The sequence below is a fragment of the Melanostigma gelatinosum genome (genome assembly GCF_949748355.1).
Source record: "Melanostigma gelatinosum genome assembly, chromosome: 5".
NCBI classification, from domain to species: domain Eukaryota; kingdom Metazoa; phylum Chordata; class Actinopteri; order Perciformes; family Zoarcidae; genus Melanostigma; species Melanostigma gelatinosum.
In genome coordinates this window covers 28,238,010-28,310,098 of record NC_136638.1, presented here as the reverse complement: position 1 = coordinate 28,310,098, position 72,089 = coordinate 28,238,010, and the positions used below count along the sequence as shown (strand labels likewise).

The following is a 72,089-nucleotide window of genomic DNA, read 5'->3' as shown; positions in this document are numbered from 1 at the left end:
AGAAGTCTATAGAAAATGACTCTACTTCTCTCTTGATTTATTACCTCAGTAAACATTGTAAACATGAGTTTATGTCTCAATCTCTAGTTTCACGTCTTCTTCAATACAGCATGATGTTCATTGTGTACATTATGGTCCGTTTAGTAAAAGATCATGAAATACTTCTTTAGGTTCAGGAAAAGATTAATGTTTGGGTTAAAATGACGACGGAAGAGACCTTACTTTGGTACGATGTTACGTGTCCATTAAATCAACGTTAACGTCTCGTTTCACGTGGTGAACAAACAGCGGTCTCCTGGTTTAATAAGTGTTTGTTTTTACTCATCTGACTGCCGTCTCACCCGCCTTGTGTTCATACTTCCTGATTACGTGGATTACATGGAATATCTACGAGCTGCATGATAACCTGCAAACGTCAGTTAGTTTGCATGTGTTTCTTTGAACACAGACAGAAGTTATTAGATGAGATGTCTTTACATAAAAACATGAATTCCTATTTTAAGTTCATGGATATTAAACTGTACACTTCAACATTAGTATGAACGTGAGAATATGGGTAATAAAGCTTGTGTATGTTGAATGAAACAGAGAGCGAGAGAGAGCAGTATAATGTATGAGTGAGCAGCTCCTGGCGACCAGCCTCGCTCCCTTAATGAGCTCTAATCCTCCATCAAACACGCAAAACTGTCGATGCTGTAAACAAAGACGACAAAGCAGCGGCCCGTCGGCTGTCAGTCAGTCATCGCCTCGGGTCGGACCGGCTGTCACCGCCCCGAACACACTGACGCCGATCACAGCACAAGACTGAATCCAGTCATCTTCTCTTCAAAACTTCATTTAAAACCTGAACTTGTTGCTTCTTAAGATGAAGGCTTCTCGTTTAAAGACTCAACGTTTGCTGTTCTTTGGGACAATTCATCTAAATCTAATGTAATTACCATCCTGCTGAATGAAGGTTTCATAACTCAAAGCTGCACTTCTTTTCACACGTTTTTATCTTCATGGATATGAAATACAAAGAACTACAAGTGTTAAAATTATCAAAAATCCAGCTCGTGGGAAAAAATACAACTTTGGAATAAAACACTCTAAAACAGCCAAGAGCTTAAAGGAAGACTTTGAAAAACAATGCAAATTGTATTTAGCAGTTGAAAGTTTTCCAACAAATAACATTAAGGAGAGCGGAGCCCCCAAAAAAATGAAAGCACACCAACACAAACGGACTTTGACGGAGGCTGAACAACAGACGGGGAAAGGTTATAAAAATAAAAAAAACAAGACGGCAACCTCCGGTTCTTTAAAGTCAAAGCTTCATGAGTTAAAGCTGCATTCTCTCTAGTGTCCACCAGGGGGCGACTCCTCTGGTTGTATAGAAGTCTATAGAAAATGACTCTACTTCTCTCTTGATTTATTCCCTCAGTAAACATTGTAAACATGAGTTTATGTCTCAATCTCTAGTTTCAAGTCTTCTTCAATACAGCATGATGTTCATTTAGTACATTATGGTCCATTTAGAGTCACACAGACCATAAAGCAGGGGATGCTACGACGTTTGTCTTAACTTGATCCTGGTTCGGGTTGCCATTACTGCTTTGTTATGAACCTTTGTTGTCATGGCTACAACAATAAACTCGTGGTTTAGGTTTGGGGATGACGGTCTAACTGTCGTATGACTACGGCCACTAGAGGGCGCTGTCAGTTGAACGGACGTTGTTTTCGGGAACGTTCTGAGACGTCCGATGCTTTCGTTCTTCAGTCTTAAAGGGCCAGTGTCGAGCATTATGGGGGATCTATTGGCAGAAATTAAATATAATATTATATGATATTAATTAATGTTTGTTTTCTTTCGTGTTTCAGCAACTAAAAATAAAAATCGCTGTATTTTTGTTACCTCAGAAGGATTCGTTTGTATCCACATCTATCTACAGAAAGTGAGATGTTCAGATGAATTTCAGTTAGCTTAGCTTAGCATGAAGACTGGAAACAGCTAGCCTAGCTCTAGTACAAGATCTCTAATTATGGGTTTATTCACAAGGGGAACTGAATATCTTCTGATCTTTTACTCTTGCTTGATAATTACTTCGTTCTTTCTTATTGTGATAAATATGTTAATTCACGTTGAATAATCACAATATTTACTAATATTGTGACTTGACTTCAGCTCAGCGAGTGAATCCACTGATTGTAGCTAATTTAATTCATTTCCATTCATAATTTTAAACACTTTGTGTCCTGCAGCATCACTGCTCTTCTCATTAACTCGCTATCAACGCCATCAAGTGTATAAAGTGTTGTCGAGCGCAATCATCATGATCAGATCTCATTATGAGTGCATGTCAATCCACTACTGGAGGTTATTCAGCCGCCGGGCTCAGACTCGACGTCTGCTATTATTTTTCTAGTTTGTTTTCCTGGAAGAAAATCCTCTGAAAGTGAGCGACTCAGCTGTTATGCGAGCAGCTGCTGGTGGGTGACAGATGAGTCGGGACATTTGACGGTCGCCGTTACCGTCTGGAAACTGGCGTCCTGTTTGAGGGCCATGATGGGCGGCTGTTTGTATTCCAAACATTCGTGTAATTGGTGTTTTTTCCTGACTGCTGCTGCTCACCTGCACGACAGGTTGGGTCACATTGTCGTGTGTGTGTGTGTGTGTGTGTGTGCGTGCGTGTATGTTTTCTCCAGAAGCTAGAAAAATGTCACAGGTGTAATTATTTAGTGTTTTTTTTTTTTCTCGTGATCACAGAACAATTATTTCTTGATCTCAACATCACACTTTTGTTTTTTTCTCTCATGAATTATTTTACCGACGGTGGAAATAATCCGTCTCCTCCACAAAGGAAAGAAACTAATGATCGGAAATCATAAACTTATGTCATAATCACCAGAAGATGATGCGTCTCCCGAGATCGCAAAACAATAATTATTGGTGTGATGTCGTTATGTGTGGATCATTAAATCACAGTCATCTCCTCGTGTGATCGAGAAGTCGACCTGAAACGTTTCCGTGCTGGAGCAGCTTAGCAGCTAACTTTGTTACTTTCACTATTTATAGAGTGTATTATAATTCATAATAGTTGTAATACGTTATTATTCAAATGAACACTGTTAAAATATTGTTATAATGTTTAATAATTGACTATAAATCACTAGAAGTCGTCATTGTTTGCTTTAAGTTATTCAAATATAAAATCTATGCAAGAACAACGTTAAACGGTATTAAATGAAATACTCAAAATTAAAAAAGTATTTATGAAGTCAATGAAGCATTAAGTATAATTAAATGCTTTATGCCTGATGATTATTGTTGTAAATCATTATGAATGTTAATTGTTGCTGATAACTATAATTACACAGCTCTATGATAAATCATAACACATTATTAGTGCGTTTATGATGCATTCAAAAGCTTTGTCTTTCTCAACGTTTTGGACTTTGTTTCTCACGTTAACGTCTTGACTCAGAGAAAGTAGCTCCAATTTTGACTGACGGATATGATTTGACATTTTTATTATTGCTTCTTTTCATCAAACTTGAATCGTCTCTTACGCCACAAACATGAAATCTGTCCTCTGCAGGAGCAGGTCGGGGTTCAGCGTCTCGCTCGAGGACCGAACCACCGACCCGGAGGATCGAACCACCGACCCGGAGGTTTGAAGGAGCCGAGTCTGTGATCGACGTCTGTGTGAGAACATGAACAGAGATTTCACCGTCGACTAACCAATGCGGAAATGAAGCACTGGTGTCAATAACAGTGAGAGGCTGCACTACTGCATTAACGTCACGCGGAAATGTTGTTTTCTTTGTGATTAAGTGTAATTATCTTCATCATCGCTCTGCAGACTCACAGCCGTCGTTACTCTTAATTAGAGCTCTTTCAGTGATTCATAGAAAACCAACGTTTTCACTGCCGGAGCTCCCAAACTCCTCTCAGCCAATCACGGCCGCCCGTCCAGGTGGTGGTGTGGGGAGGGGTTGCCTCCGGGGTTGCTGATTCAGGATCAGTTCTTCCTCCCGCTGGTCTTCATCACCGGTGGAGGTTTGAAGCTGATCAGGGAGCAGCGTCTGAGAAACCAGCTCTTCCAGTCTGTAAAACGCAGCTCAAGAGCCTGAAACCCGTCATTAGCCCGTCACGCTCGGCCGTAAATCAGACCCATCACATCCAGAGGCTGTGGGCTTTTTGGGTTTTGTTTAACTGCACGGATCAAGGTGGGACATTTGGCGCCGACAGGCCTCTGGCACGAGAGGTGTTTTGGGTCGAAGTGGCGAAGTTTTGATGCAAACGAGCGTTGGTCCTGCAGGACGAGCCTGTGGCGTCCTCGTGTGATCTGGCGTGCGGAGCTCTCTTCCTCACGCGACGTCAACGCAGCACATTAGGGAGGAACATGAGCTCGTCAATCATCCGCCTGTTTTTCATGAATACGAAGGAGTTCGCCTGACAGTTAGCGGCGGAGCGGGCGTCACACAGCCGATGAGACGTGAATCATCGACTCTTTGATTCGTGTTCCATTCCTCTTCTACGTGGCTGCTTCTACGCCGCTGCTTCCACGCCGCTGCTTCCACGCCGCTGCTTCCACGGCGCTGCTTCTACGCCGCGTCTGCAGGAAGCTTCTCTACAAACGTGCTGGCTCGTCATCTCTAACGTAGCCGAGTTTGAATTTCATCTCCACTAACATTATAAACGTTCCAACGTCGGCATTAAGTGACAACGTAAACCTCAACTCGAGATGAGGAGGTGTGAAGTCCTTAGTACAGGGGTCTCAAACTCCCGGCCCGTGGGCCGAATCCGGCCCGCCACGTCATTTCATGTGGTCCGCGAATCCGCCAGCAAAAAAATATAGATATATATATATATTTAAAGTTAGACTTGATAATAAAAATATCCCCATAGTCGAAATTCTGAGATAGAAAGTCAAAATGATGAGATACTGAAACAGTCATAGGAGCAGCTCTTTGGCTGGTTACTGTACATTTGACATGGAAATGTATTGTGAGCACATTGAAGACTACTTTAAACTGTGAATGCAGAGTTATTGAACAATATGTTACGAGTAGTGACATTTACAACCGGCCCTTTGTGGGCGACCGTGACGCTGATGTGGCCCGGAGTGAAGATGAGTTTGAGAGCGCTGCCGCAGTAGAACACCGTAAGTTTGATGGTGCATCGTTCTGAAAGTTGGGACAGATGATTTCTTCGTGTGGAAAGGTTATTTGTATCTTGGTTTAGTCCCTGAATCAACAAAGCATAACTTAGATGGAGCCCAGAACCGTCCAACGCTCAAACAAAGACGCAAAGACTCACATTTAGAGTCGTTAGTCACGTTAACGTCCACCGCGTTCTCTTCCTAATCCTTCTTAACAGAGAATAATGAAGCAGAAGTTTATTTGAAAATGTGTTTTACATTTTGATGCTAATACTTTTGTACTTTTACTTGTAACAGAGTATTTCTGAGTACTTCTTCCACCGACTGTGTTTCACCCGCCGCCTCCCGACAGATCTGTAAAATTGAGCAAAATGTTTTTACATTCGCTTGAGGTGTTTTTTTGTCTTTGTCGAAAAAGATGAGTTGAATTTTATTTGAAAAAATGATGTAAACAAATACGTTGTGAACATAATTTAGGTTGACTGTCGTTCTGTAAGCAGATGTGCGTTGACATGAAGAGATGGAGGAACGCTGATGTGCTGGGAATCCCCTCAGTCGAGCCTCGACGTCGTCTGCTTCTGCTTTTCTTGAACACCAAACTTTCCCTCCATCACAGCGACTTTGATGAGTTACTGTCACGCATGAGCATTCAAATACTGGACCACACGTAAACACACACAGATACACCACTGTTGGGAAAGTGAGTAACCTGCTGCTCCAGAGCTTTATTGTGACGGTCTCTGATGCTTTTATTTTGTCGAAAGTCTCTTTACTAATAGATGTTAATAAGTTTAGTAGATGAACGAAACGCTGCGCAATGGTTCAACTGAAAGAGACAAAGATCATCTGAGTGACAGTAGAATAAGAAGAGAAGAAGTCACAAAAGAGAGGTGAAGTCCCGCCCCTTCTGCTGGACCACTATGGGACATTATTTCAGATTAAAATATGCACGACAGTCAACGGAGAGAGATCCCGTTTTAATTATGCCATAAATTACACATATGATGTTTATCAATTTAAAAGATCATTTATGCACGTCAAGACAGTTGCCTTATGTTGTGAAACTGTAGCCACCTGTCAATCAGCGTGTAGCCCCGCCCTAAAGCATCCCCTGCTTTATGGTCTGTGTGACTCTAAATGGACCATAATGTACTAAATGAACATCATGCTGTATTGAAGAAGACTTGAAACTAGAGATTGAGACATAAACTCATGTTTACAATGTTTACTGAGGGAATAAATCAAGAGAGAAGTAGAGTCATTTTCTATAGACCTCTATACAACCAGAGGAGTCGCCCCCTGGTGGACACTAGAGAGAATGCAGCTTTAACTCATGAAGCACCGACTTCAGAACCGGAGGTTGCCGCCTGATTGAACAAAGCTAAGTCAGCTAGCCAGCTATCAAGCTAGCTAGCTGACTTAAATTACAGTACATTACAGTCATTCAGCAGACGCTTTGATCCAAAGCGACTTACAGTAAGTGTGTTCAACATCGGTGTTCAAGAGAACTCCTCGTCACCAGAAGTCATGAGTGCATCTCCTGTAAACGAGCATCTGAGAGCAGAAACCAGAGCAGACGTGCAGAAACAAACGAATAGAATAAGTGCAGAGTGGAAGGCCTTCTTTTGGGGTCAAAACTATTTCATCAATTTTATCTCCGTTAAATTAGTTGTTATTGAAGAAAAGAAGAAGAAAACTTTGTTAAAATCGTCATATTCATACAAGTACATTTATGACCCATCTAATTAGATCATCAATACAACAGCTGATCATAACTTTTGAACATTTTAATGTTTTCTCTCTCTCTCTCTGTCTCTGTCTCTCTCTGTCTCTCTCTCTGTCTCTCTCTCTCTCCTCTCTCTGTCTGTCTGTCTCTCTCTCTCTCTGTCCGTCTGTCTGTCTCTGTCTCTCTCTCTCTCTGTCTCTGTCCTTCTCTCTCTGTCTCTCTCTCTCTCTGTCCATCTGTCTGTCTCTGTCTCTCTCTCCTTCTCTCTCTCTCTGTCTCTCTCTCTCTCTCTCTGTCCGTCTGTCTGTCTCTGTCTCTCTCTCTCCTTCTCTCTCTCTCTGTCTCTCTCTCTCCTTCTCTCTCTGTCTCTCTCTCTCTCTCTCTCTGATGTTAATTGCTTTTATTTGCAGCAATTAAGTAGATTAGAGGTTTGATGAACGATTTGTCTCGGAGCTCAACACACACAGAGCTGATGGATGATAATTGCAGCACTACACTGATTGGAGGGTTGTTACCTCAACGAGTGTGAAACAAACTTCAAAAACAATGAAATGTTTTACTTTTACGTACCCTCGTGTGCCGGGTTCAACAAAACCAACATTGTGTTCATGCTTCCTGTGCGTTAGTTTGGTATTTTCCTGGCCTTGGCATTGGTTGTGCCTCTCTGTCTGCGCTGCTGGGCTTGTAGCTGGAGAGAAGCCAGTTTGCCTCTTGGTCACTGCTGAGGTTCCCTTGAGCAAGGCATGCTCCAGGGCAGTATGACCCCTCTGAAATGCACGTTTGTGTATCGGTTCAGCATGCGTCAACATCTGGTTCTGAAGAGTGAAGCCGATGCTTCATGTGTTAAAGCTGCATTCTCTCTAGTGTCCACCAGGGGGCGACTCCTCTGGTTGTATAGAAGTCTATAGAAAATGGCTCTACTTCTCTCTTGATTTATTACCTCAGTAAACATTGTAAACATGAGTTTATGTCTCAATCTCTAGTTTCAAGTCTTCTTCAATACAGCATGATGTTCATTTAGTACATTATGGTCCATTTAGAGTCACACAGACCATAAAGCAGGGATGCTTTAGCCCTTTCACAGTGGGTTTTCACTGCATTAAAGTTATTTGCAACATTTTGGTTGCCTATGTCTTATTTTGGTTGCACTTAAGTCCCCACTGTTCCTCTTTTTTCACGATTAAAATCATTCAAATACATTCAGCTACCTTCAGTAGCTAGGATAGCATTGAAGTGCTAACACGAGTCACTGCTGTGCTAACGTACTCTGCTAACGTTAGCTCCACTAACGTTTTATAAACATAGATATCTCCTCCCATCGCCTGAAACCATTGATGAGTCTGTTTGTGCAGAGCTACTGGTCAGAGCTGGACCACGCTACGCTGTGATTGGCCAGTTTGTGTTAGGGGGCGGGACTTAGCAAAGGGTCAATTATCTTCTTACCATCTTATAATCAGATGTTCTGTAACTCTTGGCTCAGAGCAATACATCATTTAGTAGAGTAATAAAGTATCTTTCTTTCTTCCTCTTTGTCTTCCTTTCTTCTATCCTTCATTTCTTCCTTCCTTTATTTCTCTCTCTCTCTCTTCCTTCGAAGTCAAAATGAAGTCAAACACCCTGAAGACTGAATTGAACCGTCTTGAAGCCTTTATTCAGATATGAATGCTTCTGCTCTGCTTCAGATCTCTGGTTCGATAATTGATTTACTCGTCGGTGGCCGTCGTGGTTCACCGGGACTCGGCCGCCGGTGTCGCTTCGCTCTGAGGAGATAAACAGAAGTGATAATTTGTTTCAGTCAGTCGTGCACCTACATGCCTCCCGCCATCTGTTCATCATCTCAGCCCCCTCTGTGAATATTCAAACGTCTCCACAGCAACGGGGGGGGGGGGGGGGGGGGGGTCTCCGTCAGCACTTTATTGTTATAATGTGTTTTATACTCGCTTGGTATCTTGTTCAGTACTCTTTTGATTTATTTCATATTTAACTTAAGGAGCCGTCACGTGTGAAGGTGAAATATTCTCTGTGCGGTGCGAACATAAGAGAAGAAGAACTCATAACTCAGCACTGAAAAACTAGAATGTCTGAACTCTGCACAGACTGAAGGCTGACTGGACTTTCCAGAACCGGGTCGTGAGGTGCTGGTGGACTCGTCATGTTTCTATTCATCGTCCACATTGTGTGCACGTGTAGATCCTGCAGAGAGACGGAAGAGACCGGCGGAGGCCGCAGTCTGGAGCACCGGGACGCCGGGCCGGAGCCGCTGCTGCAGCCGGGAATCGGCTCCGACCCGCGGGCCGACTCGCAGGTCTGACACCCGTCACTGCGCTCTTCATTGACGTGAACCATCAGTGAACACGACCGCGTCTCTTCCGGCTTCAGGTCTCACATCGAGAAGAGTTTCTACAAATCACGAAATACAACTAAAGACAATCACATGAGATGATCTGTTCGATAAATATTCACAAGAGATATTAGAACATGTAATAATACTACAAATACTACTACTAATAGTAATACTAATAGTGATAATAATCATAATAATAAATAAATCAAAATGAAGTTGTCATATTCATATCATTTTCATATCTCATGTAGCAAAACCTCCACATCAATGAACTCTGTTCTCTCTTCCTGTAAAGTAAAATCATTTTAACTTCTACAACCAGAGATCTACAACATCACACTCACTTCAACAAAACGAAATGTTTCACAACCAGCCGTTCAATCATCAGATTTCCAACAACAAAATGTTTGATTTCATCTCCTTTTATTGATATTTTTTTCCAAATCTGAACACAGGAAGTACAAAGCCTCTGTCCCTGTGTGTCCTCCCTCCTGAGAGGAAACGAGTCGTACAGTTATTAGTGCATTCCATCCTAAAACCATGAAAAAATTGATTTGACTAAGAAGAAGAAGAAGAAGTGCTACATGAGGTGATGAGGCAAATGTGTCCAGGAAGAAGAAACAAACAGATGAACGGCTGCAGTGAGAGAAACAAACAGTCCACACATTATTATTATTATCATTGTTATTATTATTATCATTATATACACAACCGATGCATAGAATACTTTTCTCAAATCCATTTTTTTTACATAAATACCTACATTTTTCCAACAAAAAGAAAACAACTAACCAGCAGAATGAAAAGTTAAAAACGGTTCAAACTGCTCCGGGATCAGCTGGTTTCTGGCTCCGCCGCAGTGCCACTGAGCAGGGCACACGCGGCTGCATGAGGTTAAACCCTCAATGAGAGACCTGATTGGTCATGGTTTTATATTTCTCGTCTTGTCAGCAAACCCCAGTAAATAAAAGACTCGATGTGGATTATTCTGCCCCAGGAAATAGTCCCCAACACACACATCTGTTCCTCCTGTTTGGATAAGAACTACAGTGACCAGCTGTCAGGAACCTTTTCAAACATGAAACTACACGTTTACGTCTTCAGTCGGAACCAATGAGCCACAAACAGGAAGTCAGACCACATTAAGAGACGGACATGAGATTTGTTGACAAGAAGAGAATTATAGATTATCGTAGAGTTTAGAAACTCTGTTATTAGACGAGAAACTAAATGTTAAAAGTGAAGATTTCAGTTTCCTCCAACAGGAAGTTCAACTTTTAATCTACAACTTTAACTCCACTCATAAAATAATAGTTTGTGATGTTCAGCAAGTTCCACGAGTCCAAATGTTGTACTGTTCCTTTTGTGTTGCTGAACTTGTTTGTTTCCACAGAGTGACCGTCGAAGCCTTCAGGTGGTTTTTGTCAACTTGTAAAGCCCAAAAAACTGAAGAGTTTAGCACCTAAAAACTGATAAATACCAATAAAAAACTACAATGTCTGCATTCAACATTAAATGTTCAAGAAATATAAAATACTAATTTCTCTGTCACATGTCTGTTCTTATTAAAGGTCCGAAGGTTTTCTCTCCATATTTTAAATTGGACAATTAGCTCGACCAAATAATTATCTTTGTTACAACAACTACAATTCCCATGAGCCCTTGGCCGCTTGCCAGTGTCCGGGACTCCAGCGGTTTGTTGTTGTTGGATGCAAACAAGAATCTGTTTAATATTCTATACCAATTCTTCTTTATTAAGGTGCAAAATGTAATTAAATGCACAGCAGAAATTCATTTTCACGTCTCGTGGGACGATTCAGCGAAGTGAAAACATGCTCGCTGACATGCTAACGCTAACTAGCTCTGTCGCTAACTATTATTTATTTTTATGAATGAACAACCTGTTTAGACTTTAATACGCCACATTGACATAATTATTCAAATCCAGACTGAAGGACATGTTGAGTGTCATGTGTGTCACGATATCCGAGTGTGTAGCCGATTAAAAACCTGGATTATCAGCGTCTGTTTGTGACGATATGAATTATTAAATGATATTGTTAGCGACCGATAAACACGTGAATGTGATGACATCATCGTGGTCCACCTTAACAAGTTGACAAAGACCTTTTTCTGGACTTCAGGTAAAACATAAAAGTGTCGTAGAGAGTGAAGTTAGACGAGTCGACGGCGCCTGGAGTACAAAGAGCATCACAACCACAGTCGATGTGTTTCAGTGGATTCTTCACTGGTGGAAACGTCTCTGCTGCTCTTTCAGACTCTCAGCCGAGCAGGTTTCCTGCTCACCGTCTGCTGCAGACAGACGCTCAGGAACCAGCTTCTCCTCTTTAATCCTCTCCATTTTATTCATTTTTTTGGAGCGCTGGCTTTGTTTTGGCACCAAAACAAAATAAAAATCCACAGCAGAATGTTCAGTCAACAGCTGTGACCACGTTTTGGACTCCTGTCTGTTTTTTAATTTTTTGCCTCTCGGAAGCGTCAGATCTCCTCGTCAGTCCGACTCCAGCAGGAAGAAGCAACAGTTTCTTATTTCAAGCTCCTCTTTCATGGCTGATCAGAGTTTTACTGTTGTTGTTGTTGTTGTTGTGTTATCCTCGTCTTTAACGGGACAGTTTTGACCTCCTGCTGTTTGCATGAGCGTGATGCCTTCAGGAACATCCATCAGTTCTCGGAAAGGTGAGTTATGTTTGTGTTCTATGTTGATTTTATGTGCTACTATGTATCTGTGTGTGTGTGTGTGTGTGTGTGATCTCTAATTCTGTGTAGGAACAAAAGATAAGAATAGAATAAAATGTCCAGTAACAAATATAACCTCAGATGAAGCCTAATATCACTGTATTCATGTTCTTTTGTCTCGTGGGACATTTAGACATGTTTCAGCTACGCAGTCAGTCAATGAGAAACTTGAGCTGTCATCAAACTTTAAATAATGATTTCAGGCAGATTTCTAAACTCTTCGTCATGATTTTCTTGCGGATGTTTTTGGGCAGATTCTGATTTCCTCAAAACGTGAGACGAACCTGCAAAAATAATATCCAGCAAACGCGTCTGGACAGGAAGCAGCTGTCGGTCCGATCGCCATTTCTTCCTGCAACATGTTGCTTTTGGTAACTTTCCATTCGCGGTGGAATTCAGACGTCTGTTTTGAGTCGTGCATTTTACTGGATGCATGAGTCAGGAGTACAACGTTTACTTTGATGAAGTAAAACATGTCAAAATAAGAGACACCATGATGTCATGGTGCAACATCAGGTTTTATTTTGGAATGCAGGCCTCGGTTGAAATAAGGAGGATTTGATTGATTTTATAAAAGTGTCTTGTTGTGTAAAAACACCTTCTTATTGATTTTGTTTGTACGCTGAACTTTAGTCTTTTTTTTTACCAAAACAGAGCAAAATATCACGAATGATTGCACAAAGTCACAGATAACGGCGTCAATGTTTTTGATTTTCCTGTTCAAATGAAAAAGGTGAGGTACCTTGGATGATAAGTTAGTTCTGCTTGTTTTAACATAAACACTTCAATTACATTTTTAATAAATGAATCTCAAATCCTACAGTTGAATTACAGCTCATGTTTCACTGCGTTACATTACTGGTACAGAGAGCTAAAGTTGGCCTCGTGGTGCGTTCAGGGTCTGCTTTTTACACAAGTTTGTGCCGGTTCATGAAAGTCAGCTGTCTTTCTTCTTTGTATTTGTATCTGTTGTAGACACTAAATGTATTATTTGGAGCTTTAAATTTAAAGAAACGTCTCAGAGCTTCTGTTGAGACCTTCAACACTGAGCTGTTAGCATCACGAGCTAAAGTAGCTAATCCTGTTCACATGAATGTAATCTGCTGAAACTGGTCTGAACGCACTAAAGTGATCTAGACGTGTGTCATTGTGTGTGTGTGTGTGTGTGTGTGTGTGTGTGTGTGTGTGTGTGTGTGTGTGTGTGTGTGTGTGTGTGTGTGTGTGTGTGTGTGCTGCAGTCTAGTCCTCACTGAGGACGTCCACGTCCTCCCCTCCCCCGCCTCCTCCCGGCTGCTGTGTGGCTGCTCTCCAGCGGTTGATGTGCTGACTTCCCTTCCTCTTCAGCAGAGCTTCAGGAGACTCTTCCTCCAACTTCTGACGCTTGTGCTTCGTCCTGCGGTTCTGGAACCAGACCTTCACCTGCACACACAGAGAGAGAGACAGGTGTGTCTTAGTACAGGTGTGTCTTGATAAATACGATGTATTGCTGCAGATAAAACGAGATAATAGGATAATTATATCGTTAAAAAGTGGTATTATGCTTCTACATGTAGCTATGAAGACTTTTACAACGCTTGTGTTTTATTTCTTACAAATTAAACTTTTTATTCATGACAGAAAAGTATTAAAAAGTTACAGACTCACTTTAATACTCAAAGAGGATAATGTGAAATATAAAAGCAGCTAACTAAGTCGTTTTCATGGAGGACCTTTACTTACAGGTAAGTATTTTATATGTATTGCCACCTTCTTTCTACTAACACAGTACTTCAACGTACTAGCTGAAGCGCATTACTCCTTCTGTCAACATCAGTCAGCTACTAATACTGCAGTACTCCGTCTGCCACTGACAGCAATCCTAAAAGTGATTTAATATCCGTATGCAGGTAAAACATGACCCTGACTGTGAAAACACGTCCCGTCTGACAGATTGTGCAACATGAGCCCTTCGGCCTCAGGCGTCTCTTTGATACGACGTCGTCTCCGTGTGGGACGAGACGTTGAGTAATGATGATGCCACGTCGCTCAAATCTCTCGACGACGAGTCGGACAAACAAAGTAAGCGTTTGAGGAGGTGATTTCCTGTTTGTTTTTGAGTAAAGTTGAAGTAAAAGTACTAAAAACAGACAAAAATACAGTGTTTCCTTTATGTGTTGAATGTTTGTGATAAACTAAAGGATGAAGTGTTTCTTTATGTGTTGATGAATGTTTGTGATAAACTGAAAGATGAAGTCTTCCTTTATGTGTTGATGATGAATGTTTGTGATAAACTGAAGGATGAAGTGTTCCTTTATGTGTTGATGAATGTTTGTGATAAACTGAAAGATGAAGTGTTCCTTTATGTGTTGATGAATGTTTGTGATAAACTGAAGGATGAAGTGTTCCTTTATGTGTCGATGAATGTTTATGTTAAACTGAAGGATGAAGTGTTCCTTTATGTGTTGATGAATGTTTGTGATAAACTGAAGGATGAAGTGTTCCTTTATGTGTTGATGAATGTTTGTGATAAACTGAAGGATGAAGTGTTCCTTTATGTGTTGATGAATGTTTGTGATAAACTGAAGAATGAAGTGTTCCTTGATGTGTTGAATGTTTGTGATAAACTGAAGGATGAAGTGTTCCTTTGTGTGTTGAATGTTTGTGATAAACTGAAGGATGAAGTGTTCCTTTGTGTGTTGAATGTTTGTGATAAACTGAAGGATGAAGTGTTCCTTTATGTGTTGATGAATGTTTGTGATAAACTGAAGGATGAAGTGTTTCTTTATGTGTTGATGAATGTTTGATAAACTAAAGGATGAAGTGTTTCTTTATGTGTTGATGAATGTTTGTGATAAACTGAAGGATGAATTGTTTCTTTATGTGTTGATGAATGTTTGTGATAAACTGAAGGATGAAGTGTTTCTTTATGTGTTGATGAATGTTTGTGATAAACTGAAGGATGAAGTGTTTCTTTATGTGTTGATGAATGTTTGATAAACTAAAGGATGAAGTGTTTCTTTATGTGTTGATGAATGTTTGTGATAAACTAAAGGATGAAGTGTTTCTTTATGTGTTGATGAATGTTTGTGATAAACTGAAGGATGAAGTGTTTCTTTATGTGTTGATGAATGTTTGTGATAAACTAAAGGATGAAGTGTTTCTTTATGTGTTGATGAATGTTTGTGATAAACTGAAGGATGAAGTGTTTCTTTATGTGTTGATGAATGTTTGTGATAAACTAAAGGATGAAGTGTTTCTTTATGTGTTGATGAATGTTTGTGATAAACTGAAGGATGAAGTGTTTCTTGATGTGTTGATGAATGTTTGTGATAAACTGAAGGATGAAGTGTTTCTTTATGTGTTGATAAATGTTTGTGATAAACTGAAGGATGAAGTGTTCCTTTATGTGTTGATGAATGTTTGTGATAAACTGAAGGATGAAGTGTTTCCTTTATGTGTTGATGAATGTTTGTGATAAACTGAAGGATGAAGTGTTTCTTGATGTGTTGATGAATGTTTGTGATAAACTGAAGGATGAAGTGTTTCTTTATGTGTTGATGAATGTTTGTGATAAACTGAAGGATGACGTGTTTCTTTATGTGTTGATGAATGTTTGTGATAAACTAAAGGATGAAGTGTTTCCTTTACGTGTTGATGAAATCCCCCTACTTCTTCAGCTAACTAAACTCTTTAAATAGTTTGTTTTGATACGTGGTTCTCACAGGACAGCGACACTACAAAGATATCATGATCTCATAAAATATGATGCATTGCTAGAGAATAAACCAGCCAACAAGATATAAAGGAGTTGTGATGCAACATACACATTACTGCAGCAGGAATATTAATCCAGAAACCTCAGATAGAATAGGAAAACATTCTACTGATCAATCAATACTTTTACTTACTACTCTAAGTACATGTATATTCTTTCACTACAGTAAATATCTCAATATTTCTTGCAGCACTAATTAAACTGAATTCTCACCGTGGTGGATTAAATAAAATCGTCAGATCAGTTTTTAAATCTACTTTTTGATTTGACAGCCGTCGTTATTAACTCTGATACTTTAAGGGTTTTTGGATCAAAGCCCTGAGATCTCCTAAAAGGAACGCTGATCGCTCAATCATTATCGTCCATAAAAGTGCAATGATTGCAAAAGTGTAATTTGCGTGTGATTAATAGCTGTTGATGGCTGTGATTCTCTGCTGATTGATGGATTGCTCTCTCTCTCTCTCTCTCTTCCTGTTGTGAAATGAGATAATAAATAATCGTGGATGATTCACATCGTTTCACAGACGCCAGGACTCTTATCGCCATGGCGACCTGATGACAAACACTGTCAATCACTCCTGAGAAAGAGGGAGGAGGGAGGGAGGGAGGGAGGGAGGGAGGAGGGAGGGCGGAGGGAGCGCCTTGGCATGACTAACCGCCGACTCACTTCCCCCGCCATCATTCCTCCGATCTGGATTACAGCCAGACGCCCGAAACACAACCTGACATCAGATCAGATCTGACTTCATCCTGAGAAACACATAACGGACTAAGTCTCATGAGCAAGGCACTAACACTGGCAGGGTTTGAGGTTTGATTTCCTAAATTCATGCAAACACTTGAATTTGCATGAATTTATCGGTTTTTATCAGTTTATCGGGGCGGCCGTGGCTCACTGGGTTAAGAGGTCGTCTGGTAACCGGAAGGTCAACAGTTCGATCCCCGACTGGGACGTGTCACGTGTCGAAGTGTACCTGAGCAACACACTGAACCCCCGGCTCCCCGGGCGCCGACCTATGGCACCCACTGCTCCCTGCATACAGGGATGGGTCAAATGCAGAGGAAAACTTCCCCTTTAAAGGGATCAAGATAGTATGAATTCTATTCGAATTACTTTAAGGTAAAACTCAAGTATACTACATTATTGAAGTTATTTTACTATTCTATTGAATGTTGCTGCACTTCCCTCTTTTGTCCTCAATGTAAGAAGATCCACATCTCATGCAGTCGGTGTCGTACTTGCGTTTCGCTCAATTAGCATGAAAACAAACTTTGTTCTTCTGTACGGTGAAATGGCGCGTGTCTATTAGCATTACAAGGCATTGCCGCCAAATAATGTTAAGAAGTGTGAATAACTCCGCTGCATTAAAAAATCCCCTTCAAAATAAAAGCACAGGATTTCTTTCTTTTTCTTCAGGCAAAGGTCGCGACCCGCTGAAAACGGGTCGCGACCCACCAGTTGAGAATCACTGAGCTAGACAATTAGTTTCCATCCACCCAACCATATGTTCTGTTAAATCTTCAAACTCGACTTTTCATGAATTTCTTTGTAACGTACTACGGTATACTATGACATTTTTCGACATACTGTACTTTGACTTTTTTATGACTTTTTAAAAATACTACACTTTACTATGACAAACTATAAAATGATTTTTATGACGTACTGTACTATGACTTTTATGACTTTTTGTGACATGTATTCGATGACTTCTTTATGATTTTTTATAATAAACTACACTTTTACTTTTAATGAGGTAAGAAAAGTTGTGTTTTGCTTTGACTTTTGACTTTTTAATATTCTTATTCTCATACGAGTTGCATGTTTTCTTCATCATGCCCTCCTCCTCCTCAGTCTGCCGCCGTCGCTCTTCCCGTGATGCTTACCTGCGTTTCTGTCAAACACAGCCCGCTGGCCAGCTGCTTCCTCTCAGCTCCGACCACGTAGTGATTTTTTTCGAAGGCTCGTTCCAGACGGAGCAGCTGAGACGGGGAGAACGCCGTCCGGATCCTTTTGGGTTTCCTGGAGAACGGACCGTGAAGCAGCAGGTTCTCAGGACTGCTGTCATCCCCTGAACACAAACAGCACAGAGGTTAACAAACACAAACCTGCAGTGAAGAGAAATGTAAATGACGTCACGTTTGTTCTCAGACTGCCTGACGGTAGAAGAATAAAGATCTCAATCACTGAATCACTGCACGATGAACTGAACTCACACACCGGGACCATCGCTGACGCTGATGAAGTGAACTTTTACAGATATGAAGTCTAAAAAGATGCAAACAGTCAGAGATGTTCAAACTAACTACTTCCAAGAATCTGGACATAATGGCGGAGGACGTTTATACTTTATACTCCAGCACGACGTCGAGCCTCACACCGTATACTTGAGCAGGGATTGAAGGATTCTGAGATTGAAGACAATAAATAACTGGAAACTTAAATCGATCCAGCAAATAAAACACTGTGATGAAGCTTGTGACGATAATAATGTTCCCATTATAACTAAATGAGTAAACGTCTCTATTGCTGCTGCACTTTACATTGAAACTCAAATGTTTCGTGCTGTTAATAGAGAGCTGATACTTGAATGATTGAGCATCTTTTATTGACTGACGTCACAGTCAATATTCTTTTTTGGAGAATATGTGAATTTCTAACCCAAAATCATGAAGATAAAATAATGTGAGTAGAACATTAACCTTCACAAAGCCTGCTGAACGTCACCCGACCAGAACTACCAGAAGCATTGTTCTAGCAAAGCATCAGACATGAGTAGATTTGAATGAAGACACAGATATATATATATATATATATATATATATATATATATATATATATATATATATATATATATATATATAGTTCAGATGTTTAGAAGTGTGGTTGTACGAGGTACTTCTCCAGAGTCAGTGCTTTACTACGATGTTCCGCTGTGGACGGACGTTAGACTCCTGAAAGAATGAACATCAGTTGAAGTGAACGTGATATTTGTCTGGAGTCACTTTTCAAGCAGGAATGTCAAACATTTGCTTCTAACCAGCTTCTTAAATGTGCATGTTTTTACTTTTGTATCTCACTGAACAGAATATCTTTGTGTTTGAGATAAAAACAAGTCCTCTGGTCGCTTGAGACATTTTTCATGTTTTTCTTACTTTTTTAAACATGATAAATAAAACTTAATTACATTGTTTTATTGTAACGGAAAGTATAATAAATAAAAAGGTTTGCCTTGCCTTCAGATGAAATACTTGGTTTATCTGATCAAAGCACAGAAACATCAAATATAAACTCCACCGAAACCAAAGGCAACGTTAAAAACCTTCATTCTCATCTGAATGAATACATTTCCTTCAAACCAGTCAAATATCATAATATCTAGATATTAGTGGAGTATTTTCCACGTGGTTCTTCTAATTTTCCTGACGTGGTTCAGGGATTTGATCTTTGACCTCTAGGATCCTCGCAGGTTACAGAAAAACCAAATCATTTGTTTATCAGACGCGTCGACGCGTCGGCCAGTGAATCTGATCCGAGAGAAACAATGTCGGGAAAAGTGGACGTTGTGTTTCTTTGTGTCTTCGCTTTTGCTACAAACCCACATACGACGTCTGCTTTATTTTTCTGACCGCTTATTGAAATTGCACGTAAATATCACAATAATATTTTACATAAAAACAAATCCACGCACGACTTCTCCTCAACCGCTGCGGCTCGGCTGAAAAGAGTCGCCGACACGCCGGCACGCAAAAAAGTCGGTTGCTCGGCGGCTTCGAGGAGGCGAGGAGGACAATGATGGCGTGCAGAAAGCCGACACGTACTCACGCCTTTTAGCCAACGTTAGCTATGTACAGTCTCATTCATATGCAAAGCCGGTCGGGGAGCCGTGGCTGACGGACGTCAACGGTCGTCTCAGAGGAGCTCGGTTTGCAAATGCGACGGTTGATTTCTGTTGAATGTGAAAGAACCCGAGATGAGACTTTAACGTCACGACATCATCGAGTCGACACGGAGGTCAGAGGTCACAGCCCGGTTTGTTCTTTCACAGTCGAGGCAGCGAACGCTCTGAAACAACTCGTAACAAACTGTTAAAAGTTCATGAATGAAATGATCGTCTGAAGGGAAACGATCGTCTGCAGGATTCAGACGTGAACTCTTCTGTCGATGTTTGTTCGATGCTGCAGTGTAGCTGCCTAATAACGTAGACTCCCTCACAACAACAACAACAACAACAACACATTTCTGCCCTTCACAAAGTAAAAGCAACATTCACATTTACTTTTCTGAAAAACAGCTGCAGAGATCAATAAAAAGAAACGTTCAAAGCTCTTATTCAAACTATTCAGCACACTCCTCGAATATTCTATTTTCCATTTCTGCCACTTTATTCATTTACTTATTTGTTTGTTTAATTTGTTTGTTTGTTTGTTTGTTTGTTTATTACAAGACCCCAAAAAATCTAACCTGGCAGATTTGGTGTTCAACATTTTTTAATCCAGTTCGACCAAAATTTTGCTTTCAAACAACTCAAGTTTCTAAAGACGAGTCCGGTGTGTTTGAAGATAACTCGTTTATATCTCAGAGCTTCTCAGTTGTGAGACGGCAGAGTTCAAACCAGCTCCACCAAATCTTTGAAGACACGACGCTGAGCTGCTGTCGTTTCCTGCTTTACAGACAAAAACAACTTCACTTCACCGAACTAATAAAACCCGAAACAGAGCCGGGGAGCTTCCAGTGAGACAACAGGTTTCCTTGAAGATGAAGAAGCTTTTATATCCAGTTCATCTTAGTGTGTTGCTGGAAATAAGGTGGAAACAATGAAATGAGATCGAAACGTTTGAGACTGGAGACAAAATAATATTTAACACATTCAGACCAAAAACAGATTTTTGGAGCCAAAACGTGAAACAATTTATATTTAATTTTTTTCTGTAAGATTCTTCACTGACAAACTTATTCAGCTGCTGTGATGACAGAAGAAGAAGAAGAAGAAGAAGAAGAAGAAGAAGAAGAAGAAGGAGGAGGAGGAGGAGGAGAAGAATGTAAACAGATGATGATGAACTACTTTCTGTCAATCAAACTTTTTGCTTTGTTTGTTTCATGAGTGGAGCGGCTAACACTGCTACTAATGCTAACAACCCACTTCTTCTTCTACTGTTTGTTACAAACACCTCAGAAACATTTAAAAAGCATCACTTCCTGTTCAACAGGATGGAAAGAGCTGCAGAACCACACAGAAGGTAGCTCCAACATGGAGCAACGCCTCATACTAGGGACATGAGAGGAGGAGGAGGAGGAGGAGGAAGGACAAGGAGGCTAAAAGAGGAGTTGGAGGAAGAGTATAGAGAGGAAGAGGAGGAAGAGAAAGAATTTTAGAGACAAAATCCTGAAGAGGAAGAGGAAGAGGAAGAGGAGGGTTGTTGGGGCAGATGGCACATCAGGCTCTCCTGGCACTGACAAGTCCAGACCTGCCAGAGTGTGTGTGCGTGTGTGTGTGTGTGTGTGTGTGCATGAGCGTGCGTTCAAAAGGCAAAACAATCAGAACGTTTCAGTCATTTTCAGAGTGCATGAAGAAGAGAAAAAGTCTTAAGAGCAGTATCGAAATGAAGCACCTCAAGGACCCGCGGTTGTCCCCAGACCACAGGTTGAGACGCCACCTGAACGGTGAGCTAAGTGGAGGCTGTCAGCTGCTTCCAACTGATGAATACAAATGTGTCTGAGATGAAGGAGGAAGGGGACAGCGTGGTCCATGGCCTGTCGTTACAGCGTGCATTAGGGCCGTAGTAACATCGTGCATTATGGTCGTAGTAACAGCGTGCATTATGGTCGTAGTAACAGCGTGCATTATGGCCGTAGTAACATCGTGCATTATGGCCGTAGTAACAGCGTGCATTATGGCCGTAGTAACAGCGTGCATTATGGCCGTAGTAACATCGTGCATTATGGTCGTAGTAACATCGTGCATTATGGTCGTAGTAACAGCGTGCATTATGGCCGTAGTAACAGCGTGCATTATGGTCGTAGTAACAGCGTGCATTATGGCCGTAGTAACATCGTGCATTATGGTCGTAGTAACATCGTGCATTATGGTCGTAGTAACATCGTGCATTATGGTCGTAGTAACAGCGTGCATTATGGCCGTAGTAACATCGTGCATTATGGTCGTAGTAACAGCGTGCATTATGGCCTGTCGTAACAGCGTGCATTATGGCCGTAGTTACAGCGTGCATTAGGGCCGTAGTAACAGCGTGCATTATGGCCGTAGTAACAGCGTGCATTATGGCCGTAGTAACAGCGTGCATTATGGCCGTAGTAACATCGTGCATTATGGTCGTAGTAACAGCGTGCATTATGGCCGTAGTAACATCGTGCATTATGGCCGTAGTTACAGCGTGCATTAGGGCCGTAGTAACAGCGTGCATTATGGCCGTAGTAACAGCGTGCATTATGGCCGTAGTAACAGCGTGCATTATGGCCGTAGTAGCAGCGTGCATTAGGGCCGTAGTAACAGCGTGCATTATGGCCGTAGTAACATCGTGCATTATGGCCGTCGTAACAGCGTGCATTATGGCCTGTCGTTACAGCGTGCATTATGGCCGTAGTAACATCGTGCATTATGGCCGTAGTAACAGCGTGCATTATGGCCGTAGTAGCAGCGTGCATTAGGGCCGTAGTAACAGCGTGCATTATGGCCGTAGTAACAGCGTGCATTATGGCCGTAGTGACAGCATGCATTAGGGCCGTAGTAACAGCGTGCATTATGGCCGTAGTAACAGCGTGCATTAGGGCCGTAGTAACAGCGTGCATTAGGGCCGTAGTAACAGCGTGCATTATGGACGTAGTGACAGCGTGCATTATGGCCGTAGTAACATCGTGCATTATGGCCGTAGTAACAGCGTGCATTATGGCCTGTCGTAACAGCGTGCATTATGGCCGTAGTAACAGCGTGCATTATGGACGTAGTGACAGCGTGCATTATGGCCGTAGTAACAGCGTGCATTATGGCCTGTCGTAACATCGTGCATTATGGCCGTAGTAACAGCGTGCATTATGGCCGTAGTAACAGCGTGCATTATGGCCGTAGTAACAGCGTGCATTATGGCCTGTCGTAACATCGTGCATTATGGTCGTAGTAACAGCGTGCATTATGGACGTAGTGACAGCGTGCATTATGGCCGTAGTAACAGCGTGCATTATGGACGTAGTGACAGCGTGCATTATGGCCGTAGTAACAGCGTGCATTATGGCCGTAGTAACAGCGTGCATTATGGCCTGTCGTAACATCGTGCATTAGGGTCGTAGTAACAGCGTGCATTAGGGCCGTAGTAACAGCGTGCATTATGGCCGTAGTAACAGCGTGCATTATGGCCTGTCGTAACATCGTGCATTATGGCCGTAGTAACAGCGTGCATTATGGCCGTAGTAACAGCGTGCATTATGGCCGTAGTAACAGCGTGCATTATGGACGTAGTGACAGCGTGCATTATGGCCGTAGTAACAGCGTGCATTATGGCCTGTCGTAACATCGTGCATTAGGGTCGTAGTAACAGCGTGCATTAGGGCCGTAGTGACAGCGTGCATTATGGCCGTAGTAACAGCGTGCATTAGGGCCGTAGTAACAGCGTGCATTAGGGCCGTAGTAACATCGTGCATTATGGCCGTAGTAACAGCGTGCATTATGGCCGTCGTAACAGCGTGCATTATGGCCGTAGTAACAGCGTGCATTATGGCCGTAGCGACAGCGTGCATTAGGGCCGTAGCGACAGCGTGCATTAGGGCCGTAGCGACAGCGTGCATTAGGGCCGTAGCAACAGCGTGCATTATGGCCGTCGTAACAGCGTGCATTAGGGCCGTAGTAACAGCGTGCATTAGGGCCGTAGTGACAGCGTGCATTAGGGCCGTAGTAACAGCGTGCATTATGGCCGTAGTAACAGCGTGCATTATGGCCGTAGTAACAGCGTGCATTATGGCCGTAGTAACAGCGTGCATTATGGCCGTAGTGACAGCGTGCATTATGGCCGTAGTAACAGCGTGCATTATGGCCGTAGTGACAGCGTGCATTATGGTCGTAGTAACGGCGTGCATTATGGCCTGTCGTAACGGCGTGCATTAGGGCCGTAGTAACAGCGTGCATTATGGCCGTAGTAACAGCGTGCATTATGGCCTGTCGTAACAGCGTGCATTAGGGCCGTAGTAACAGCGTGCATTAGGGCCGTAGTAACAGCGTGCATTATGGCCGTAGTAACAGCGTGCATTATGGTCGTAGTAACAGCGTGCATTATGGCCGTAGTAACAGCGTGCATTAAGGCCGTAGTAACAGCGTGCATTATGGCCGTAGTAACAGCGTGCATTATGGTCGTAGTAACAGCGTGCATTATGGCCTGTCGTAACATCGTGCATTAAGGCCGTAGTAACAGCGTGCATTATGGCCGTAGTAACAGCGTGCATTATGGCCTGTCGTAACAGCGTGCATTATGGCCGTAGTAACAGCGTGCATTATGGCCTGTCGTAACATCGTGCATTAAGGCCGTAGTAATAGCGTGCATTATGGTCGTAGTAACAGCGTGCATTATGGCCTGTCGTAACAGCGTGCATTAAGGCCGTAGTAACAGCGTGCATTATGGCCGTAGTAACAGCGTGCATTATGGCCGTAGTAACAGTGTGCATTAGGGTCGTAGTAACAGCGTGCATTAGGGCCGTAGTAACAGCGTGCATTAGGGTCGTAGTAACAGCGTGCATTAGGGTCATAGTAACAGCGTGCATTAGGGTCGTAGTAACAGCGTGCATTATGGCCGTAGTAACAGCGTGCATTATGGCCGTAGTAACAGCGTGCATTAGGGCCGTAGTAACAGCGTGCATTATGGCCGTAGTAACAGCGTGCATTATGGCCGTCGTAACAGCGTGCATTAGGGTCGTAGTAACAGCGTGCATTATGGCCGTAGTAACAGCGTGCATTATGGCCGTAGTAACAGCGTGCATTATGGCCGTAGTAACAGCGTGCATTATGGCCGTAGTAACAGCGTGCATTAGGGCCGTAGTAACAGCGTGCATTATGGTCGTAGTAACAGCGTGGATTAGGGCCGTAGTGACAGCGTGCATTATGGCCGTAGTGACAGCGTGCATTATGGCCGTAGTAACAGCGTGCATTATGGTCGTAGTAACAGCGTGGATTAGGGCCGTAGTAACAGCGTGCATTAGGGCCGTAGTAACATCGTGCATTATGGCCGTAGTAACAGCGTGCATTATGGCCGTCGTAACAGCGTGCATTATGGCCGTAGTAACAGCGTGCATTATGGCCGTAGTGACAGCGTGCATTATGGCCGTAGCGACAGCGTGCATTAGGGCCGTAGCGACAGCGTGCATTAGGGCCGTAGTAACAGCGTGCATTATGGCCGTAGTAACAGCGTGCATTATGGCCTGTCGTAACAGCGTGCATTAGGGCCGTAGTAACAGCGTGCATTATGGCCGTAGTAACAGCGTGCCTTATGGCCGTAGTAACAGCGTGCATTATGGCCGTAGTGACAGCGTGCATTAGGGCCGTAGTAACAGCGTGCATTATGGCCGTAGTAACAGCGTGCATTATGGCCTGTCGTAACAGCGTGCATTATGGCCGTAGTGACAGCGTGCATTAGGGCCGTAGTAACAGCGTGCATTATGGCCGTAGTAACAGCGTGCATTATGGCCGTAGTAACAGCGTGCATTATGGCCTGTCGTAACAGCGTGCATTAGGGCCGTAGTAACAGCGTGCATTATGGCCGTAGTAACAGCGTGCATTAGGGTCGTAGTAACAGCGTGCATTATGGCCTGTCGTAACAGCGTGCATTAGGGCCGTAGTAACAGCGTGCATTATGGCCTGTCGTAACAGCGTGCATTATGGCCTGTCGTAACAGCGTGCATTATGGCCGTAGTAACAGCGTGCATTATGGCCGTAGTAACAGCGTGCATTATGGCCGTAGTAACAGCGTGCATTATGGCCGTAGTAACAGCGTGCATTATCGCCTGTCGTAACAGCGTGCATTAGGGCCGTAGTAACAGCGTGCATTATGGCCGTAGTAACATCGTGCATTATGGCCATAGTAACAGCGTGCATTATGGCCGTAGTAACAGCGTGCATTATGCCCGTAGTAACAGCGTGCATTATGGCCGTAGTAACAGCGTGCATTATGGCCGTAGTAACATCGTGCATTATGGCCGTAGTAACAGCGTGCATTATGGCCTGTCGTAACAGCGTGCATTAGGGCCGTAGTAACAGCGTGCATTATGGCCATAGTAACAGCGTGCATTATGGCCGTAGTAACATCGTGCATTATGGCCGTAGTAACAGCGTGCATTATGGCCTGTCGTAACAGCGTGCATTATGGCCGTAGTAACAGCGTGCATTATGGCCGTAGTAACATCGTGCATTATGGCCGTAGTAACAGCGTGCATTATGGCCTGTCGTAACAGCGTGCATTATGGCCGTAGTAACAGCGTGCATTAGGGCCGGAGTAACAGCGTGCATTAGGGCCGTAGTAACAGCGTGCATTATACCCGTCGTAACAGCGTGCATTATGGCCGTAGTAACAGCGTGCATTATGGCCGTAGTAACAGCGTGCATTATGGCCGTAGTGACAGCGTGCATTAGGGCCGTAGCGACAGCGTGCATTAGGGCCGTAGTAACATCGTGCATTATGGCCGTAGTAACAGCGTGCATTATGGCCTGTCGTAACAGTGTGCATTAGGGCCGTAGTAACAGCGTGCATTATGGCCGTCGTAACAGCGTGCATTATGGCCTGTCGTAACAGCGTGCATTATGGCCGTCGTAACAGCGCGCATTATGGGCGTAGTAACAGCGCGCATTATGGGCGTAGTAACAGCGTGCATTAGGGCCGTAGTAACAGCGTGCATTATGGCCGTAGTAACAGAGTGCATTAGGGCCGTAGTAACAGCGTGCATTAGGGCCGTAGTACCAGCGTGCATTAGGGCCGTAGTAACAGCGTGCATTAGGGTCGTAGTAACAGCGTGCATTATGGCCGTAGTAACAGCGTGCATTAGGGTCGTAGTAACAGCGTGCATTATGGCCGTAGTAACAGCGTGCATTATACCCGTCGTAACAGCGTGCATTATGGCCGTAGTAACAGCGTGCATTATGGCCGTAGTAACATCGTGCATTATGGCCGTAGCGACAGCGTGCATTAGGGCCGTAGCGACAGCGTGCATTATGGCCTGTCGTAACAGTGTGCATTATGGCCGTAGTAACAGCGTGCATTATGGCCGTAGTAACAGCGTGCATTATGGCCGTAGTGACAGCGTGCATTAGGGCCGTAGTAACAGCGTGCATTATGGCCTGTCGTAACAGTGTGCATTAGGGCCGTAGTAACAGCGTGCATTAGGGCCGTAGTAACAGCGTGCATTAGGGCCGTAGTACCAGCGTGCATTATGGCCGTAGTAACAGCGTGCATTAGGGTCGTAGTAACAGCGTGCATTAGGGTCGTAGTAACAGCGTGCATTATGGCCGTAGTAACAGCGTGCATTAGGGTCGTAGTAACAGCGTGCATTATGGCCGTAGTAACAGCGTGCATTAGGGTCGTAGTAACAGCGTGCATTAGGGTCGTAGTAACAGCGTGCATTATGGCCGTAGTAACAGCGTGCATTAGGGTCGTAGTAACAGCGTGCATTATGGCCGTAGTAACAGCGTGCATTAGGGTCGTAGTAACAGCGTGCATTAGGGTCGTAGTAACAGCGTGCATTATGGTCGTAGTAACAGCGTGCATTAGGGCCGTAGTAACATCATGCATTAGGGCCGTAGTAACAGCGTGCATTAGGGTCGTAGTAACAGCGTGCATTATGGCCTGTCGTAACAGCGTGCATTATGGCCGTCGTAACAGCGCGCATTATGGCCGTCGTAACAGCGTGCATTATGGCCGTCGTAACAGCGCGCATTATGGCCTGTCGTAACAGCGTGCATTATGGCCGTAGTAACAGCGTGCATTATGGCCGTAGTAACAGCGTGCATTAGGGCCGTAGTAACAGCGTGCATTATGGCCGTAGTAACAGCGTGCATTATGGCCGTAGTAACAGCGTGCATTAGGGCCGTAGTAACAGCGTGCATTATGGCCTGTCGTAACAGCGTGCATTATGGCCGTCGTAACAGCGCGCATTATGGCCGTAGTAACAGCGTGCATTATGGGCGTAGTAACAGCGTGCATTAGGGCCGTAGTAACAGCGTGCATTATGGCCGTAGTAACAGCGTGCATTAGGGCCGTAGTAACAGCGTGCATTAGGGCCGTAGTACCAGCGTGCATTATGGCCGTAGTAACAGCGTGCATTAGGGCCGTAGTACCAGCGTGCATTATGGCCGTAGTAACAGCGTGCATTAGGGTCGTAGTAACAGCGTGCATTATGGACGTAGTAACAGCGTGCATTATGGGCGTAGTAACAGCGTGCATTATGGCCGTAGTAACAGCGTGCATTATGGGCGTAGTAACAGCGTGCATTAGGGTCGTAGTAACGGCGTGCATTATGGCCGTAGTAACGGCGTGAATTAGGGTTGTAGTAACGGCGTGCATTATGGCCGTAGTAACGGCGTGAATTAGGGTCGTAGTAACGGCGTGAATTAGGGTCGTAGTAACGGCGTGCATTAGGGTCGTAGTAACGGCGTGCATTAGGGTCGTAGTAACGGCGTGCATTAGGGTCGTAGTAACAGCGTGCATTATGGCCGTAGTGACAGCGTGCATTATGGGCGTAGTAACAGCGTGCATTATGGCCGTAGTGACAGTGTGCATTAAGGCCGTAGTAACAGCGTGCATTATGGACGTAGTGACGGCGTGCATTATGGCTGTAGTGACAGCGTGCATTATGGCCGTAGTGACAGCGTGCATTAGGGCCGTAGTGACAGCGTGCATTAGGGCCGTAGTGACAGCGTGCATTAGGCCCGTCGTAACAGCGTGCATTATGGTCGTAGTAACATCGTGCATTATGGTCGTAGTTACAGCGTGCATTAGGGCCGTAGTAACAGCGTGCATTATGGCCGTAGTAACAGCGTGCATTATGGTCGTAGTAACAGCGTGCATTATGGCCGTAGTAACAGCGTGCATTATGGCCGTAGTAACAGCGTGCATTATGGCCGTAGTAACAGCGTGCATTATGGCCGTAGTAACAGCGTGCATTAGGGCCGTAGTAACAGCGTGCATTAGGGCCGTAGTAACAGCGTGCATTAGGGCCGTAGTAACAGCGTGCATTAGGGCCGTAGTAACAGCGTGCATTAGGGCCGTAGTAACAGCGTGCATTAGGGTCGTAGTAACAGCGTGCATTAGGGTCGTAGTAACAGCGTGCATTAGGGTCGTAGTAACAGCGTGCATTAGGGTCGTAGTAACAGCGTGCATTAGGGCCGTAGTAACAGCGTGCATTAGGGTCGTAGTAACAGCGTGCATTAGGGCCGTAGTAACAGCGTGCATTAGGGTCGTAGTAACAGCGTGCATTAGGGCCGTAGTACCAGCGTGCATTATGGCCGTAGTAACAGCGTGCATTAGGGCCGTAGTAACAGCGTGCATTATGGCCGTAGTGACAGCGTGCATTAGGGCCGTAGTACCAGCGTGCATTATGGCCGTAGTAACAGTGTGCATTATGGCCGTAGTAACAGCGTGCATTAGGGCCGTAGTAACAGCGTGCATTATGGCCGTAGTAACAGCGTGCATTATGGCCGTAGTAACAGCGTGCATTATGGCCGTAGTAACAGCGTGCATTATGGCCGTAGTAACAGCGTGCATTAGGGCCGTAGTAACAGCGTGCATTATGGCCGTAGTAACAGCGTGCATTAGGGCCGTAGTAACAGCGTGCATTAGGGCCGTAGTAACAGCGTGCATTATGGCCGTAGTAACAGCGTGCATTATGGCCGTAGTAACAGCGTGCATTAGGGTCGTAGTAACAGCGTGCATTATGGCCGTAGTAACAGCGTGCATTAGGGTCGTAGTAACAGCGTGCATTAGGGTCGTAGTAACAGCGTGCATTAGGGTCGTAGTACCAGCGTGCATTAGGGTCGTAGTAACAGCGTGCATTAGGGCCGTAGTAACAGCGTGCATTATGGCCGTAGTAACAGCGTGCATTAGGGCCGTAGTACCAGCGTGCATTATGGCCGTAGTAACAGCGTGCATTAGGGCCGTAGTACCAGCGTGCATTAGGGTCGTAGTAACAGCGTGCATTATGGCCGTAGTAACAGCGTGCATTAGGGCCGTAGTACCAGCGTGCATTAGGGTCGTAGTAACAGCGTGCATTATGGCCGTAGTAACAGCGTGCATTAGGGTCGTAGTAACAGCGTGCATTATGGTCGTAGTAACAGCGTGCATTAGGGTCGTAGTACCAGCGTGCATTATGGCCGTAGTAACAGCGTGCATTAGGGCCGTAGTACCAGCGTGCATTAGGGTCGTAGTAACAGCGTGCATTATGGCCGTAGTAACAGCGTGCATTATGGCCGTAGTAACAGCGTGCATTAGGGCTGTAGTACCAGCGTGCATTATGGCCGTAGTAACAGCGTGCATTAGGGCCGTAGTACCAGCGTGCATTAGGGTCGTAGTAACAGCGTGCATTAGGGTCGTAGTAACAGCGTGCATTAGGGCCGTAGTAACAGCGTGCATTATGGCCGTAGTAACAGCGTGCATTATGGCCGTAGTAACAGCGTGCATTATGGCCGTAGTAACAGCGTGCATTATGGCCGTAGTAACAGCGTGCATTATGGCCGTAGTAACAGATGAGGTAATAACACTGTAATAACATGGTGATTAAAGCTGATTATAAAGGAGCTGGTTCTAACAGGATACAAGCTTTAATAATATTTATATGATCTCATTATGAATAATATATTTCATGAGCGAAGAAAAACTGGTTTCAGCATCGTGAGCATGTTTTCATTTTAAACATTTACAAACGATTACAAAGTAGCAGAATGTTCACTAAAGAATTCCAAAGTCGCTCAATACTGGAGATGTTTTTCACTGGAGAGCAGCAATAAGTAATATTTGTATTAATATTATTTTATTATTAAGATGTTTCTATTCTTGTTTTTTAACAGGCAAAAAAGTATTTTAAAAATCTGTGTTCAATATTTCTGCAAAACAAAAACATGAAAGATAAAGATTAAATAATAACTAGAAAATTCCTAAAGAAATGTTGACAGTGTGGCTTCTACTGTCCGAAGAAATTGCAATATATACACACGCCAATGTTACCGGTAGCGTCATTCAGGTTCAATTGAGATAGCGCTACTCTCTTTTCTGCATTTTAGATTCATACTCTTGGATTGAAACTTGTATTTGTGGGGCTTTTATTTTGAAAGGGTGGGACTGGGTGGGGGAGAGAGGGGGAGAGGAGGCTGAATCATAATGTTTGACACTATAATGAGAGGCTTCATCACAAGCATTCCAGTTAGAATTCATTCTTTGGGCTTTTAATTTTAAATGGGGGGGGAGAGGGTGAGAGGGGAAAGTCCTCTAAAAATACCTGAATGACTGTATGATAGAGAGACACAGAGAGAGAGAGACAGACAGAAAGATAGACAGAGAGGAGAGAGACTGAGTGAGACAGGCAGACAGACAGTTAGATGGACTGAGTGAGTGGGAGAGTGAGACAGGCAGACAGACAGTTAGATGGACTGAGTGTGTGGGAGAGTGAGACAGGCAGACAGACAGTTAGATGGACTGAGTGTGTGGGAGAGTGAGAGAGAGAGAGAGAGCCTGCGTGTGTGTAACTGGTTGCCATGGCGAGGACACACCTGGTGTTAGAGGCAGACTGATTAAGAAACATTACAGTAAACAGTGATTTTGAACAAAACCCCTAACTCCTTTTAACAAATTAGCAGGAGTCTGAGTGCCAAAATATGGATACCGTGAGAGAGATGAGACTCTGGCAAACGCACTGATGTGTTTCTTATGTTCGTGGTGTTAATAATGTGAGCTCCAGATCAACAGACAAAACTGGTACCGTCTGCGTTCTTTGAGAAATGAGTGGTGAGATTTAACATGGAGTCTAATGGAGCAGTTGGTTGGAGTTCATGTCGCTCTGTGGCTCTTTTAGCCAAATGTGGAAGTCCGTTGGATTCCACAGACATCTGTGTGTGACAGCACAACATTTCCAAGCTTTTGGGCCAAAATGGTGTATAAAGAGTAAACATTGTGGGAGCTGGAGCAATTTGTTTAGAAAAATCACAGAAGATTTTCCTGCTCCGCTCCACTCTGACGGTTATGCTCTCACTCTAGCTCTTAACGAGCCGCGCAATACACACCCATTATAAAATACACACCCATTATAACATACACACCCATTATAAAATACACACCCATTATAACATCTGAAACAGACACAAAATGTTCCTGAAACTTAATCTGTGACTTCATGAAATCTGTGCTAGCTATCAAAATGTCCATTTGGCTCAATAAAGTGCAGCGTTTTGTCTACGTTTTAAACTTTGAATCATGTTTCTACGTTAAAGTACGGCTCGTCAACATGGGCCCAAAGTTAAGTGTTTTTTAGCTCTCTTCACGCCGCAACCCCATTCAAGTGAATGGAGAAATTGTGCTGTTTTTTGGGATTTTCGGGGAAACCGCTGGGCGAATATCTCTGAAAAATAGAATGCACAATATTCCCGATCAGGCCGCACGTTTTGATGTATTTTTCACGCCGATGTTGGCAACGCTGTGTGACAAGAAGCGCGCCAACCTTTTGGATAAAGCTGATTATTAAGCCTGATGGATAATCCACACTGAATAACTGACCCTCATTTCGAAGATTTTAACTTGATAAAATGTTGATGTGAAATATAAACAGTTTGAAAAGGTTTAAAAGTTGGCTTCATTTGTAATCTACAACTTTTTCTTCATTATAGAGCTTTAATATATTTGCTGGATCAGCATTTTTCACTATTTTCCGACATTTTATAAACTGAATGATGAATCGATTAATTGAGAAAACAGTCTGTATGTTATTTCATAATGATAATAATAACAACAACTTGTGTGTTGCTTGGATTGTGATAATAGAACACAACAATGGATTAAACCCAAGAAGAAGAATATTGATTGACAGCGAGATTCACCAATGTGTTGAAGTGACTTCAGGCTGTCTTTTTTGTCAATAAAGCTTGTTTGAACTGAGTCACTATTTAAACTGATAAATGTTGTATTTCTTCAGTGACTTGGAAACTTCAAAAGTTCTGATTCAGTTTAAAGTTTTTCCTTATTTTAATAGGAATGTTTTAACAACAGTCTAAACAAGACTTTAATCTCAAGAAAGAGATTAAAATCATCAGAAAAGATCAAAGTCATAATAAATAAATATCTGAAATATTACAGGAGCTGTGCTTTTGATTTGTCTTAAAACATGTTGCATTATTAATAATATTAATTTGACTATTTATAGGAATACTAAAGGGTTATTTATAAAATAACTCGTATTAACACTTTATAGAATACGAGCGTGCATTTGATCACCTGTATAATAGATAATAATAATATATAATAGACCAGTGAAGAGGTCAAAGGTTATGAACGATCACAGAGTTCACCTCTTCTGTGATGACATGAAGTAAACTCTGTATTAGCTGCAACAACACGACACACAATAACAATAAATATAATTAGTGTTTCAAGTCTCGCTCGTTGATGAAGGATAACTGGACGTTAAAGGGTTAAAGTGGAAATCATCTCTGAGATGAAAGACTTTCTTCTTCTTCTGTTTATTAAAATAAATGGTTTAAATACGTTCAGCTGCTTTCAACGTAGCTTAATATTTAAATTATTTTGGTTTCCAAGACAATTTGAATGTGAAATATTTTTCTCCTCACACAATTATTTACATAATGTTATTAATTTATTCAATGTACAATAACTGTTTATTTTGTATTTGTTTTTAATATTATAGCATTAAAAACATCCAAATAGTATTTATTTTAATGGAATACATTGATTGTTATCGGCCTGTTCTTTGTTCTGATTTATTTTCTTCTATTTAATAAATCAGACTCAACTCGACTGATAGTTTTAATGTTGTTTTTCTTTTCTTATTCTTAGAGATGTTTAATCACACGTGATGATCCCCTGACCGCCCTCTGCTGGGTCCCGTCCCACATGTTGACACACTCTGGATCAGTTGTTTATGATTTATTTATTATTATTGGTCTTCTTCTGAATTATACATTTCGAATCTGTAAAACACAGAAAGATGATTTTCTCTGTGAAACATTCTGAAGTATTTTATTCATGTTACTTTTATTATTATTATTATTATTATTACTGCAGCGGCTCTGACGTCAGAACTCGGCTGCTGTTGATTCTTGCGTCACTTTTAAATGTTTCCTCGAGTGATGATGAAAACATGTGTTATAAATCAAACTAGAAACAATTATAATATTCATCGCGGTGGTCCAGGATCAAATAAACTCATATTTGAGATTCGCATCAACTGTTTTCCCGCCAGATCATCAGATCGGATTCTATTGATTGATGGAAGTTGATTTTATTCTTTATGAATCCGTTTTCTGTGAGGAGCAGATTTTAATCAGAATTATCAGAACTGTTTGAAAGTCATTTAAAAGAAAAAGACAAATGTAGAATCATGACATTTTCTGTGATTTAATAAAAAGGCCGTGAAGTTAAACTCCCACGTGAGTCTCTTTGACTCAACTCTCTGTTGAATTATTATATAAACAATAAAGTCTGGAGTTAAAACATCGGAGACAATAAAGATAAATCGGTTTTAAATGAAATATGTATATTTTCTATTCCAACAGTGTTTGACCGGATGTGATCAATTTAACATTGTTATTGAAATATCAAACAACCACTGAGCTCCTTTAAATATCTATTAAACATTAAAAACGGTCACTGAGTTGAACATTAAAATACATAAAAGTACATAAAATACATAAGTATATAAGTATTATAAAACTCTCTAAACCTCCAGAAGAAGAAAGTCCGTCTGAAGAGCAGAAATCAACTTTTAAGTTATTTTTGTTAAAAGTTATTTCACCAAAATGGAACAGAAATGTTTGGAGTCTCGTTTCAGTCAAGACTTTAAGATCGATTCTGAGATTTAAAAGATTTAAAAGATTTAAATCTTTACAAAGAAAAACACGAAACATTATTGAAAGCTGTACTTTTTAGACTTAAAATATGTTTTGAATTCATAACTGGGCACCGCATTACCATTATAATACAAATAATGATTATAATCATGAGAATCCCGCATGGACATTATTGTAGGAACATTCCTATTTTAGGCTGTAGGTCGCTCGTGCTAACACGAGCGTTTCAGCACGAGACGAGCTGTTTCCTGTAAGATTAACAACAATAAAATATAAATCCTTATATAAGAGATGAGATGATTTATTGTTTGAAATGACTCGTGCTCGGTGGGGGGGGGGGGGGGGGGGGGTTCCTCAGTGAGTCAATAAATCTTTCAGCAAATAAAGAAAACATGAGAACAGAAATCTAATATTAATATTGATTGTTAGAAGATTAACAAATGATAAAACATTGAAAGTCTGAATGTAAAAAAACATTAAACGGGTATTTATTGTATATTATATCAATAATACCATCGATTAATTTATCAGACATTATTCACTCTGCAAAATGAGCTAAACTGCCACAAATACTGCAGTACGACTAAATACTGTCTACTGCTACAACTACCACTACTAATACCACTAATACTGCTAATACTACCACTAATACTACTAATACCACTAATACTGCTAATACTACCACTAATACTACTAATACCACTAATACTGCTAATACTACCACTAATACTACTAATACCACTAATACTGCTAATACTACTCATACTACCGTTCATAGCGTCATTAGCTGATCACTATTTATCATTTTAGAGAGCTCTGTTAGTTAAGTTAAATTAGAAAATGAACACTGAATATTTATAATAATAATTATTATTATTATTATCAATATGAATATTATCCAGAAGAAGGAAAATAAAACATGAATGACAAAAAATAAAGAACATAATAACAGTGAAGTGGAAGTATATATTATATATTACTTATATTGTTGTAACGCACTCAGAGATGAGCTGATTAAAAACAATATCGATGAACAACAATAACAGAAACAATAAGAAAGTGATTCAAGCTGCTTCAATTCACAAAAAACACCAGAAGAAAACCACGAACAGATAAATACATATATGTATAAATACTGTAAAGGTGAAGCACGGAGCCCCCTCCCTCCTCCCGGCTCACCTTGGAAGCGGTGGCCCAGGTACCGGCTCCGCAGCACCCACGGGTAGAAGCTGAGCGCCTCCCGGTGCTGCTGGCTGAAGAAGCTCTGCGGGGGGACCTGCAGCGGGTGCATGTGCGTCCCGGGCTCCTGGAGCACCATGTCCGGCCCGGCCGAGTATAAAGTCCTCCCGCTGCTCCCCTGGAAGCAGGAGCCAAAGACGCCGGCGGCAGCGGCAGCGGGGTGCAGGGACTCCGGGAACCGGAGCGCCGTGGGCCGGATGGGCTCATCCCCGGAGCCGCCGCTGTGGCTGCTCGCCTCCTTCCCGACCAGAGACTCTATGGTGAAGCACTTCTTGCTGTTGCTGTGGTGGAACATTGTAAAGCACCTGGAGCTGCGCGGTGGAGGAAGATGTGAACAAATCGGCGTCCAGTTAGTCCAGTTCCTCGGACTCGCAGAACTCAGATTCCCAGTTTCCCCCGGAGAGCCATCACTCTCTCCAAGAGTCCCCGTGCGTAAAAAAAATGAAAAATCCGGATTTTGTCGCACCAGGTGAAGCGGCGGAAGGTGTTCCTCTCACCTGTGTGTCCGGGGCGGTGTCTCTGCAGAGCCCGCGCTGTGCTCCGCGTGCAGGTGACACTAAAAAGCCAACAAACTCCTCTCAAAGTCTCCGGTGCAGCGCAGACCCTCGGAGCAGCAGCCGCGTTTGTGCAGAGAGCGGCGGGGGATCAGTCGGTGTGTCCTCGCGCCTCCTGCCGCCGCGCGCTCGAGTCTGGAGCCGAGAGTGTCTGTCAGTCAAACGGCTCGCGCAGAGAGAGATACCTGCCCTGCCCTCCCTGGCAGAGGTGCGCTGAGCATGCGCAGAAGCAATATTTCATTTCATAGACAGCCATTTTGTTGGTCGAGTGGATGACGAGGAGGAGGAGGAGGAGGGGGGGGGGGTGATGATGATTGACAGTGATGAAAATGATGAAGAGGTCATGACAAAGATTATGTCACTGATGAGGTGGTGAAGCATCATAATAAACCATAATTACTCATCCTGTTCCTGTTAATGCAACGTTTCACTCTAAATGAATTAATGATTAATTTATTCTTCATTGATCATAAATTCTTTATTTATTATTCTTATTTACATTCTTTATTTATTTTATTTATATGATTTATTATTGATTTATAGATGGATATTAATCATGTCTTTATATTTATACATTTTGTGATTTTAAAATAACTGACAAATGAACGTTTTTAAAATCTTTAAAGCGACTTTTAACTGGATGAATTCAGTGTTAATATTTCACTTAAAGACGTCTACAAGCGAATGAAAATCAGATTTACTGCAAATACGCAGTGAAAATACTCAATTTAAAGTAAAAAGTATTTAAAAAGCTAAAGCTGTAAAAGTATTGATTGATGAGGAAAATATGTTTCTGTATTTTCTATTATATTTGATGTTTCTGATTAATATTTGAGCTGCATTAATGCTGCTTTATATCCTGTTGGCTGTTTAGTCTCAAGGCTTCATATTCTATAAGTTTATAATGATGTGACTGTGTATCAAAGTAAAGCTTCAACTGACAATTACTTTCAATGTTATTGATTTTTCATGTCGTCTCAGAGAAAAATGTCCAAAAAATGTTTCCAAGATTTAGTTTTCTGTGAAATAAAAGAGAGAAACATCCTAAATATTCTTTGTAATATTCTTTAGTTTCCCTATTTTCTCTGTTTTCAGAGCTTTTTTTGTTGTTTTATTGAATTGTATTTAAACTACTCACGATGTTTGATATGTTGATATGCATCTTTGTATGAATGTGTGTGTGCATGTGAAATGCTTCATCTTTTATGTTTCACTTACATTTACATTCATCACAAAGAAAATGAAATATATAATTGAATTGTTGTTTTCAGGACTTCATTTTGTGTGTGTGTGTGTGTGTGTGTGTAGGTGTGTGTGCGTGTGTGTGTGTGTGTGTGCGTGTGTGTTTGTGTGTGTGTATGTTTGTGTGTGTAGGTGTGTGTGTGCGTGTGTGTTTGTGTGTGTGCGTATGTTTGTGTGTGTGTGTGTGTGTTTGTGTGTGTGTGCAGGTGTGTGTGTGTGTGTGTTTGTGTGTGTGTGTGTGTTTGTGTGTGTGTGTGTGTGTTTGTGTGTGTGTGCAGGTGTGTATGTTTGTATGTGTGTGTATGTTTGTGTGTGTGTGTGTGTGTTTGTGTGTGTGTGCAGGTGTGTATGTTTGTGTGCGTGTGAGTATGTTTGTGTGTGGGTTGTATGTGTGTATATGTTTGTGTGTGTTTGTGTGCGTGTGTGTGCAGGTGTGTGTGTGTGAGTATGTTTGTGTGTGTTTGTGTGCGTGCAGGTGTGTGTGTCTCTGCTGAGCGACGGGTCAATTGACATAGAACAAGCCAGTTGACCCGGGGGGTTAAAGGTCAGAGGAAACCTCCCTCTTGTTCATCTCAGTGAGAAGTTTACAGCTCTCGTCATCAGACAATCGAAATCAAATATCATGTATCATACACCTGGAAATATTACTAAAAATATACATTAAAAATAAATGTACTTTATAGTTCTACTCCATCACAGAGGTAAATGTTCTGTTGACGGCAGTTTATTAATTAATTAATTAAAGTTACTTTACTGATGCAGATCGTTAAAACGAAACATAATCCACTAATAAATGATGTAATATTATATTATTATTTTATATAAACTATCAGCAGTAAAGTCATTCAACTGAGTTCCATGTTTTTACAATAATACTGTAATTATATTTCACTTAACACTCTTAAGCCCCAGAACTATTTTTAGGCCTCTGCTCGAAAATTGCATACCCAAGAGAGTCCACAGCTCTAACTACAAGGTCTATTTCAATCATGTTGATGCTGGAATACATGCAACACTTGTGAGATGTGTTGAATTGTGTAAATAGTGTGAATATGTTACTGGTTAATAACAGATACACTTATGGCACAGCTCAAATTGAATACACACAGTACACATGTGTGTACCCCCTCTACGTCCCCAATATTGGGGACCCTCGGCATTAAGTATATTTTGATGCAATACTTAAGTATTTGAATGCAGGACTTTTACTTGTAACAGAGTATTTCTACACTGTGGTATTTGTACTTTTACTTCAGTAAATTAAGTACTTCTTCCACCTCGACCCGGACAAACTGCTTCATATAGAAGACAAAAAACGTCTCCATGATGAGAATACTGCAAGAACAATGCTTTGTTTTCATTTATTGATCCATTGTTTTGATATTAAAAACATACCTGCAGTGACATCATAGATACGATAAAATATTTATTGATCCCCAGAGGAGCAATACAGGTGTTGCAGCAGCACAAAGAAACAAGTACCGGTACTGATTAACTGAGACTTAAAACATAAGAATATATTCAGAGGTAAGAGCACAAACTATACAAGAACATGAATAAGTTCACATGCAAAACATTGAACACTGAATGGAGGAAAAGTGTCAAAAACACGTCAGAAGACATTTTCTGTGTGATTGATCTTCACATTTAAAAGTTAAATGTTTCTTTAAATCATGACCGCCATCTCTCTCCAACTTTAGCCGCATCCTCGTCAAACTGCAGCGCTTCACCCGATAGAGGCGACAGAGGCCATCCTTCTGTTAGAGAACCAACAGGTGTTTGTGTTTGAGGGCGACGGCTTGTTGGAATAACACTATCGAGTCTTAACAGACAGAAGAGAGCCGAACAGAAAGTTCACGAGTGGATTGATGGATGTGATGGAAGTCTGGTTGTCTTTGCTTTAATCTGCATGAAAACAGCGCTACTACCTCCGTCTGCTACTACCTCCGTCTACTACTACCTCCGTCTGCGCTACTACCTCCGTCTGCGCTACTACCTCCGTCTGCTACTACCTCCGTCTGCTACTACCTCCGTCTGCTACTACCTCCGTCTGCGCTACTACCTCCGTCTGCTACTACCTCCGTCTGCGCTACTACCTCCGTCTGCTACTACCTCCGTCTGCGCTACTACCTCCGTCTGCTACTACCTCCGTCTGCGCTACTACCTCCGTCTGCGCTACTACCTCCGTCTGCTACTACCTCCGTCTGCGCTACTACCTCCGTCTGCGCTACTGCCTCTGTCTGCTACTACCTCTGTCTGCTACTACCTCCGTCTGCGCTACAACCTCTGTCTGCTACTACCTCCGTCTGCTACTACCTCCGTCTGCTACTACCTCCGTCTGCTACTACCGCCGTCTGCTACTACCGCCGTCTGCGCTACTACCTCCGTCTGCTACTACCTCCGTCTGCGCTACTACCTCCGTCTGCTACTACCTCCGTCTGCGCTACTACCGCCGTCTGCTACTACCTCCGTCTGCGCTACTACCTCCGTCTGCTACTACCTCCGTCTGCGCTACTACCTCCGTCTGCGCTACTGCCTCTGTCTGCTACTACCTCCGTCTGCTACTACCTCCGTCTGCGCTACTACCTCCGTCTGCTACTACCTCTGTCTGCGCTACTACCTCCGTCTGCTACTACCTCCGTCTGCTACTACCTCCGTCTGCGCTACTACCGCCGTCTGCTACTACCTCCGTCTGCGCTACTACCTCCGTCTGCTACTACCTCCGTCTGCGCTACTACCTCCGTCTGCTACTACCTCCATCTGCGCTACTACCACTACTTGCACTATCACCTCAATTTCATTGCCATTGTTGTTTATAGGTTTATGTTCATATATATATACTTTTTTCTGTTTCTTTTTTTACCATGTAAAGTGTCTTTGAGTACCTTTTAAAGCACGATACAAATATAATGTATTATTGTTATTAAAGAAAGCAAATACGCTGCTGTAACTTCTTAAAGGAAGGGGCATCTATCTTCAGTATTTGTAAGAGACTCGTTGAAAAGACAGCCACTATCCAGGGAGCAGTTGGTGAGTCCAGTAGCTTGCTCAAGAGCACTTCGATGTCGCCCCCGGCTACCAATCCAAGTTCTGTACTTGGTTCGTGCAGAGACTTGAACCGGCATCCCTCTGGCTCCCAACCAAGCCCCTATGGACTGAGGTACTGGGACTGGAACAATTTCATCTGTCTTATTAGTATTGACATTAAGAGCGTCTGTCAGTTTGTGGTCCTCGCCGTCAGTCAGCAGAGACAGTAAAGTGTATAAAGTCGATGTTTTTGTGACTCGTGTCTCTCCGTCTCACTGCTCCGCTGATCACAGACACCACTTGGACGTCTGATTTCGACCCATGCATCCCGGACGCGGGCCCTTCCTGTGCAGCTTTTGGACCTGGAGGACAAATGCCAGCCCATTCAGGAGCCTCTAATTGTGGCCCGGGGAAGGCTCCACAAAGCCCCCCTGCCTCAGCCTTCAATGGGCTGCCCAGCGGAGGCCCGTGTGAACCACAGAGCTTCTTCTTCCTCCCCATCCTGCCTCCTCCACATGTTAATTAATAGGCCTTACTGGCAGATTTTGGATCCCGCTCGGCTTTGATTGAAGGCGGCCATTAGCATCTATTAATTTAGCCTCTGGCGTTTTATCACCAGCTTCTGAAAGAGGGAATTAAGTGGTGTGAGTTATTGTGGAGGACTCGGGGTGTGAGGCTGAGTTAAAATGTGATTATTGTCCCGCAGCCTGGAGCCAGCTAACTGCTGCTAAGCCCTCTTGAAAGTGAAGGGGCGACTCCTCTCATTAGAGCCCAACAAGGGAAAGATATTAACAGGAAATAGCTGCAAATTTCCTTCTTTTTTTTATTTCCCCCCCTCCTCACTTCTAATCTCTCCTCTTTATGTTCCACGTGAAAAGGGCACTTAAAAATGTAAAGGGGGGAAAGAGCGGAGCGTGAGCGGGCGACGTGGCTAAACAGCCACAGTGACGATACAGTAGGCTAGTCCCGTCCGATTGGACGTCACCTCAGAGCCTCCGTTTGGCTTTTCAAAAAGATTTGGATTTAATTGGGGCGAAGAGGAGGAGCAGCTGCAGGAGGGTCAAGCACGGCTGCAGCTTGGCGCTGGTTCTTGTTCGGCATGTTAATTTAAGAAGGAAAAAAAGGTTTAAAGTCTTCAGGCTGGTCTGCAAACTGTGTGACAGATAAACAGGAAGTAACGTTTTCGATTTATGTCTTTTTACACAACACCAAAACTGACAGCTGCAGAGATCATTTTACATACATATACAGTATATATATACATATATATATATATATATATATATATATATGTGGTGCATTGCATTGTGGGGTTGTTAGCAGGACTGATGGACAGTGACTACAGAGTATTATAAAGTAAATGAGGAATAATCTGTCAAAACCGTGGTGAATGGTGGGATACGCTGAGCTCTGAATACCTCGTCAAAGCAGCATTAGAAGTGTGCATCAGGTGTGTGTTAGGTGTACTGTGTGTGTGTGTGTGTGTGTGTGTGTGTGTAGGTGTCATAAACAAACTACAGGGCATCAGCAACAAAATGTCACCTTTTGTTCCTCGTTTCTTAAACAACGCTCTCAATGTTCCTGATTGCAGTTGTAAAAGTTCTAATATCACGATAAAACGATAACTAACGATTGACAACTGGGTGAGAAAACAAGCAAATGCATTTCAAATGTGATTCTGTCGAAAGAATACGAACAGAACAAACGTTCCCATTCAAATCAATGAAGCAGGATGGTCAGAGCGGCGGCCATGTTTACGTGTAGCGTTGCCATTGGGAACGTTGTAGTGAGCTAACTTCTGTATAAACTTAAATGACTTAAAGCAAAAGTCACAGAATCACTGAGGTTTTACAGCAACGACTGAAACGACCAGCGGAGAGTCGTAACGATGAGTGACAACTTTGTTGAGCTCATTTTCAGTGGCCATGTAGCATTAAAGCATGGTGGCATTATATGGCGAGCTAGCTAACTGGCGGACAGCTAGCTAATTAGCTTGCTTGCTAATTCCACCATGCTTTAATGCTACAGTGGCTACTGTATAGAAGAAGTGGACGTAGTTGTCTTGATGAAACATATTGATTTGTAGACGTTTTGAAGCATCCAGTTCGACGATTTGGCCGTCGCCATCTTGGTTTTTTTTTGCAGCCAGTGAACAGGAAGTGACCATATCTGGACTGAGGACGAGTGACGTAGAGACGCCATATACTTCTCTGGTCGCGACCTGTCAATCACAGTGTAGCCCCGCCCTAAAGCATCCCCTGCTTTATGGTCTGTGTGACTCTAAATGGACCATAATGTACTAAATGAACATCATGCTGTATTGAAGAAGACTTGAAACTAGAGACTGAGACATAAACTCATGTTTACAATGTTTACTGAGGTAATAAATCAAGAGAGAAGTAGAGTCATTTTCTCATAGACTTCTATACAACCAGAGGAGTCGCCCCCTGGTGGACACTAGAGAGAATGTGTTGAAAGAATAATAATACAAAATAAAGATAATAAATAAACTATGACTAATAAATAAAGACTAAATTCTTCATTCATTAATTTGTATTTTCAAAAGTGTGGTATAAGTACTTTTACTGCAGTAAAGTATCTGAATACTTCTTACAACACCAGCAGAGCTCAGTCCCACCTGCTGATTCAATTCTAACTTTCTTTCAATCTTTATATTTTTAGTTTACACAGGAGTACGACATGCCACTCACAAACAGAACAGTACGTAACATACCTGCCAACCACACAAACAACCAAATCCCTGACACACAAAAACAAGAACAAAACAAACAAAAACTAAAATAAGTAAATAAATATAAGTCATCATCCTTCCACTAGATACCAATAAACATTATGAATATTATGAATATAGCTCCCTGGGCGTCCCCCGGAACCCGAAGTTACAAAAACCTCCCTCCTACACACGTCCACTTTTCAGCCCATACATTGTATCTGCCAAATATTGTCCTCCACATGAGTTACATACAATATGGCGGTCGACCATGCAAACAGTCACACACAGTGACAAACAAAATATTGTGGACCTTCTTCCTTCAGAGTCACTTGGTTCCCACGATTGCAAAACCTCTTCGTAGGATTTCGGCATGTTCCTCTCCAATATAATCCATAACAGGGTCCCAAACAGAGAAGAACCCATCTATGTCTCCATGGAGAACATGTGTGAGCCGTTCCAGTGGGATTAATTGAAGAACATTATAGAGCCAACTTGAAACAGATGGTTGTGCATCATCTAGCCAGTGCTGTAAGATTGATAACCGTGCACAGTACCATAGAACACTAAGGATTCTTTTATATCTGTTTAATACAGGTGAGGCAGCGTCTGGGCCTAGAATGCACTGTAGAGGATTGAGCTCAATAGGACATTGTGTTATGGAGGATATTTGGTTACCAACTTCAACCCAAGATGTGTGAATTGCCGTTAGAAAGTTAGAATTGCCGGGCAGAATAACTTTAACACAACTCTTCAAATTAATTTGTACAGAATAATGATTTATAAAGACACATGTAGATGTTTTACATAAGTCCATTTTTTTACTTTGATTAACACTTCTTTATCTCTTCTTCTCTATAACTGCCGTCCGTTCATCCTCTCTGTTCACTCTCCTCTCTGCTTCAGGTGTCTCCAGGTGGCTGTGAAGTGCCATGGGAACACTGTGACATGACAGCCGAGGCTCTGACCCATAGCTAACACACACGCACACACACACACACACACACACACACACACACACACACACACACACACACACACACACACACACACACACACACACACACACACACACACACACACACACACACACACACACACACACAGCAGGAGCTGACCTGCAGGTTTCGGGTATTGTCTCGGCTTGTCAAACAGCCACTGACACACTGATCCTTTTACATCCGCTCAGCGCTTCACACTCACACTTAAGAGCGGAGTTTCTTTAACGGCAGGTCAGGGGTGTTGAGCCTCCTGGGCCTCCATATAAGAGTCTGGGGTCACACACACACACACACACACACACACACACACACCCACACACACACACACACACACACACACATCTACACACACATCTACCTGTGAGGCGGCCTGATGCCAGACTCTTTTTTTAAAGCAGTAATACTACAGTGAAGAAATACTCTATTACAAGTAAAAGTCCTGCTTTCAAAAGAGAAAATGTTAATTCTTGATTTAAGTACAAGTACCTCAACATGTTTACAAATACACATATGAGTAGTGACGTTCCACCTCCGGTACAAAGGCAAAGTGTTGGAATGTGCTTGTTTAGGGCTGGTGGCTCAGTCTCACAAGCGTAGTAATTTCTACTTGAAGCGTTTATTTCGGCTTTAAGTTTATCAAGTATAAACCACAGACTGTATATAAGGAGTGGCAGTCGCCATCTTGGCTTTTTTGCAACCAGTGAACAGGAAGTGACCATATCTGGACTGAGGACGAGAGACGTAGAGACGCCGTATACGTCTCTGGCTGAGACCTGTCAATCACTGTGTAGCCCCGCCCTAAAGCATCCCCTGCTTTATGGTCTGTGTGACTCTAAATGGACCATAATGTACTAAATGAACATCATGCTGTATTGAAGAAGACTTGAAACTAGAGATTGAGACATAAACTCATGTTTACAATGTTTACTGAGGTAATAAATCAAGAGAGAAGTTTTTAGACACTTACGCATCAGGTTCCCTTCGACAGAACCAGAGGTTACCGCCTGGTATAAAAGTGAGGTTGATCCACAATAAAAAGGCTCAGAATAACTGTCTCTGGCTGCAGAGGAGCAGCTCAGCGGAAAAACCAAGATGGCAATGGCCAAATACAAGCTGGCGACCATAACCGAAGATAGTGACGGCCATAAACCAAGCTGGCGACGACCATAAACCAAGATGGGGACGACCAAAAACCAAGATGTTGACTGCCATAAACCAAGATGGTGACGACCATAAACCAAGCTGGTGACTGCCATAAACCAAGATGGTGACGACCAAAAACCAAGCTGGCGACGACCATAAACCAAGATGGCGACGACCAAAAACCAAGATGGTGACTGCCATAAACAAAGATGGCGACGGCCGAAAACCAAGATGGTGACAACCAAAAACCAAGATGGCGACGACCAAAAACCAAGATGGTGACTGCCATAAACAAAGATGGCGACGGCCGAAAACCAAGATGGCGACAACCAAAAACTAAGATGGCGACGACCAAAAACCAAGATGGCGATGACCAAAAACCAAGATGGCGATGACCAAAAACCAAGATGGTGACAGCTAAAATGCCGAACTCGAAGCTTTAAACTGCAGTCCACAAACCAATGGGTGACATTACGGTGACTAAGTCCTCTTCTTATAGTCTTTGGCAGGCAAACACGACCAGTCTCATTATCACCTGGAGTACATAATAACAAGAAAGTACTCTGAACAACTAATGAGCTGTTGCCCCCCCCCCCCCCCCAGTTTGTTCCCATGTGTTGTAATAACGATCTGTCCTTCACTTACTAATAACTGAGCTGTGAACTACGGGATGACTGTTTCAGGAGTACAACTTAAGAGAAGCTTTGTGACAAGTTGATGGTAGAAATGTGTCCCGCAGAGCCACTTCAAGTTGTTCTGGAGTATAAAGTGCACAGGTTTGATCCCAGCAGCAGAAACGTGAGCAAACTGTCCTGAACTTAAAGCTCTAACTGGCCACACTGTCCTCTGCTGCCCTCTAGAGGACATACAGCTGCATTACATAAACCGACTGCAGCTTGTTCTTCATATGGAGAAATGTGTTGTATTGATTTGATCAATGTAACACATGATCAAGAATATCTAATAAAATAATTTATAAAAAATCTAATAAATGATCAAAATATTCTGATAAAATCAGTTATAAAAAAATCCCATAATTAAAAATCTAACTTTAAAAATACTCAAAACATTAAATCAGAAAATTATAGAACATTTAATAAAAATGATTACAATATAAATTCACAAATAAATAAAGTAATCTTTGTTGGTCGTTTATCAAATGTTTGGTTGCGCTACATGAGTCAAATAAAAGCTTTGTTCAGAGGACAAGCACTGATGAGTTTTAATGTTCACCCTGAAGCCTTTTTATTATACATATTATCTTTGAAATACAGGACCAACCCATAAAAATACAAAAGACTAGCCCACTGACATTTCATTCACCAAACTTGCACCCAGTTCAGAAAATATAAGTTGGCCAATCTTATATTAAACATATTCTATTTGTATTTGTCTGGAGTGAAGACGTTTCCTATCCAATGAAATTAAATTTAAAAAACAAGCATTTATTTCAGCGACATTTTGCAGGTTTAAAACACATCAGGAGTATATGGTTTTATGGCAAAGAAATGCTCTGAATATTAAATATATATATAATTTAAGATAAAAGACAATAGTCAATATGATGACTTAAACCTTTGTGTTCATGGACGTAGAGGAAAAAACAGCAGCATACTACACTGGTTATTGTTTTTTGGTTAATATGCATCGTTGTAAACACAGACATGAAACTCAATGATCAGTTTTAGTTGCAGCTTTTTATTTAGTCAAGCCAAAAAGAAAAAGAAAAAAAACAAACCGGCTGGATTTAAATCCAACCAAAGCAAAGATGAAATAAGTTTTTACATGAAAGAAGCCAAAACAAATTTCAAAACTATACAACATGGAACAGAAATCTCTCTTATACAAACCCCTGGTTAAATACTGGTCAAAGTGCTAGTGCATAAGGAGGAGTTGTCAAAACACTGACAAATGTTTTTTTGGCAATACATAAGTCACATCCCATAAATCCATTTAAGAAAAAGAGGAAGATAATACTCAACTGACAATATGGCTATATTTTTCACATCTTTAAAAAGTAACAACATATCTGAAGTTATCAAGCTTTTTAAAAAGGCAAGATGTACACAGTGATTATTGCTCTGTGATTGTTTATCGAGTAGTTCTGAATGTAAGTAGGTTTTTTAACATCATGGAAACCTCTGACAGCAAACATAGCCGGTCTAAATGGCTCACACCAGCATTTAAAATAAACATTTCTGACCTAAATCAATTCACCATTATGTGATTACTGCGATTAATGGATTCGGTCCTGAAAGTGAAAGAAAACAATCCACGAATAGTTCAATTGCTAACAGAGCTAGCTGAGGAGTCAAAATGGCGGAAACTTTGTACAGTTACTCTGCTTTGCTGGAGTTTAAAATGCAGTTGAAAGACAGGAGTTTGTTAGCTGATACTTTGCTAACTGTTAGCGACCCAGCTAACTTTGTGAGCTATTGTGGCTTGCTAGGGCCAGATTGTAAGCGGCTAACTAGCATATAATCAGTTAGCTGACTAGCCTCAGTATCCTGCCAACTAGCTCTCAAAGAGTAAGCTACGTCACCAAAGCCCATGAATTTTGCTGAGTTACATTCTGTTGTGACCAGGCACCAAATTGTAAGATCCATGTTAGCTTCTTTAATGAAAATTCTCTAATGGGTGAACATTTTTTGAAAGTGGACTCAACTTTTACCACTCTAATCTTTACTGGAGCTAATTCCTGACGCTAACATGTTAGAGTTATTCCGTTAGCATGCCATGCTAGCTATGCTCTTAAAGTACAGGAAGGTATACAGGTTTTGGGTGATAAAACCTGCATGTAGCAATCAAAAATGTTGACGATGCATCTCCTGTGGAGCAAGAATGTCAGTCAAAAATGTAAAGATGTTTTGAACTTTTACTCTTGACACACATTGGCACCTTGAGCCAAGGTGCTAGCATGCTAAAAAGGTTATTCTAGATGGCAACCCACACTTTGAGAGAACTTGCTAAAACTAGTATCATAAATTATGGGGTAACATCTAAGACCTGCTAAAAACACTAAGATACTTTTTTCTGGTTGTCATTTATGACTAAATAAAACTCAAACAGTCCAATGTGTGTTGAGAACGAGTGGCGCTAAACACTGGACTCAACTTTCACCTATCCAAGCTGAACGCTAACGTGCTAACGGTAGCGCCAAGAATTTTACTAACGAATGGATATTCACATAGTGGTATAATAGTGTGTAACATTCAGTATTTTGCCATGTTAACATGCCTCCGCTGTGTATGACTGCAGAATATTTTACGTTAGCATTAATCTCAAAGTACAGGAAAGATCACAGGGATTCTGTAATATGTTCTAGAGGAATACAGAAGTTTTGGGTGATAAAACTTGAAGAAATCAGGGGATCGGTGAAAAAAAAAAAAAAAAAAGGTTTTACTCTGAATCTCCTGACTGGCACCCCATTAGCCAAGATGCTAGCATGCTAAAACACTATAATTCTGCTATTTATCTTTTTCTCACCAAAATGTGAGGATAATTGAATCGGAGGTTCATAAAACATGTTTAAAACCCCCCAAAACAAAACGGGCTAAAGTTTTTCCGCTCTTTAATACCGTATATAAACATACAAACACTGAAAGTGAAGTGGTATCTTCCCCCAACAGCAGAATGAAGCGTTAACTCTACATTAAAATGTGTCAGTTGACTCCAACAAACCAATAACATCAAGTTGTGATAAAGTTCTGACACATAATGAGAAACCTAAAGCAAGGCACACAAAAAAAGAAAAAGGAAATGAGTAAAAGCAAACTGACTGCAATTAGAAAGACAAAACATTTGGCATCAGGTATGAACAGAACCAGAAATATCACAGTTGATAAAAGTTGCGTTACAGTTCGGCGTTGTTCTAGTTTGTCGATAGTTCTGTAAATCCAAAGGGTTTTAAACACTTGAACTTTCTAGCAGCACGTCCAGGTATATTGAATGTATTGTGAAGGTTTTCCGTTTTCAAATCAAGAGGATCCTTGACTGATTACTTAAGATTGAGTTTAATTGTGAGGATCTTTAAGATACTTGTTGACTCCTTATAGTCGTCCTCACAACAACCTCCAGTCAGGTAGTTATTGGAGAAACCGTCAAGTACCTGAAGTGGACGTCCAAGATTAAGAGGAAACACAAATCAAATGCTTCTTGAAAGCTTCACTACTTCACTAGCGCTCTTTTTCCCTCTTAACTACCGTTTGTGTGCCATTGAGTGTTTTTTTTGTTTTTTTTTGAGGATTTGAAGGGTTGACGATAGCTTGGCAACCAGAAGATCTTTAGCTTTATCTTAGAGCTTTACGTCGACATGATCAGTTATTATGTGAGGCACTTTAGCAGAAAGGTAGCAGCCCGGTCACGCAAGCATTTTTTAATAACGGCGAAACTATCGGCATGATTAACTGATTTGTTCACGGAAGTTTCAACGAACTCCGACTTGCGAAAATCCATCGAAACACAAATGTGGAAGCGCTAAAAAACTATCACATTTAGTTTTGTTGAACCAGACACTTTTTATACAACTCTGCACAAATACGTCTCTGGAATAAACTACGCTAAACCTATTTTCTAGTTTCTAGGCTATTGTGGCTGGTTAGTTTTGATCGGTTACCCGTTAGCTCGCTAACTAGCCCCTCAAAGTAGTCACTACGTCAAAGGACACTGATCCGTCCATCTTTGTCTCGTAATTGACAGAACAAAAAAAAAAAAGATGATTTTAACCGTCACAACGTCAAATCATCAACGGACATTATAGTGAAAGGAATTACAAACAAACAACAGATTGTTTTGGCCGCTCCGTTACCTGAAGATAGTCTTGAGGTCGATACAGATGGTGTAGCTTTAAGAGTTGTTGAGATGCTACTTCAGGGACCGGAATCATTGTTGTTCAGCTGCGCGCTAACGTAAGAACATTTACCAGTGGAGATGCAGTGAAAATGGAAAATATTCATAGTTGTGGATCCAGTTTAAAGCCCTTGGGGACTAGAACCCAAGACCTGCAGATGATGCAACCTCTAACAGCCGGGTGGTCGGTGGGACCAGCAGCTTTAGTTGCCGTAAAACCAGTTACCTGGACCGGTTCTTATCTACATTGAGGGACACACGGGATCACCTGGGGGCGATCTCCTGCATCATGGCGGGCAGGTGGATGGTCGGACACGAGTCTCTGTGTCTCAGTTTGAACATCAGCTGCTCTTTTTCCAGAGATAGCTTCTGGTTAATGACGGCCTGCCTCTCCAGCGCCACCTTCAGGTCCTGCTGCTCCTTTGATAACTGCCTGGGAAACACAAAAGAAAAGGGAGATTCAAATAAATGAATGTGAAGTTGAAACTTCTGGAGGATCTTTTGGGGACATTTTGCTGATTTAAATCATCTGATAAGCTTCATATTTTGCCAATAAGATCGATCATTTAAAAAAAAAAAACCTCTCATTGAAGGTTCCCTAAATAATGAATTATGACCATTTGTGAAGCTTTAATACAATACATTGTATAAAACCTTTAGCTTTCGGGTCATCGTGCATTAACAGGTAACATTTCTCTGCACTTCCCTTTCTATAAAAAATATATATCTAAAACAAAGAAAAATGCTTTAAGTATTTATGTTATTTAATAACAAAACTGAATAATTATAATTTTTTTAATGAAATAATAATATGATAATATTAGATATTACTCATTTTTTAATCCTGTCAAAGTTCTGAAACCGTCTTGATAAATATTCTCATTTTATTTTGAGAATGTGTCACGACGCAGACGTCGTTTGTCCTCCAGGTGGCGCCACGTTGCTGCTCTTTGAGCTGCTGTTAAGTTCCAGAGAAGAAGAAGAGGGCCACGTACTGAATGAGGGTCTGACAGTTGTCTATCCGGACTCTCAGATCCTCGTTTTGCTGCAGGATGTGGACGATCTGATCCTCCAGAGACAGATTCTTCTCCACCTGAGAATCACGATGAAGAAGAAGAAAAAAAGAATAATCAGGAAGTGGAAAGAAAGATAGGCCAAATCCCAACGTCCCCCCTAAACCCTCAATCCCTGAACCCTCAAGGACTCACTGACGTCACCTGGTGAGTGTGAGAGGCTGTGAGGGCTTGAGATGGTGTGAATAGGAATGGGACGGCACTTTGCTGCAACATATCATGTTACCATGAAAATGACAAAAATCAAATATTTGATGAATAAATTAATAAATATCTTCTGATTTCATGTTTATTTTTTGTTCCATCTTTAACCCTTAATGTTTCTGAGTAAATGTAATAAGACAGGCTGAACACACGTGATCCGTCCTCTTTGTTTACCTTCTTTTTTTTTTACGCCTCCATGCGTCCACTGGTTACCCCGTGTTTAACGTCACATTGCAATGATTTGTGGGTAATTCCGTGAGGCTAAGTCAGCATACCATGCTGACTTACGGAAAGGGTTCACAAAGGGCCCAAAATGTCTGGAGAGAGCCTCAAACACTTGATGACGTGACAGTGGCACTAAACCCTCACGGACTTGGCGGGAGCGAGCCTCAGAGTCCGTGAGTCCGTGAGGAGGACGTTGGGATTTGGCCTAACACGCGTGAGAGATTTGTATAAATATTCCTGTTTTCCTACCAGATCGTCCATCTGCTGCAGCTTCCTGCTCTGCTCCTGCACGCGCTCGCTCTTCATCTCGATCACAAACAGCAGGGACTCCTGCTCCGACTCCCAGAATGCACCTGGGCTGCCATGGGCCTGGAGGCCACAAAGCACAAACAACAGTCTCACACATCTCTGGAAAATAAACGCAGTTGTGTCCGAGTTCATAAGATCATCCGGAGGAGAATTCACTGTATCTAACAAACCACTGGTTTACTACAGCTGTATGAACCCAAAATACACTATTCTTCTGTGATTTAACTTTAACAAACGGATAAAAAGGATGCAGAAATAACGACGTAATGATGCAGATTTGTAAATAGTCATGTTTAGTTAGTTCTCTCCACAACCCGACAAGCAAACAACTTTTAAAACGTTTGTTTTCTCAATGGAGCCCGGATCGATCTACGCTAGGCTACGCTAACGTTGTAGCAGCTCCATCAACACTCAGAATAACGTCATATAGGCGTTAATGTGTGTGTGTGTGTGTGTATATACACATATACACACACACACACATACACACATACACACACACACATCTTCTCCAACAACAAACAGTATCATTCGATCTTTTAACAGACTGTAAACACACCTGAATGTTTCTCTGCAGGTCTTTCTTAAACGTCGACTCCTCCACTCTCCTCTTCAGATCGTTATGAAGCTGCAGATCTGCAGTCAGCTGCTCCACTTCACCCTTCGTTCATTTAATTCAACATACATACACACAGGAACACTGATGCAATTTAAACAACATCATAACACAGAAACGTGTTTGATTCTGAGGGTGTGACATACATTTTGGTGACGTGACAGATTTTTAAACCGCTTTTCTTGACTTGAGGAATGTTTTACAAATATAAAAGCTCCGTGGATCAATAAATCACAACAGAAAGACTCACGATTCACCTTCTTTATATGTTTATATACGGTTTTATGATGTCTATGGGGAACATGAGTTGTGAGTCGCTGCACTACCGCGAGAGGCCACCAGGTGAAATGTAAAGTTCTTCTTCTACATCTGAGGTGAGATGACTTCTGATTATCTCATGTCTGGTTTGTTTTGTACCTTGAGGACGTTCTCAGCAGCCTGAAACTTTTTGGTCGCTTCAGTTTTCTCTTGCTCGCGTTTCTTTCGCAGCTCTGCAGAAAAAAGAAGAAGAAAAAAAGCTGCTTTTTATCGTCACAAACCTCCTGCAGAGCGGATTCCTTCTCTGCTGCTCAGCAGCTGACACACTCTCCTGCCTCCACACGCACGCTGTCCTGTTCTTTCTGCACAAACTCAACTATTAACAAAAAATATAATCAAACACCCAAGAAATGAAACTTCTGAAAATATAAAAATGTACAAATCTTTAGTGATAATAGAATTACAGTTTCACTGTTTAAACACACAAATACAGCAGAAAAATGACAGAAACAAAACGATAACAGATTATTTAAATGTCAAGTGACTGGTTTTAACTGTCAGTTTAAACTGATAGCTCTTCATGATTTTAAAAGTGGGCGATGAAACCAGATACGTTTTAAATCACAACGACTCAACATGATGCAGAGCGTCCACGTCTCATTCAGACCTCAGTCGAGTTCTGTAATTATGTAACCTGTTGTTGATACCATGAGGGCGCACCAGACCAGCACAATCATTTATTTCTGAACCTCCTCTTCGTGCGTCTGTAACTCGTTACCTTCCACGGTTCTCTCGTGTTCTTCAGTCGCAGATTTACTTTTCTGTTCGTACACGACGTTCAAATCGGCCGTCGTCTCCGTTTTCACCTGAAAGAATAAATCACAGAAGAGACGAGTTTCAGTGTGAAGACGTTCTGATGAGGGAAACTCTGAGGAAACGGGGACGACGTCTGTGGAGAAACTGGACTTTTGGCAGCAGCGACTGAAACTAATTAACCTAAAAACATGAATTAAAAGTGCAGAGAGTGAAAGCTGCAGACACACTGTAGTTCATCTAGAAACCAGTAATCAGAGACGTTGATCTGATGTTTATTCATGCGGCACAGCTGCTGTCTGAGTCCATGAATAACGTCCGGTCGTGCGACTGTGACTCACGTTCATTAATGTTCGAACAGATGTTGAAGCTGCTGCACCACAAACACCACAAACACGTTTTAATGTGACAGAACTCGTGTGTCATTTACTTCCTGTCTGTTATCACTAAAGGGTGTCAAGTTTTACTCGCCATAATAATTAAAATAATAATGGTAAAATAAAAACAATATAACACAATTAAAATAATAAAACGAATAATAAATATTAATATTGGAATAATTAAAAATGAAATTAAAATATAAAATTATATTATTTTTAACAAGAAATTAAAATAGTAAAAACAAACAATAAAAATGTTAATAATAATGATGCTAATAACAATAATAAAAATATGGTATAAAAACACAATATTAATAGTAAAAAACAAATCGTATTATGTTATTATTAATAATAATAAAAATAATAATATAATACAGTTACGAAATATGATGAGTTCATTTTTTATCGTCCGAATATTTAAACCCCCCCCCCCCCCCAAAACGTTCAACCAGAATATTTAATATTGAATCTAAAGTGAAAGTTTTTCCTCAACGTCAGAGTTCTTTGATTGAGATTAAACTTCATGTCCACGTCTCAGTCATCAGAGATCAATTACGTTTGATTGATGGAGGAGCTGCTCACCTTATCCAGGAGGCTCAGGACGAGCGAGCACACCTCCTTGTCCGCGTGGTCTCTCAGAAGCTCCGCCCTCTCCGGGTTCCCATCGGCCGACCTTAAGATCCTCAGCTGCCACTCGAAGCGCTCGAGCTGCTTCTCCAGACAGACGTCCGGCTCACCTGACGTCCGTTTACCTGCAGAGGAGGACTCCGTTACATGAAGGTGAACAGGTGGACGGGTGACCAGGTGGACGGGTGACCAGGTGGACAGGTGACCAGGTGGACGGGTGACCAGGTGAACAGGCGACTTTACCTGAGTTACAGACTGGAGTCACTTCAAACTGATATTTTTATTTAAAAAAATGAAATACTAAAAACAAATGATTAAAATAATTAAAATGACATTAATGATATTAAAATACTTCTCACTGTAGTTTCTTATCAAACAAACAGGATGAAATAGTTGGGGGACTATTTTCAGCGGTGGATGAATCCACATTTGGAGTATTTGAATGTGTGATTGCGTCAAAATAAACTACAGTGTGTTCAGTGATGAAGGACTGTGATACACACAACACCTTCCACATTCACTGTTCCTACTCGAACTGCGTTTTTGTAGATTATTGTTATTTGTTCCATAAAATAATAAATATCTAAACATGTGACGTGTAGAAGACAAATAAAGCATTCTATAATTTTACTACTTTCTCAAACTGCTGGAAAAAACATGAACGGCGACATCTTCTAACCAGCTGTTTCCCAGAGTTCTTTCCTGTAACATCTGTAACTGTAAGAATGACGACAGCGTTTTAAACATTAAACTGAACCGCCTGCTCGTAAACGGGAGGAAATGAGAGCAGCGAGTGTTAACTGACTGCCGGTGAGTCACTGCTTCACAACAGATGGTTCATTCAGCAGCATGAACTCAGGCTACGGACCTGTAATCACCTGCTGAGCGTCTTGGTATTCTGTCCTGTATGTCCTCAGGTGTAAAACTCACTTTAAAGCTAAAACAACAAACTTTATTTAGTTTTGGTTGTGTCGCCCCCTGTGGACTAAAGTGGTCGTGTCTCTGAGCACCAGACTTCCTTTAGTAAACCTCTGATTCTACCACAGCAGGTCTGACAGTCGGCCCCTCTCAGTCCTGGTTCTGGTTCTCCCGTGCCTCCCTTCCCTCCAGCGGGTCCAGCAACACGTCCTGGGTCTCCAGCAGCGTGGTGGCGGTGTTGACTCTCAGAGAGGAGAAGCTCAGCTCCTGGAGGAGCTGAGCTTATTTTTATATATTTCTTATTTTATTTTGAGGTTAAGATGTTCATCGTTTTGACACTACATCTCCCAGAATGCTTTGCAGACGGCTCTCTCTCACAGCCCAGGTGAAGCTCGTTGGGTTTTTAACAGAGAGCAGCATGAGCAACAACAGGACCCTGGAACTGACTCAGCTGAATGGAATGCAGCCGGTTTGAACGTTATCAGTTACCAGCTGTTGTGACAAGACACCGATCAGCCGCTCACGCTGCTGTTATAACGTGTTTATAACAACATGACATCAGAACACAAGCCGTCTGTTCAAACATGTTTTAATACAATAAATCCTCCAAAATATGAGCTTTTTATTAATTATAATAATTAAAGATTATTCCAAATGATACTGTTGTTATACAATTATTACACTTTAATATTTAATAATTATTTTATTTTTAAATTTAAAAATATATATTAGAAATGAGAAATAATCATCTCACTGTCTTCGATTCGATTGATTCTCATGACATTTAGTTCAGAAACAGGAAGTGAGAAAGAGTCAGAGGAGGAAACACACACACACACACACACACACACACACACACACACACACACACTCACCTCCTTCATCTCGGCGGCTCTGGTCCTTCGCTCCCTTCTTGCTTTTCCTCTGATAACGACAGGAAGAGAAGAGGAAAGTTTCAGTGACGCCATCGACACAGAGCAGCTATGAACACCGTGTGTTGAGTTCAGAGGTGAACTCAGCGTTTAAAGAGTTGAACCCTGAACCACGTCTGTATCTGGAGTATCGCTGCTGATGGGTCACAGAAGGACTCGTTCTCTTCATTTTAAACTCAATCAAAATGCTGCAACAACTCATGAGACATAAAAGAGCAGACATGTAGAGTTTAAATACTTAGAAATCACAGCAGAGGCTCCTCTGCTGTGAGCTCGTCTCTCAGAGAGGAGGCTCAGTTTCTGCAGAATATAAATCATTGATCTAAAAACAGAAGTTTTTACCGATGAGTGACGACAGAACGAAACTAAAAGAGGTAAAAGGAAGCGAAAGGGTGGTTTATTTATAAAAGTAGCAAAAAACTGGATGTAATTCTGTCGCATGTGGCTTCAAAATAAGAGCTGAAACTTAAAATAATTTTCTGTGGTCGATTAACCCTTAAGAATGACAGACTGATCATGTTTTCTATAGTTTAGTCAAGAAAACGTGACTCAGCGTCTTGATTTGTCCGACAAGCAGTCAAAAACTACAGAAAAAAACAGCTAATCCTGCAAAAATGCAATCGCCAATAAATGTTTAGTAAAAAATATTTAAACTAAACAATCATTGAACTTGTTGAACACTTTGTTGTTGCACTCTCACAGATTTAAAACAGAATGTTCCTCATCTGAGCAGCAGCGGTGGAGACATCCCACAAACACTGGATACTACATTTCCCACAATGCACCTGGACAGAGTCTTCTCTCTCTATTGTGAGGCGAGCAAACCTGCAGCTTCTGAGCGTCTCAGGCGCTCTGAAGCGTTCTCCAGGTAGAAACATGATGAGATTATTGGGGGATTGAATGATTAATGATTAATAATATTAATACTGTGGAAGCAGTTTGTACGAAGCAGAGCTCAAGATAAAGCTCGTTACATCAGAGGAGCCGTTTGTTCAGAGTCCACATGGATTAACTTGTTTGTTGTTTCAACTCAAAAAGATATACAAATCAGAGAATCAAAAACCTGATAAATCAATAAACTGATGAAACTCCCATCACATCTCAAAGTTCAGTTAAAGTTTGTGACATGACTCTGCTGTACTCAGGATGCCGACACGTCACCAAACAGTCAGGGTTCCACAAACCTCTGACCTCTGACCTCTGAGGCAAACAGGAAACACACGGCGTCCACTGACAACAAGGAGACGTGAGAGACGGGCGCTAATGTGACCGAACGTCAACAGAACCAGAGGTAATCACAATAAATGACTGTGTATTTAAATCACTTCTATGAACCGTGCTGTGGAACTACAGCTCCCATAATGCTTTGGTGGGCTTCAGAAGAAGTATAACGCCACCATGAAGTTACACTACAGGCATTTTGTTCAAAGAGTTTCAGTTTTTCTTGATTGATTTATGCATTTCCTGTGTTGTTGCTGTGTTCAGATGGTAGGGGAGCTCTCTCTCTCTCTCTCTCTCTCTCTCTCTCTCTCTCTCTCTCTCTCTCTCTCTCTCTCTCTCTCTCTCTCTCTCTCTCTCTCTCTCTCTCTCTCTCTCTCTCTCTCTCTCTCTCTCTCTCTCTCTCTCTCTCTCTCTCTCTCTCTCTCTCTCTCTCTCTCTCAAATAAAAAGGATTAAACACTCCTACAATATCGACTCCTACAATATCGTCAAAATCCACGCATAATCAAAAGCTGGCTGCTACTTTACCCACAATGCAACTGGACCACCAACAGGCTGAACCACAACCCTCTAAGATCACGAGAGGAACCAGAGTTCATCAGTGTGAACATGTTGTTTAGCTCATCGATTGAATGAATCTATTGATCGTTAATAATCGATACGTTGACGAGTTGTATCTGGTTGATATTTCGGGTAAAGTTCAGCTGCACAATAAAGTCCAGATACACAACACATGAACGCAGTAAACAAACCGCCGCTCGCTGCAGCTCTGTGGCAGGAAGTGGCTTCTGAGCAGTGGTGCTCAACATGGGGGCCGGGGCCCTGCATTTTTACAGCAAAAATAATAACACAGCACAGCTTGTTTTTGTCTCTTAGGCCTCGTCCACATGAACACGGGTACTTTAGGAAACAAAGTTTTTCATCATGAATACGTCACAAAGTTAGCTGGAGGCTAAACATGAAGCACCTCCGTGGGCTAAGTTACAAGTTAAAATGTCCTCTTGTGTTGTTGGAGGCCAGAATCAATAACCGATACATTTGAGACGATGAACTGTGATTTGAGACAAAGTGTTTCGGAGATGGAGAGAAAATATGTTTAAATGTTGAAGCGTGTGTTGTGCGAACATGTTTAAATGTTAAAGCGTGTGTTGTGCGAACATGTTTAAATGTTAAAGCGTGTGTTGTGTGAACATGTTTAAATATTAAAGCGTGTGTTGTGCGAACATGTTTAAATATTAAAGCGTGTGTTGTGCGAACATGTTTTAATGTTAAAGCGAGTGTTGTGTGAACATGTTTAAATGTTACAGCGTGTGTTGTGCGAACATGTTTTAATGTTAAAGCGAGTGTTGTGTGAACATGTTTAAATGTTACAGCGGGTGTTGTGCGAACATGTTTAAATGTTAAAGCGTGTGTTGTGCGAACATGTTTAAATATTAAAGCGTGTGTTGTGCGAACATGTTTTAATGTTAAAGCGTGTGTTGTGTGAACATGTTTAAATATTAAAGCGTGTGTTGTGCGAACATGTTTTAATGTTAAAGCGAGTGTTGTGTGAACATGTTTAAATGTTACAGCGGGTGTTGTGCGAACATGTTTAAATGTTAAAGCGTGTGTTGTGCGAACATGTTTAAATATTAAAGCGTGTGTTGTGCGAACATGTTTTAATGTTAAAGCGTGTGTTGTGTGAACATGTTTAAATATTAAAGCGTGTGTTGTGCGAACATGTTTTAATGTTAAAGCGAGTGTTGTGTGAACATGTTTAAATGTTACAGCGGGTGTTGTGCGAACATGTTTAAATGTTAAAGCGTGTGTTGTGCGAACATGTTTAAATATTAAAGCGTGTGTTGTGCGAACATGTTTTAATGTTAAAGCGTGTGTTGTGTGAACATGTTTTAATGTTACAGCGGGTGTTGTGCGAACATGTTTAAATGTTAAAGCGTGTGTTGTGCGAACATGTTTAAATATTAAAGCGTGTGTTGTGCGAACATGTTTTAATGTTAAAGCGTGTGTTGTGCGAACATGTTTAAATGTTGAAGCGTGTGTTGTGTGAACATGTTTAAATATTAAAGCGTGTGTTGTGCGAACATGTTTAAATATTAAAGCGTGTGTTGTGCGAACATGTTTTAATGTTAAAGCGTGTGTTGTGTGAACATGTTTTAATGTTACAGCGGGTGTTGTGCGAACATGTTTAAATGTTAAAGCGTGTGTTGTGCGAACATGTTTTAATGTTAAAGCGTGTGTTGTGTGAACATGTTTTAATGTTACAGCGGGTGTTGTGCGAACATGTTTAAATGTTAAAGCGTGTGTTGTGCGAACATGTTTAAATATTAAAGCGTGTGTTGTGCGAACATGTTTTAATGTTAAAGCGTGTGTTGTGCGAACATGTTTAAATGTTGAAGCGTGTGTTGTGCGAACATGTTTAAATATTAAAGCGTGTGTTGTGCGAACATGTTTTAATGTTAAAGCGTGTGTTGTGCGAACATGTTTAAATATTAAAGCGTGTGTTGTGCGAACATGTTTTAATGTTAAAGCGTGTGTTGTGTGAACATGTTTAAATATTAAAGCGTGTGTTGTGCGAACATGTTTTAATGTTAAAGCGTGTGTTGTGTGAACATGTTTTAATTTTAAAGTGTGTGTTGTGCGAACATGTTTTAATGTTAAAGCGTGTGTTGTGTGAACATGTTTAAATATTAAAGCGTGTGTTGTGCGAACATGTTTTAATGTTAAAGCGTGTGTTGTGTGAACATGTTTAAATATTAAAGCGTGTGTTGTAGTTCATTGATCTCCTGCAGCAGCTCAGACTCTGAGCCTCTAATTCGCTTCTATTCTGAGATCATTAGAAGCTTTAGTTCATGTTGTGTAACCGCTCCTCGAACTGGTCGGACAGGAAACTAACTGGTTTATTAAACATCTTTTGTTTAATAAACACGTTTATTCCAGCAGGAAGGAGATGCTTCCTGTCAAGGTTTATTACATTTCCCAGAATGCCTTTCAATAAGCTTCATCCAGCTTAATGTAAATGTGAAGAGAAATGCTCAATTAAATGTAGATCAATAAATGTTTTGATGCTTTAATACGTTAGATAGATATTTATTATATATAAATACTTTTATATGCATTTATTTAATAGTGCTTAGTCAGCTTCTTTGACATGAAAGTTTGATGTTTTTCTTTTTATTGATAATAAACTGAATGTTTTGGGGTTTTTTTTGGTCTTTTGGTCCATTAAAACAAATTTAAAAGATATTTTCTGCCTTTTATTAAAGAAACAACAACAGACTTTATTCTTAATGTCAGTGTAAATAAATTAAGCTTTTTAAAAACGTGGAGATTAAAGCGGCTTCACACGCAGACCGACGTGCATCATAACCGAAAAACAATCTGAGATATGAATCTATATATGAAATATGATAATATCTTATTTAAGGCCAAACACTCAGAGACGCTTCATGTTTTCTAGCCGTCGCTAGAACCGTCACCGCCTCGGGTTCAGAAACACTAACAATTTAATTATATTTTGATATAATTATGAGCAACTATCCAACACCTCATCTCCACAAACAAGTCCAACACAATGACCAAATATTCAGCTTACTGCCATTATTCAGAAGAAGACAACACTAATAATCTAACCAATGTTTTTATCTAGTCTAAACACGTCAAAGTGAACATCGGGAGCTAACGGATGTTTGTATCACGTCTAAACATGTCAAAGTGAACATCGGGAGCTAACGGATGTTTTGATCACGTCTAAACACGTCAAAGTGAACATCGGGAGCTAACGGATGTTTGTATCACGTCTAAACATGTCAAAGTGAACATCAGGAGCTAACGGATGTTTGTATCACGTCTAAACATGTCAAAGTGAACATCGGGAGCTAACGGATGTTTTGATCACGTCTAAACATGTCAAAGTGAACATCGGGAGCTAACAGATGTTTTGATCACGTCTAAACACGTCAAAGTGAACATCGGGAGCTAACGGATGTTTGTATCACGTCTAAACACGTCAAAGTGAACATCGGGAGCTAACGGATGTTTGTATCATGTCTAAACACGTCAAAGTGAACATCGGGAGCTAACGGATGTTTGTATCACGTCTAAACACGTCAAAGTGAACATCAGGAGCTAACGGATGTTTGTATCACGTCTAAACATGTCAAAGTGAACATCGGGAGCTAACGGATGTTTGTATCACGTCTAAACATGTCAAAGTGAACATCAGGAGCTAACGGATGTTTGTATCACGTCTAAACATGTCAAAGTGAACATCGGGAGCTAACGGATGTTTGTATCACGTCTAAACATGTCAAAGTGAACATCAGGAGCTAACGGATGTTTGTATCACGTCTAAACATGTCAAAGTGAACATCGGGAGCTAACGGATGTTTTGATCACGTCTAAACACGTCAAAGTGAACATCGGGAGCTAACGGATGTTTTTATCTCGTCTAAACACGTCAAAGTGAACATCGGGAGCTAACGGATGTTTTTATCTCGTCTAAACATGTCAAAGTGAACATCGGGAGCTAACGGATGTTTTGATCACGTCTAAACACGTCAAAGTGAACATCGGGAGCTAACAGATGTTTTGATCACGTCTAAACACGTCAAAGTGAACATCGGGAGCTAACGGATGTTTTGATCACGTCTAAACACGTCAAAGTGAACATCGGGAGCCAACGGATGTTTTTATCTCGTCTAAACATGTCAAAGTGAACATCGGGAGCTAACGGATGTTTTTATCTCGTCTAAACATGTCAAAGTGAACATCGCGAGCTAACGGATGTTTTTATCTCGTCTAAACACGTCAAAGTGACCATCGGGAGCTAACGGATGTTTTTATCTCGTCTAAACACGTCAAAGTGAACATCGGGAGCTAACGGATGTTTTTATCTCGTCTAAACACGTCAAAGTGAACATCGGGAGCTAACGGATGTTTGTATCACGTCTAAACACGTCAAAGTGAACATCGGGAGCTAACGGATGTTTTTATCTCGTCTAAACACGTCAAAGTGAACATCGGGAGCTAACGGATGTTTTTATCTCGTCTAAACACGTCAAAGTGAACATCGGGAGCTAACGGATGTTTGTATCACGTCTAAACACGTCAAAGTGAACATCGGGAGCTAACGGATGTTTGTATTACGTCTAAACATGTCAAAGTGAACATCAGGAGCTAACGGATGTTTTTATCTCGTCTAAACACGTCAAAGTGAACATCGGCAGCTAACGGATGTTTTTATCTCGTCTAAACATGTCAAAGTGAACATCGGGAGCTAACGGATGTTTTGATCACGTCTAAACACGTCAAAGTGAACATCGGGAGCTAACAGATGTTTTGGTCACGTCTAAACACGTCAAAGTGAACATCGGGAGCTAACGGATGTTTTGATCACGTCTAAACACGTCAAAGTGAACATCGGGAGCCAACGGATGTTTGTATCACGTCTAAACATGTCAAAGTGAACATCGGGAGCTAACGGATGCTCTCTCAGCGTGCTCCAGAGGTGGAGGACTTGTTGGACCTCTTTCATTCATTCAAACAGCTTCTCTAAAACATATTTGTTCATCTCCAGAAACGTGTTGCTCTCCAAGTCCTTCATGATGTTTCTCCTTCTGTTCTTCTTGACATCATCTCTACTCCAAACTACTTTAACTCTATTTTTTTTTGTCAAAGACGAGGGTGAAACTTCTTGTTGTGCAGACGATAAAATGCTGAAAACAGAAACGTGTCTCTTTACTTCCTGAAGACAAACGAGTGAGTTGTTTGTTTGTTCGAGAAGAAAACAACAAACAACTCTTTAGAACAACAGAAGTGACAAAACAATCAATAACTGATCTGATCATCGCTGCATCCTCAGACATGAAAACACATCTGTGAATCTTTAACTTGAAGTATTTAGAAATTATTTTAAATGATGATTCCCCCCCCCCCCCAGTTACCCACATGAAGCCACTCTGTCACTTTCTATCAATAACCGTGAAGACAACAGCTGAACGGTTCCCTCTCTGTGTTAAAGTCATTAAATAAATCACAGTGACTTCACTAAATATATGAACTCCCTGCTGACAAATAAAGAGTTTTATATCTTCAGAAATTAAAGAATAACAACTCATATCTATATTAATCTTATCACAGCCAGACATGTAATGCGGTTTCAGGATTATGACTTCGTGTACAGCACAGATATCAGCAGAGAGCCTCATTCAGGAGGAACTCACTACGAGATAATAGAGGAATACTTTAAGAGATAAATCCATAGAAAATAGATTCAAACTCATAAAAACACTTTCATTCAAAGTACGATGATTTTACAGATAAAAAAGGAGATTCAAGAGATAATTTAAGATCATTGTTAACTCGTAAAAACACACTTTATCTCAGCTAAAGATTATTTTAGAGACAATTCAAACATGTCATGAGTAAACGTCATTATAAACGTCTTAAAAATACACTATCTCAAATTCAGATTGCTTTAAAGATAATAAAAAGGAGATTAAAATGTGTCATTACTTGAGTAAAAATCACAGTAAACTCATAAAAACACATTTAAATTTTAATTATGATAAATTTGGAGATTAACACTTGTCATGAGTAAAAATCACAGTAAACTCTTAAAAACACTTTATCTAAGCTAAAGAGTATTCTACAGACCCTAAAGGAGATTAAAGCTTGTGATAGACTACATTAAACCGTGTAAACTTCATATAAACTCAGTATCTCCTGCAGCTCGAGAACAGATTCAAACTGCAGATTAGAAACAGATGTTCAGAGAAGAAGAAAAGTAACGTTCACGTTCACTCTGTTTGTTGAATTTGGTTTAAACCTTAAAGACCTTCTTTGTCTGACTGGCGATAAAAACAACAATAGTTTAGTTTTAATTCATTATGAATAAATCTCGCAGTGTTTTGGTGGGTCCATTATTATCCGGAGCTCATTCACGGCACGTTTTGAAGCCGAAGAAGAAGAAGAAGCCGCATGCTAATGAACTTCCTCCTGCACATACAGAGTTCTACCGGACTCTACTGTTTTCTACCGTGTGTCGTGTTTAGTGGAGCTCACCTTGCTGTGGCTGCAGCCCATTCCTCCTCCGGAGCTCTGCTGTTGGTTACAAGCCGCTCACTGCTCCTCTTCCTCTTCTTCTTCGTTTTCTTCTTCTTCGTTTCTCTGTTGACAACTTTCAAAAAAAACAGTCCCATGAATGCATCGCTCAGACCGCACGGGACAGGGGGGCGGGGCTTATTTATGCTGCATTCACGGACACTTCAGAAGGTCGTCCAAACAATTATTATTCGTTTTTAGAATATGTAAATAAAACACAAAGTAAATAAAACATAAAAATTCAAAAGATAAGATAAAACTTTATTCAACCAGAGATGAACAGGATACACATAAATAAAAAAATGTTTATAGATACTAAAAAATACAGCTGTGATGAATGATATTTAAACTCGTATTTAAAAAGTAAATAAAAGTTACAAAAATAAGATAAATATATTTGGCGGATTTTAGAAAAGTAACAATAGGAATAATTACTGTAAAATACAATTAAATAAGTACATGGAATATAGAATAATTCAGTAAGTGGTATTTATTTATTACAAACAAGAAAATATAATTTGAATACCACTATTATTAATTTCAAAACAATTAATTAATACAATCATTTGGTGGATTTTAGAAAAATAAAATGCAATAACAAAGTAAATAGAACAAAAAATGAATAATTCAGTGAGTATTAGAACAAATTAGAAAAACAAGGTATGTAAAGTAAAATAAGTTGTTGAATATAATAATAAACTTTCAAACTGGAAAACAAACTCTAGGTTGAACTCTAGAAAACAAAGAAATACACATAACGTTCATGTAAATGAGGTGGGAATTCAAAATGGCGGCTTTTTAGTTTTTGTTTGTAGTTTTAAGGGCGAAGCTGCAGATTTAATTCCAGATTTTTTCTGTTTTATCAACGTTTATACGAGTGAAACTCATAAAACACAGGAAAAACCCACACGGGATGTTTCCACTGTGAAGTGAGGATGTGGTGGCTCTGAGACACACACACACACACAGTTAATCAGCAGGATGTGAGATGAAGACGTGTTATGGAAGAACAATAGAACAAAATCTCGAACTTGATTTGCATGAAAAACAATGTTTTTTATCTTTTATTCAACGTTGTGGTTTCACTCATAGAACCGGGGTTACATCCAGTAACTTCTATTTCCTCCGGTTCGTCAAAATAAAAGTCCTCTGCTACTTGTGTTGTTTTTATTGGGGGAATAAATGCATGTGTTTAATATTGCAACACAAAAATCTACACCTGTATTCAGTTATTACATCACAAAATAGATATATAAATAATAAACAGATATTCGCTGTAATCGGGTTTAAAGTTGTTTGTTTGCAGGTGAAACTCACTTCTCTCCTCTTCGAGCGTCACTTTAATCTGTTTTCTTGAACACTTGATCCGATTAAAATCTCCTCCACATGTTAGCTGTGTTTCTGTAGATCGGCCAATCAGCAGCGAGCTCTTAATTGGATCAGGTGAGCAGGAGCTGGAGTGAAAAAACAGGAAGTTGGAGCAGCTGGAAAAAAATAATTCGATGGATTTGTTTTTGTTTTTCTGTAGTTTTTTAGTTAGTATAGTATATGTATATATATATATATACTGAGAGTAAAAATACAATTAGTATAAACTCTGACATTCAGAGGTGTAAGAAGTATAAATACCTCCAGTACTGCATTCAAAATCTTAATTAAGTAAAAGTACAAACGTATCAGCATCAAAATATACATAAAATACCACACATAGAAACACTCTTTACTCAGAATAATATTACAGTTTATATTTTTGTATTTTAATTATTGACACATTAATGTGTTGAAAGGTGGACTTTATATATGAATACATCATGAATAAAGTAAACTTACTAAAGCTGTCAGATAAATGTAGTAGTTTAAACTAAAGTACAATATTGTAGTGGAGTAGAAGTATAAAGAAGAATTACACGAAAAAATAAAAAACATGTCAGCAGGTCTGAACGTCACTCTTTAATTAAACTCTCATCAACAATCAATAATCAACAATCAATTATCAACAATCAACAATCAACAATCAACAATCAATAATCAACAATCAATTATCAACAATCAATAATCAACAATCAATTATCAACAATTAATTATCAACAATCAATAATCAACAATCAATTATCAACAATCAATTATCAACAATCAATTATCATGATGTAATTTCTGATGTCATCAACATCAGGATGAAACATCAAGTCGGCTGTTTTACGACGATGTTCAGTCACCTCCTCAATAAATACTACAATAAGTACTCTTTTGTGTAGTATTACCAGACTTCTGGACAGTATACGTGTGTGATGTCATGACGTCATGACATCATCATGCATGGTGACGGAGAGCGAAGCAGCTGTTTGTTGGAAAAGTTATTCTGAAAAGAAACAACTGCTGCTGTCAGAGAAGAGTACACGCTAAAAATACACAAATACACGTTCCACACATGAACTGATGCGTGTATGTGTGAATTGATCTAAATATAAACTCACCGAGCTGCTCTTTAAATAGACTTCAGTTCATTGTGCAGAAGATTACAGTACAGTGTGTGTGTGTGTGTGTGTGTGTGCGGTGTGTGTGTCCAAACTCTCCAACTATTTACCCACAATCCTCCTCTGACAGTGAAAGTTTTCAGTGAAACTTCAGACAGGAGTTGAGTTCAAATACATGAAGTTGTTTTAATATTAAAAGTTAAATCGACTCAATGATCATAAAGGAGTATTAACAGTTAAATATACTTAAAGTATTTAAAGTAATACTTGTTTTGCTATATGACTGTGGTTCCCAATATGAGGGTCGGGCCCCTCCAAAGGGTCCCCAGGTGAATCTGAAGGGTCCTGAGATGATGTTCAGACTTTTCTCTCAACTTTGTATTTTCTGTGAAATATTGGAGAATTTTTCAATCTCAAAATAGTTATTGAAATAAAAACATGTTTCGAGGGAAAACGCATAAAACAATAAATAACAATAAAGCATACCCTGCTTCATGGTCTATTTGATGGAGCTCATTTTAAATACTTTATATACTGCTGGTAGTTTAATCTATTAGAATACATCATTCATTAGTTCATATTTAGTATTAATTATCTGAATCTTAAAATTATATTTTCTTCTGTAAAGTTATCAGATAAATGTAGTGCAGTAAAAAGTACGTTTCCCTCCGAAAGAAGTAAAAGTATCTTCTTCAGTGTTTTATGTGACGTTCTGCTGCCACCTTGTGGTGAAACCTGATGCTGTTACTTTATAAATGAAGGAATAATATAATTCGTGCTGGGCAAGTTAACGCATTCATTAATTAACGCCGACAATTATTTTACGCTCGTTAACGCATTTTTTAAATGAAAAAACTAAAAATATATATTTATATTTTTTTGTAAACTGAAAGACAAGAGACAATACATACATGACAACAAGAGGATGACAAGAACAGTGGGATCAAAGCCAGCAAACATCCTATCGTCAGCCTGTCTCATGTTTATGGTTTTGTATTGGAGATATGATGTCCCTTCAGGGTTGCCGTAGAGAAAAGGCTTCCGCTGCTCTGCCTGGAGACGACTGGACATCGCTGGTAAAGTCACACACACTCACATGTTAGTGCAGCTACAAGCACAGATCATACAGCGGTACTTTTAAATACACCACTTTATAATTCATTGTTGAACTTTGCCATAACAATGCGATTAATCGCAAAATTGAAATAAAAATTAAATATTTTAATCATTGCCCAGCACTAAATATAATATAATGTAAAATGATGTAATGTAAAATTAAATAAAATAAGAATGTCCATCAATTATGACAGCTGCAAATGTATATATACAGTATATATATACACAGTCTGCGCGCGCACGCGCACACACACACACACACACACACACACACACACACACACACACACACACACACACACACACACACACACACACACACACACACACACACACACACACACACACACACACACACACACACACACACACACACAATATAGAGAGAGATATTGAGACGAGTGTATGAGCAACTTTATTTAGGAATTTAAAAGACAAACCAAACTTCCTGCAGAAAAACTGTCATTTATAACAATTACTGAGGATTAAAAACATTATAACATTTCCGGTGAAGAGTTTTGGATATTTTATAATCCAAAAGTCCCATTTTGTCTTCTGTGACGTCTGACCTTTCACCCCTGAGGGTCGTTCCTTCAGACCAGGCCGAGGGCAGAGGCGAGCCCACGGAGCAGGTCCACCTTCAGGTAAACTCTGCAGAACGAGAGGAACACGCCGAGAAGAGAGAACCCGACCAGAACCCACAGAACCTGAGCGCTGAAATACAGAGGAGCCAGTCTGCAGAGGGAGACAATCAATCAATCAATCAACCAACCAACCAACCAATCACCTACCTACCTACCAACCTACCTATCAACCAACCAGCCGACCGATCAATCATGTTTTTATAACTCTTCTAGTGTAGAAATACTCTGTTACAAGTAAAAGTCCTGCAATCAAAATTAGTATTAGCATGAAAATATACTTAAAATACAATATGCAGTATACATATTGAGGCATTCATGTGTTCACCACGTTAAAGGTGGAGTTCATTTAAATACTTTATATACTTCTGAGTACTTAATAATACATCATCATTTGTTAGTTCATGATATTTATGTTTCAATAATCTGAATCTGTAAAGTAACTAAAGTACTGGAGTAAAAAGTATAAAGTAATACAAACTAGAAATACCCGAGTAAAGTACAAGTACCTCAGAATTGCACAGGAGCAGTACAGGATCATAGTAAATGTATTATCTGGTGTATTAAAGTTAGATTTAAGAGAAGTTTGAGATAAGTGATTTTTATTTTATTATTTCACGTTTGTTTCTCTGAAAGTTTGAATAAATAAAACCGTTGAATCTCTCGTCTGTCCGACTTTACTGAAGAATAAAAACTAAGAATTGAATATTTATAAATCATGAACCAATACTTAACATGTGAAATGTTATGATTGTTAAAATAACATAAATGACAAATGTATTGAGCGTTTCATTGTTTGTTAACAGTAAACTAAGTATTACCTCAAGTTCAATTTACCGTTTGATAACGATGTTTATTATAAAGTGTTGATGATTTTAAATAACAGGAAATATACAGACCGTCTCTGAGCTGACTCAGAATATCCATGAAAGTATTGGAGGCGTCCGTATAAATACAGCAAACCGCAGACTGAAGACAAACCTGAAGCACAAAACATTCAGCTGAAGCTCAAACTGAGATTCAGGTGTGTGGTGGTTGTTGTTGTTGTTGTTGTTTTGTGTCGGCTCACCTTGACTGAAGAAGACTCCGGACGTCCACAGGACAGCGATGAAGATCGGGAAATACTCTGAACAGTTGGCCCTGAACACACCGGAGACTCTGGCGTTACAGAAAGGAAGCTGCATTCTATCTGATGACCACCAGGGGCGCCTCTGGTTTATAGAAGTCTATAAGAAAACTGTGTTGGCCAAAAGACAATATGTACCTCTGAGACGTAGCACAGTAAAAGTACAATATGTACCTCTGAGATGTAGCACAGTAAAAGTACAATATGTACCTCTGAGATGTAGCACAGTAAAAGTACAATATGTACCTCTGAGATGTAGTACAGTAAAAAGTATATGTACCTCTGAGAAAAGTTGTTTATTTCTTTCTTTGTTTTATTGTTTTGTTTTAGGTTGATTTGTGTGACTGGTTTTCATAAAAAGGTTTTATATGAAATGTAATACAATAAAACATATTTGAGCGCTTTAACTGATAAAAGAAACATGAAACCATCAGCTTGTTTGCAGACACCAGGAGTCTCCGAACTGTTCTGCATGTTCCAACTAAAGTAGGTCAAATTTATGAGTATTATTACACTTTAGGCTCCTGGGAACTAAAGGACTAAACGTGACAATAGAAAATAATCCTGAATCTTGTTAATCTGCTGCAGATTGTTAATGAAATTTGGAAAACCAAAATAAAGAACAAAGACTGACTGAGCTCTGAAGATCCTCTCAAACTCCGGCGGTCCGGCGGTGGCAGGCGGAGACACCGAATACTTCCTCCTGGCGTAGATCACCTGCAGGGAGAAATAGGCTGCACACACAATCACACACACAGAAACACACAATCACACACACAGAAACACACAATCACACACACAGAAACACACAATCACACACAGAAACACACCATCACACACACAGAAACACACAATCACACACACACAGAAACACACAATCACACACACAGAAACACACAATCACACCCACAGAAACACACAATCACACCCACAGAAACACACAATCACACCCACAGAAACACACAATCACACACACACAGAAACACACAATCACACACACACAGAAACACACAATCACACACACAGAAACACACAATCACACCCACAGAAACACACAATCACACCCACAGAAACACACAATCACACACACAGAAACACACAATCACACACACACAGAAACACAAATATAAATAACAATGTTTTTCTGTATGAGATGTTGCTGAATAACTACAAAGGAAACACATCAAACTCTTCATTCAGCAGCTGTCTGCAAAGATCAAAGATCAACTTGTGTTTGTAGTAAATGCAAATCTGATTCATAAAAAAAGGCAGACGGGCTGATTACAAAACAAAGAATATTAAAATGAATATAAATCAAGAGGAATAAAAGATAGAATCGAACATAATTTAAGCAGTCTGAGCATCATATAAACGCCTTTTTAAAAACATACAACCAGACTCCAGTCATTGTTCTTCAAATGAAAGCGGTTCCCTCGGTCCCATATTTCCCAGCATGCACCCTCACCTTGCTGCAGGACACCGAGCACGGTCACGGCG

General features: G+C 41.0%; 3 protein-coding genes across 4 annotated transcripts in view; all 3 read right to left on the bottom strand.

Moving 5' to 3' along the window:
• Positions 1-13,207: 13,207 nt before the first annotated feature.
• emx3 (empty spiracles homeobox 3) lies at positions 13,208-36,308 on the bottom strand (the record flags this gene model as incomplete). Its single annotated transcript, XM_079268070.1, has 3 exons — positions 13,208-13,387; positions 17,610-17,794; positions 35,954-36,308. The coding sequence occupies 3 exons, from the start codon at positions 36,306-36,308 to the stop codon at positions 13,208-13,210; spliced, it is 720 nt and encodes a 239-aa protein (XP_079124196.1).
• Positions 36,309-47,399: 11,091 nt separating this feature from the next.
• ccdc69 (coiled-coil domain containing 69) lies at positions 47,400-65,288 on the bottom strand. 2 transcript variants are annotated; one of them, XR_013771980.1, is made up of 10 exons: positions 65,197-65,288; positions 56,858-56,906; positions 55,020-55,189; positions 54,023-54,110; positions 53,404-53,477; positions 52,930-53,031; positions 52,311-52,430; positions 51,555-51,652; positions 47,858-50,992; positions 47,400-47,790 (listed from the first exon to the last, which is right to left on the bottom strand). XR_013771980.1 is itself a non-coding variant. In XM_079268450.1 (9 exons), exons 1-9 carry the CDS (start codon positions 65,215-65,217, stop codon positions 50,824-50,826), a joined length of 891 nt encoding a protein of 296 aa, XP_079124576.1. In that variant the 5' UTR covers positions 65,218-65,288; the 3' UTR covers positions 47,400-50,823. The 2 variants fall into 2 exon arrangements, 1 of the variants encoding a protein (XP_079124576.1); XM_079268450.1 differs by having other exon boundaries at positions 47,400-50,992.
• A 4,130-nt stretch (positions 65,289-69,418) lies between these two features.
• Positions 69,419-72,089, bottom strand: part of ltc4s (leukotriene C4 synthase) — a gene marked incomplete at its 3' end in the record, with an annotated part of 2,751 nt that continues 80 nt past the window's right edge. Inside the window, exons 1-5 of the mRNA XM_079269244.1 lie at positions 72,058-72,089; positions 71,227-71,326; positions 70,536-70,606; positions 70,366-70,447; positions 69,419-69,560 (exon numbers count right to left, since the gene is read on the bottom strand). The exon at positions 72,058-72,089 is cut by the window's right edge and continues 80 nt beyond it. Coding sequence (XP_079125370.1) covers positions 69,419-69,560; positions 70,366-70,447; positions 70,536-70,606; positions 71,227-71,326; positions 72,058-72,089 — 427 coding nt within the window. The remainder of the gene's footprint in view (positions 69,561-70,365; positions 70,448-70,535; positions 70,607-71,226; positions 71,327-72,057) is intronic.

Coding starts and splice junctions, on each gene's coding strand:
- ccdc69 (XM_079268450.1), bottom strand. CDS start 65,217: ATGGGCTGCAGCCACAGCAAG. Junction 53,032..53,403: donor CTGCTGAGAACGTCCTCAAG/GTACAAAACAAA, acceptor AAATGAACGAAG/GGTGAAGTGGAGCAGCTGAC. Junction 51,653..52,310: donor TGCAGCAGATGGACGATCTG/GTAGGAAAACAG, acceptor CGTGATTCTCAG/GTGGAGAAGAATCTGTCTCT.